The sequence below is a fragment of the Ziziphus jujuba genome, chromosome 4, assembly GCF_031755915.1.
Source record: "Ziziphus jujuba cultivar Dongzao chromosome 4, ASM3175591v1".
NCBI classification, from domain to species: Eukaryota; Viridiplantae; Streptophyta; class Magnoliopsida; order Rosales; family Rhamnaceae; genus Ziziphus; species Ziziphus jujuba.
The window spans coordinates 17,708,166-17,780,254 of record NC_083382.1 but is presented as its reverse complement, the minus strand read 5'-3'; the positions used below and the strand labels follow the sequence as shown (position 1 = coordinate 17,780,254).

Genomic DNA, 72,089 nt, shown 5'->3' with positions numbered 1-72,089 from the left:
CTAAGTTATGATTGATTTTCGTACCAAACCTTTTGTGTTTTTTTTTTTTTTATTGTTTTTATGATTTCAAGTTTGTACCAAACCTTAAGGCTATAAATGAAATTTCATCACTCCAAAATAAAACCTTTGGGTTCAAAACTGCAACCCTAGAAGCATCAGAATAAGATTAGCACGCCACGACGAACTCATCGACGCCGTCGGCTTCTTGGCTGGTCTTGTCTCCTTGTGCCGCCGAGGCACAATCTCTGGTTTAGTGTTGGTGCAACAACAACACCAATAACAACGGGTATACACTCGCCGGCGCCTCCCTCTCTCTCAAATTTTCGCCGTCCGTAATCTCTCACTCTTCTATCTCACTTTTTTTTTTTTTTTTTAATTTTCATTTTATTTTTTCTCATCTCAGGGTGTCTGTCTGACTCTGAGTGGTCTCCTACCTCGCAGAGGCAACAATGGCGAGTTGAAACTTGAAAGTTCTCTTTCAGCTTACTCGCCCTCGTTGTTTTTTTTTTTTTTTTTTTTTTTTTTGTCTTTCTCCATCGGCTAGCTTCTTTAATCTCTTTATGTATTCGTCAGAAAATCTGGTATATATATATATATATATTTGTTTCCAATATATGAAGTTTGAAGTTGAAAATGATGAGAAGTGATTGGTGATATTTGTTGAAAGTGTGTACATTTTGAATAGTTTACTTCTGATTGTTTTCTAGGATAATGTTTTCATTGACTATGCAAACAATATAACTTACAGGTTTGCAACTTCAATGGCGGTTTCATTTCTTCACTGTCAGCAGCCTGTGAGACCGGTTTCTAGATCTTGTGTTTCTTTTTCAAGGCGTGAGTATGGGGAAAATAACCGTAAGAGAAGTACTTTTGTTGTCTTTGCTTCTACTGACAAGGTAAACATTAGCACTTATATTCAACGATCCAATCTGCTTCAACTGATTTTGTTTAGCAATCAATGGGAATGAATTTTATTTTTCCCCTAATATATATCTTCTTTAAAATTCAACATTCGATATCCATGAAATTAATGCTTAACGAATATGTAAATTATTATTCGCATGATGTTATCAACTAGTGCATTTCTTTAGTAACATACTCAGCTTATGTATAATTTTTGCAGCCAAAATGTTTTCAGAGGCCTGCAGTTACAGTAAAAATAATCTCAATTGTAATTGCGAAATAAAAATTTAGGTAAAGTTGATGAATCTCTGTGGAGTAGTTTCTATGGATTAACTATTGGTGCAAGTTCAGGAGTTTGTCATGGACTTTTAGCCGATGTCATTGTGATGCCACCGACTTATGGGTTGAGGGTGAAGATCTGTGGTTATTTCTTGTGTTTATAAATGAAATAATTAGGATAATGATACCTATTTAGAAGTGATAATGCATTTTTTCATTCTGTGGCAAAGCAGAAGATGTAGAATGAAAATTGATGGATGATTTTGCTATTTCTTAGATAAGTATCTCTGGAGATGTCGACTGTTGCCCGTTAATTTCATAGGAATTATTATTTGAGCTACTTATGCACTCTAGTTCTCCTGATGCCAACACATCTAATTTACAACTGTGTTTGTGTGAATATGAATTTTGGAAGCAATTATGTGTTTATCTTATATCCTTTTTGTTATTTATACTTATTCTCTTTAACCCTTTTCAATGTTTGAGTCACTAATGAAATTACAATCTCCCTGCTTATCTTGATACCCAGTTTTTCTTGTTACATAGTTGTACTTTTTTCTTTTAGTAAGTCAACCCTCCTGCACCCTTGAAATAACATATTCACTGTGATGCCTTAGTAATCTAATCTAGTTCAGCTAAGCTTCATATGTTTGCTCTCAGTCTGTTTTGTCAAAATGCACCCTTGCAGAAGCAACGTTTCTTTAAGCATTCATTTTATGGTTTTTAGTTTTATTTTTGCTTGTAAATGTGCTCTTTTAATCAGAGCCTGATTCATCCAGACATTAAAGTCGAGTGTCTACCAATGCCTTTATGGTAGAGATTGTTACTTGTCTGGGAAACAAAATATAGAGAAGGAAATCTCATGAATGGGTTTCCGATTGGTCTGATATGTGTCTCGACATTACAACCCTCCTTTAATTTTACTCCAAATAGAAAAAAGAAATGCAAAAATGGACAGTTTGTGTGTTTATTCAACTAATGGGTATCAAGCTTGTATTTTGTGTCCAAAGGCATGATCATAAATATTTTGATCCATGCCTGGTAAATTGACATATGTATCTAGGCAATAGGCATGCATCCAATTATGTCATCGCATATTTGCATTTCATTTTTTTTTTATTTTTAAATATATTTGTCTAAGTGAAAACATGGATTAAATATTTTTCTTAAATATCAGCTGCCAACCATTGATAAAACAGTAGAGGGATCGTCACGTTTCTCAATGTCATCTCTAACTCCTGCCCTGAGTTAAGTGGAAGTAGTACCTTAGTAGAAATTAACATATTTAAGATGACGGAAACGCTTACCTTCATATTGCTATAAGTTTTTATAAGATTATGTTTTATGTCTGTCTGAAACTGTCTATTTGCCTGTTTAAGTTTAGACTGTGATTATGGAAGTTTGGCTCCCTATATCACATAATCTTGTGTGTTCTTTTTTTGTCTCTTCATTCTTGATTCTCTTTCTCAGAATGGAATTATCCATATGAATAAATCATATCAACAATATTTCAGGTTCAAGGACTTATAGAAAGTATAAAATGGGATGATAAAGGATTAGCAGTGGCGGTAGCTCAAAATGTTGACACTGGAGCCATATTAATGCAAGGGTTTGTGAACAGGGATGCATTGGTTGCCACCCTTTCCTCTCGAAAGGCGACATTTTACAGCAGGTCACGGTCAAAATTGTGGACAAAGGGAGAGACCTCAAATAATTTCATTAATGTTTTTGACATCTTCCTTGATTGTGATCGAGACTCAGTAAGTTTGTTGATATTTACTCGAAAATAATCTATTTGTTGCATTTTACACTCTATAATCGACTAATTAGGAAATCTCATATGCAAAAATCAACTGAACATTTGTCAGATAATATACCTGGGAAAGCCTGATGGACCTACCTGTCATACTGGGTCAGAAACTTGCTATTTCACATCAGTTTTTGATTTGTTAGAACATTCAGAGGTTTGCTCTTGTAATCATTTAATAAGTTTGCATGTGTTGATTGTGATTACTCTTGCAAAATTTTCACATCTTCTTGAGTATTTTATATTGTATAATTTGTTGCAGTCAGGAAGGAATAAATTAGCGTTGACCTCATTGTACTCACTGGAGTCTACAATAGCCCAGCGCAAAGCAGAAGTAGAAGCATCACAGGATGGAAAACCGTCATGGACTAAAAAGTTATTACGAAATAGTAACTTGCTGTGCTCAAAAATCAAGTATTAATTTAGCAAGCAAACAACACTTTTCATCTTTTTATTTATTAGTATTATTATTATTGCAAAGAAAGTAATTGACATTTTAGTATTGGAGTAGTATGCCCATTTCCTCTGTGTATGAGTTATTCCTCTTTTCAGGGAAGAGGCAGATGAATTATGCCGAACACTGGAGGAGGAGGAGGATAAGGCACGTGCTGCCTCGGAGATGGCAGATGTGCTTTATCATTCCATGGTTCTTCTCGCTCTTAAAGGTGTAAAAATGGAAGATGTCTTCCAAGTTCTTCGAAAAAGATTCTCTCAGTCAGGAATAGACGAAAAAAAAAATCGCCCAGCACAAGTTTAGGTGGGCAGTTGTTGATAATGTAAATGGGGTGGGGAATATCCGAGTATTGTGTCCCCTGACCCCTACTTCTACCTCTTAAGTGTTTAACCGACCCACCTCGAGTTATAGAAATCAGGGGTTCCCTTAGCTCCCCCGTTTGGTACATACTAACCGAACTTAAAACCACCCGGACAAGAAAATTTTTTCCTTTTTCTATTGGTACCTGTACGAGCTGGAATGAGTTGGATCCTCATGACTATTGTACCCATCAAACTAGAATCTTACCAAGGTGGATTTTTTTTTTTTTTCTTTCCCCCCGGTTCTTTTGTTAAGTATCCATTTCCTATTATGTCAGAACTTTTATTTTTTGTCTGTAAATATGTGTGATTTAATGAGAATATTTTAGCATTTGGTTCATGAAATGAATGAAATCTATTAATTAACAGAAAATTTATGGGAAACACACGATATTATTTGGTAGAAATATTAATTCGAATGGATTGTAATATTTCTAGACTGAATAATTGGTTCATTTCTTGAACCAAAGTCGTCCTAAATTTCTATCTTGATAGTTTTATTCGAACAATAAAAAAAAATATATCATTTAATGACGGGATCCATCTTAGAACTTTTTAGGAATTCTGGACGGTCCTGCATGGAAAGTTTCACTGAATAATTTTTAAAGCAAAGTTGAATGGAATTTGGAATTTTACCCGACCAACGAAAAATCAACATAATGGCTTAATATACATAGATGAAATTACAATAGCATGCAAGTTACTGAATATAGTTAACAAATACAAGTCATATTGCATACATTTGGTCATTATTGTGTCTATTTTACTTTGGAATGTTCTAAGACTAAATATAAATATAAGTTATAAAATGATATGAATGAGTCTAGATAAAAGTAAGGATAAATAGAAAAAGAAAAGATAAATACATCTATTGCTGTGGAAAATAAGTAACAAGTGATTTGAGAGATACATTGTTCGCTAATTGCTTTGTCTTAGGAGAATAAATTTAAAAACAATTAAAGGTGAGATAAAGATAATTTAACAAGTGATATAGTACAATTATAAAATAATATTTTTATTTTTGTAAACTTTATCTTTCAAGCCCTCATATTCCATTGTTTTGAAAATTTTTACTTCTAAAATAATTTTACAAAATCTAACTTGTACCCCCAAATTAATATAATAAAACGGACAGCTCGTAATTAAAAAATTTAAAATATTATTAACCAATTGAAACATAAATTTAATGCAAAACAATAAACAATATAATTGTGTTCATATAAATAATCATGAAAAAACAGTAAAATTATCAATATATGTATATCAGAAATAAAAATATACAATATACCATATCATATATTTAGTGTTGTCAGGCATTGCATACAAAGAAACTATCATTATAACCCTTTTAACATCCTAAAGACATCATGACCAACCTATTATCTTATAGTTATGAGAAAGTGATACATAATTTAATCATCACTTCAAGAGAATGACGTAAAACTCAATAATCATTATCTCATATCCCCGATTACACATAGAATAATAAAACTTGTGCATGACTAATAACATAGAATATAATTATTGGTATCATATATTACACCTTTTAAAAGCAATAATACAATATTCATAAATAATCTTTCTAAATCATATTTTTTTTCCCTTTTTCCCAGACAAATAAGGTACCATAAATCGAAATTAATATTCAAACCCAATCATTATTTAAATACAAATGATCATTTCATGCCAAAACATAAAACTAATAGTGAAATATATATTATCATAAATTATTTTTAAGCACTTTAAAATATCAGTCACTTAAACACGCATAAAAATGTATAATTTTTAATTCAATTTATCAAAATTAATTATTTTCCAAAAGGATTAAAACATCAACTCAAATATTAAGATATTTAAATATGATGATTCACAAGTTAAAGATGAACTTTTTAGAATTTAAAACCATTTAAAGTCTTGTCAAAAGTTACATGAAATGATAATACATATATATATATATATATATATATGTAAAAGCCAATGTTCATATATGCATAAACTAATCAATTAAATCAAGCCATATGTATAAAATATTCAAACTATATATAAATTGTACTGATATGCCCAAAACCATTCAAAAATATATCATTTATAGATATTGTTGATGATCAAACTTGTTCCTCCATAAGGTTGCTTTCAAGCGTAATACAGGTGCCTGTAATGTAATAAAATATTTATCAAGCTCCAAAAATTAAACTAGAGACACTGATGTATACCAAATATCTTAAAATAATTTATACATCTACAAAATTATAAAATTATGAAAATTGGACATTGAATGGTCTAGTTATATTGAGAACCCTTACGATCTTATATCCAAAATTGAACATTTTCATTAGAAGGCCAATTTTATAAATTCAAACCTTCTAATGGGTCCTACAAATATTTAACAATATAATTAGAACATTAATTTGATCCTAGATTGTTCGAATACAAAGGTTAAGGGAAGCTTAACCGATGACATGCTAAGTGGATTGAGTTCATTGAGACTTTTCCTTATGTCATCCGCTATAAGAAAGGTGATTATTTTGATTTGAGGGCAAATCCTTTTAAGGAGGAGGGGAATGATGAGAATCTGCTCATATCCATACAATTGACAACCTGCTAGGGTGCTGATCCTGTACAGTTGAAGATTGGACCAATCACTAGAACTCAAGCCAAGAGATTTAAGGAAAACCTGGCTGGATTCATACAAGGAATTATCAACTCTCAAGAGGGCTTGTCAATACCTAAAGATTCAAAGCCTGTTTTAAGCATCTAAGTGGTGGAGGTCGATATGGACCCGGGTAGCTGTTTTAGTGCAAATATGGACTCCAGGCAACAAGGAATGGGTTCAACACTTCTTGAACTCAATTTACATCACTAAGAGGTTATGAAATTAAGTCAAGATAGAAGAAAAATCAACCAAAGAAGCCATTTGTGCATGGAAGGGATTCTTGGCCAAATTTACTGTATTTGTTGCTACTTTGCTGTATTTTGGTGATTAAGCGTTTTCTCTTTGTTCCAATCAAGGAAAATATATGGAAATCATTATTAATCCTATTTGGCATCCTACATGGCATATGGGAGCTGATTTAGAGCCTTTACAAGCTAGAAATTGGTCAAAAATAGCTTAGTGGTCAACCTAGTCAACTAGTTTCCTAATTTGAATTTGTCTTTTTGTTTTAGAAACTACCTTTTATTTTGGTTTTGTTTATTTATTTTATGGACAAATTACTTTATGAGATTTAGACTTTTATTATTTTGATTGTAAATTAAATAATTTATTTTTCAAAATTAAAGGATTAATCAATACAAATTAGATTAGGAAAGGGTATGAAATTATGCAATTTTCTAATTTGATTCTATGTTCGCCGAAACTTCCTAATCCTTTTAGGGTTTTATTTTGTTCTTTCAAAGCCTATTTAAAGGCTTATTTTCAATAAGAAATCAGCTTACATATTATTCAGGAAATTATTTGTGAGAAAAAATTTTCTTTGTTCTCTTTGAACACCTAAAACACCATTTGAGAGTGAGTGTTTTAGTTTAATTTATGAATAGGACATCCATCACCTATTGTGGCGTCTTCATCATATACCAAGGTTTCTAGTCATAGGTTGATTAGGAGTTGAGTTGACCACAATAACTTGAGCTTAATTTTTCGATTTGGGCTAATATAATACAGGTTTAGGAGCAAATCAACCTAGGTTCGTATCATTTACTCTTATATGCACCAAAAAAATGGGAGAGCTAAAGAAAACATAGACATATTGTAGAAGTCAGTCTATGTTTTTTGGCTTAAGATAATATGCCTTTGGTTTAATGGTGCGAAGCATCAAGTTCTATGGATATATGATTAACATGCTACCTGCTTTTCAATTACTATTTGATAAGGTTCTTGATTATGAGTTTTTAAATGTGTTTGATAGTGCTTGGTATCCATTTTTTAGGCCCTAAGTTAAACATAAATTCCATAAATTCCAATTTCATATAGAAAAGTGTGTTTATATAGCGTACAACATAGATCATAAGGGTTATAAATGCATGAATGCACATGGGAAATTTTACACTGCTCGAAGTATTAATTTCAAGGAAAGAGTGTTTCCTTTCCCTTTAGGTTTTTTACATCGTAGTTCTAAACAACAAGACAAAACTCAAATTTCATATTGTTCTAGTGCTCCTTTAGTGTTGCTTAAATCCAATTTGAATAACAATGTTTCTCACTTTGAAAGTGGCTATGAATCAAGAGTATAAAGCTCTTATCATGAATGTGACATGGCTTTTGGTGCCTTACAGTAGTGGTATGAATTTAGTTGGGTAGAAATGGGTTTTTAAAGTGAGATATAATGCAATTGGAACTGCACAATCATATAAGGCAAGACTTGTTGGCAAAGGATTTCATCAACATCCAAGCTTCGATTTTAATAGGAATTTTATTCTCATTATTAAGCCAACAACTATAAGATTAGTCCTTAGTCTTGTTGTTGCTCATGGTTGAGAAGTGAAACAATTGAACATTAACAATGCATTCTTTGATAAAGATTTGCAAAAGGTTTTTTTATATTTCATAACATCAAGGTTATGTGAACAAACAGTTTCCAACACACATATGTAGACTTCACAATGCTTTGTATAACTTGAAACAAGCTCCAAAGGCTTGGTAGAATAATTGGAGTTTGGTAGAGTAAGTTGAAAGGTGCTTTTCTTGAAAAAGGATTTACCAATACTATATTAGATTCTTCAATGTTTGTTTTGAAAACAAAATCTACATATGCACTTCGTTTAGTACATGTACAGTTAAGTCTTGGGGTTCCTTCTTAAAAGGTTAACTTTATGAGAGAGTAATCCAACTCTCTTATATAGCTTTTAAGATATCCATGTCTGGCCAATGTGGGATTTATGTTGGCCAACGTGGAACTTATGTTTGCATACTCTATAATATGCATCTCATTAACAAGGGTGTAGCATATCGAACCCATTTGCAGTAGGTAATAAGTTGACCATCTCACTTTAATATTTTTGCATGAATATATTTTTCTCCTAGTATTTAGATCTTGTTTGTGTGCCAACTGTGTTTATTGTTTGCTAGATTGTCTTTCCTTGTTCCTTACTTTTAATACTTCGGTATTGTTTGCATATCTGCATATGTGTTCCAAGAACATTATATTTGGTGTTATTGCATAATTGTTACCTAGATTTGTTGCGTAATTTCTTATGTGACTGCATATTAATATATCCATATAGTATGCTTTTAACATTTGTGGAAAAACATGCATTTGGATGTAACTTAGATATTGTATATTAGTGTTTTGGTGTTCAGCCGATGTTGTCCATTACTAAACATTCTGACAAGTTCCAACCTATACATTTATATAGTTACCTGCAAGTCCAAACTAATTTGTAGCATACGTTCTTAGATGGCCAACTTTTATTTATCAATTCTACTTGCTTACTAATTTCCATTAACCATTAGCCACACAGTTGTCCCTTTGTTATCTATTTTCTTTGCTTCTGTAACTTCTATGCATAACTTCTCATGTTCTTCATGCAGTAGCGGGTATGTAACCTTTATGAAGCATAAAGTGTAAAATGCCTTAAGCTTTAGTCTAGTTAGTTGCTACCACCACTGATATCTTACTAATTGTTTATGTTACCATTAAGAATATAGATATGAATAAAAGTTGGATGCACCTAAGAAACAGAACACTTCCTGAATATATTAATGGAGTTAACCATTTTTTGGATTTCGTAAGACATCATGTTGGCGATGGGACTAAAACTAAATGTCCTTATTATAATTGCAACAATTTTGTCTTTCTTTCACTAGATCATGTACGTGACCATTTGGTCATCCATGGTATTGTAAGGTCCTATGACCCATGGATAGATGTCCATGACCAGTGCATTTGAGGACACAACCTTGAATGGGAGTCATGCACTATACAAGGCTTATGCCGATGTGGTGATCGATGGGACCTGGATATGTTCCTATGTCTACATATTAAGGATTTGTACAATGATTGGGCTAGTTCTTCCACATCCCACTATGCTCCTGGAGAGTTTTCATTTGAGTGAACAACTCCCTATATTTTCCAATGACCCTCGATTGTGGTGCTTGGATTAGCAAGCAACAATTTTAATCCATTTGATAACATTAGGACATCTTATAGAATGTGGCCATTCATTCTAGTCCCCTACAATATACTATCTTGGCTATGTATGAAACATCAATTTTTTATGTTATCTTTGCTACTCCCGAGTCCTAAGGCTACTATATTGATGTATATCTTCAACCTTTAGTTCATGAATTGAAAGAATGTGGCAGGTTGGTGTACAAACATATGATGCATCGATGGATGGACTCTTCCAATTGCATGCTTCCATTTTATGGACAATTAATGACTTTCCAACTTATGCTAATCTGTTTGGATGGTTAACCAAGGACAAACTTGCATGTCTTGCCTATAACATAGACTCCTCCTCCCCTTCACTAAAATATGGGAAGAAAACTTACTACATAGGACATCGATGATTCTTACCTTTAAGTTATACATGGCGGAATTGCAATTGGTTTGGCGAAAAGGATCATAGATTGCCTTCAAAGATGTTATTAAGATATGATATGCTTTAGCAATTACAGAATTTTATGCAACCAACCTTTGGTTAGGCATATGGTAGAGGGAAAAAAAGAAAGAGTGCAGATAAAGCAAATAATTTGACCAAGAAAAGCATAGTTTTTGAATTACCATATTAATGATATCTCAAAATTCAACATAATTTGGATGTCATGCATATAGAAAAAAATGTGTGTGATAGTTTATGAGAAACCATGATGAACATTGAAGGGAAGACAAAGGATACGTACAATTTTCAGTTAGATTTGGAGCTTATGAATATTCGGCCCGAGCTATGTTCGATACATAAGATGATGCAATTTTTTTGCCTACAACATGTTATATGCTCAATCATTTTGAGAAAACTAGTTTAGGTCAATTTTTAAGCTATGTGAAGCTTCCTGATGGATGGCATCTAATATTTCTAGGTGCATAAGATTGAAAGATAAGAATATTACAGGTTTGAAGAGCCACAATTATCATATCCTTATGTAGTGCTTGCTCCCTATAGCTTTACGTGTATACTTACGTAAAGATGTTGGTAGAGCAATAATTCAATTGTGTATGTTCTTTATGGACTTAGCATCCAAGACATTGAGGATGGATGTGTTAGAACAACTTGATCATAATATTGCCTTAATATTGTGTAGTCTTGAGAAAGTTTTTCCCCTTTCATTTTTTGATGTTATCATACACCTACCAATCCGTCTTGCTCTAGAAGCCATGATTGCAGGGCTTTGTCAATTTCGGTGGATGTATTCCTTTGAAAGGTATGGATATGACTTCACTTTTCTTAATATACATCATTTTTATGCCTACATTACCTTAATTGTTCAAGTGCTGCCACGTTAAATGATGCGAATTCGCCCGAACCCGTAAAACCGACAACCCGCTGGGGTGCCAATCCGTTACGGATGAAGGTGGGACCAATCACTAGAGCACAAGCCAAGAAGTTCAAGGATAACCTTGCTGTGCTTATTCAAAGGATAAATCATAATCAAGAAGGAATGATCATGACCAAAGAACCAAGATCTGTTTTGCTGATACAAACGCTGGAGACTGGTACGGACCCGGGTGACGGTTTTGGTATATTTTTGGAGTTTGGGAAGCATGAAATGGTTCCAATGCTTTATGGGTTCAATAAATATGCCTAATAGGTCATGTAATCAAGTTAAATCAGCCTCAAATGCAATCAAAAAGGGCTTGTACGGACAGCATAAACAATTTGGCCGAATTTGTTGTATTGCTTGCTGACTTTACTGTATTTTACTGTATTAGCCTTTTCTTATTTTTCCAAGCATGGGCAACGTGTGGGACTTCATATTCAGCTTATTTGGCATCCTAGAAAGCATCTAGAAGCTGATTTGGAGCTCAAAGAGGTCAAAGATTAATCAAAGTCAACTTGATCAAAAGGCTAGCATTTTTAGTTTCCTAATTTGTTTTTACTTTTTGTTTTAGGAAACTACCATTACTTTTTAGTTTTTATTTATTTATTTTCTGGAACAATAAGTTTAGGAAAGTTATTATTTTATTATTTTCATTGTAAATTAATTAATTCCTAATTCAAAATAAAGGAATTAATTAATCCAAATTAGATTAGGAAAGGAATGAGAATTTCGGCCACCATAGGAAACTACTTTGTATGGCTGGTTTTCCCTTTGTTTTTAGGGTTTTATTTCGTGGTTTTGTAGCCTATTTAAAGGCTTATTTTTCAATAATAATACACCTTTGATTTGATTAAGAAAATACTTATGAGATTAATTATCTCTTTATTCTTTGAGAACACCTAAAACACCATTAGAGAATTGGTTGTTTTAGCTTGACTTATCAATAGGTTTTCCATCCCCTATTGTGGCGTCTACATCATACAAAGGCTTCTAACCATAGGTTGGTTAGGGGTTGAGGTCCATTCCATTAGAACTTGAACTTAATTGAGATCCGAGCTAATATAATACGGGTTTAGGAGCAGGTCATCCTAGGTTCGTATCATTTAGCATCAGAGCTAAGTTTTGTTCAGGTTTGATCTATCTTTATTTGCTTTATTTGTTTTTGTGTTATTCTGCCATTTTAGCATTAGGTTAAGGTTGCATCCATCCCATACACATTCTGCATCTTAAAAAAAAAAAAAATTCATTCCTAGTTGAATTAGGATTTCCTAGTTTTACCGTATTTTATTTTTGTTTCCTAGTTTGTTGGTTGTTTTTCATCATTGTTCTTGTTAATTTTGGTTTTTGTTGATTTTTCTTTGCTGTTTTAGTCTTAAATATTTGCATTCATATATTCAAAAAAAAAATAAAAATTTGAAGAGTGGGGTTTGCGGAATAAAAAAAAAAAAAAAAATCACACAATTTGAATTTTTGATTGGGAGGTCTCGGGTTTGGTGTTTGTTTTGGAGTTGGAATTCCAATTTTGGTAATTACTCTTGCTACTGCAGTTGTTTATGTTCTGTGAGTTGAAAAAAAAAAAAAAAAAAGAAGAGGTAAAGCCGAATATAATATATATATATATATATATATTTTGGTTTGTTGGAGTTTGATTTGTTTGCTAGAAATTTGTTGGAGCTGCTGGGTTTTTTTTGATTATTTATTTAAGTTGCTGGGAAATTATTTTTTGCTGCTGGATATTTGGATTTTGGATGCTTAAATTATTTGGATTACAATCAGTTAAAGGATTTGATACAAAACTTGAATTACAAAGAACAACAACCAACAACTATTCTATATTTTTGTTCAATTTGATTCTTGTTCGTATTTGAATTTCTTTTTCTGAAATTTTATTCTTGAACTCATAATCTACTACCATCTGGTGTAGTTTTCAAAAATTCCAATGTTTTCCCATTATTTTGTGTTTTCTTGTCTAGAAAGCCGAAAAATTAGGATTAGTTGGATTCTTTCGGAATTGCCTACTTTTTGCTACTGTTTTGTTGATAAGTTTAATTAAAACATACTAGTGATCTAATTGCTATTTTGTGGGTGTTTTAATTAGAACTTTGAGATAACTCATTGAGTGGAAAAAGGCAAGAGTGTGTGAGCTTAAAAAAGGGTAAAAAGCCAAAACAAGTGTGCAAACACGAGTGTCGAGTCCTCATTTGAGTGAAACACGTAAGGGAGTGAAATTGTAATGTCCTATTTTATTTCTATTGCATTATTATACTAACATGACAGAATCAAGAATGAGGAGAGGAGATCCACCCTTGAGGATCAATGAGGAGGAGTCCGTAGCATTCCATGGCGATGCCCAAGCTACCGGGAGTGGAGACCAAGTGGACATGAAAGCTGTTTTGGAGTCAATACAGCGGGTTAGTGCTCAAGTTGAGCACGTGAATTAAAGAATGGGAAGGTTAGAAGCCTCAAAAGGAATGCCGAACACAAGAAATAGGCAAGAATTCCATGAAGGACGAGGTCGAGGACGAGGAGGTCGCGAGAGACCGAGAGAGGAATTTGATGAGGAGCCATTCGGTGGAGACTTTGAGGAAGGTATGGATGAAACTTTTGCTGTCCAAGATAGAGCTGGCCATGGAAGGTATAGAAGGGAAGAAATAGATGACAATCTTAGGAATATCATGATCAACATCCCACCATTCATGGGAAAAAGTGATCCCGAAGCTTATTTGGAGTGGGAAGAAAAGATGGAGATGATATTTGACTGCCATAATTATTCGGAGGGTAAGAAGGTGACGTTGGCAGCAATGGAGTTTGGCCATTATGCACTCCAATGGTGGACAAATGAGCAAAGCACCTAAAGGAGAGTTGGTGATGACTTGATTATAACATGGCGACAAATGAAAGGAGCCATGAGAAAGCGGTTTGTGCCATCACATTACCATAAGTTGTTGCATCAACGGCTTCAATCTTTGTCTCAAGGAAGTAGGTCCGTGGAGGATTATTACGAAGAGATGGAGATGTTAATGATGAGGCTGAATATGAATGAGTACAGGGAGGCAACAATGGCAAGATTTCTGGGGGGGTTAAACCGTGACATTGCCAACCAACTTGAATTACAACAATACTTGGAATTGAAGGAGATGTTGCATGTAGCAATTAAACTTGAGAACCAATTCAAGAGGAGGGGTGTTAGCACACGGTTTGGAGGAGTTTCTAGCAGTGGAAGGACAAGTTCAAGTGGCTGGAAAAACAATTATACTTATGAAAGCAAGCTGAAGCCGAAGCTTGGTGAAGAAGCTACTAACCGGCCAAGAAGATAACTTAAAGCCGAATTTGCCTAAGCCATTAAAGGTAAGGTAAAATCTGAACCTAAACCTCAAAAGTCAAGAGAAATTATTTGTTTCAAGTGCCAAGGAAGAGGAAACGTCGCTAGCCAATGCCCGAATAGAAGAATCATGGTGTTAAAGGGCAATGACGAGCTAGAATCGGAAAGTGAAGAAAGTGAGGATGAAGCCAAGCAAGAGGAAGAGGACTAGGAGGATGAACCCGAAACCTTGCAAGCATCCAATGCTGAATTAAACTTGCTTTCTAGGAGAGTACTTGCTGCATACAAAGATGAGGATGAAATTCAAAGAAAGAACATCTTCCACACCCGATGTGAAATTCAAGGTAAGATTTGTAGTATGATTATTGATAGTGGAAGTTGTACAAATGTAATTAGTAACATTGTAGTTGATAAATTAGGCTTAATAATTATTAAACATCCAGAACCTTATAGATTACAATGGCTTAATGATAGTGGTGAAATAAAAGTGAATAAACAAGCCAAAGTTAAATTTAATATAGGTAGATATGAGGATGTAGTTTTATGTGATATTGTACCCATGATTGCTGGACATATACTATTAGGTAGGCCATGGGAATTTGATAAAGATGCTACTCATTTTGGTTGAGAAAATAGTATTGTTTTCAGGTTTAAAAGGAAGAAGATCAAGCTGGAAGCATTATCTCCTAAAGAGGTTTACAAAGACCAATTACAAATGCAACAAAGGAGAGAAGCCGAAAAGCTCAAGAAAAAAGCAAGTATGGCACCAACGACTTCACCATCCTTTCAAGAAGGTAAGAATGAGGTTGCTGATCAAGGTAAGGTTTCCAAGACTCATATTGAGTGGAAAGATCAAGGAAAAACTGAAAGAGAGGGGAAAGAAAGTGCCAAATCCGAGAGCTTGGAGAAGGAAGGGAAATCTGAAGGTTTGCGCCAATCCAAGGGGGAAAAAGAAAAAGAAAGAAAAGAAAGGTCAAGTAGAAACTTTTATTTGAGTTTAGGGGATATTAATAAGGTTATTGAGTGTAAGAAACCTTTGCAGGTCATGATTTATAAAGAAAATTATTTTAATGATCAAACTAACTTTGAATAACTTGAATTGCCAAATTCAATGATTTCTCTTTTTAAAGAATTTGGAGATGTCTTCTCAAATGAAATTCCAAGTGGACTACCATCCATTCAAGAGGAAAAATGTGTGCTTGCTGTCCAAGGTAAGTCTTCTAAAACCCAGTTTGAGTGGAAAAATTATATTAAACCCGAAAGTGAGAAATTTGGTGCAAAAGCCGAGAGTGATGTAAAACCCTTTAAATCCATGAGTGTGAAAGAAATAGAAAGGAAAAATATAAATTTTTATCTTAGCTTTGGTGATGTTAATAAAGTAATTATGAATAAGCAATCATTGCTAACCATGAATTTTAAAGATATTTATTTAAAGATGTCTTTATTTGCATTTTTGAGAGCTTTACTTAGTGGCAATTTGAAAATTTGGGAAAGATTATTTGCTAATATTAAAAAGTTTGATAAACTTGTATTTCTAGTATTTGTTGTGATAGTATTTGACTCAGGAGATTGGTTTTGGTTTCAACCAAGGAAGGAGAGGATTCCCGAACAAAGAAAGTCCAAGCTTATGTCGCGAGGAGATGGATATTTTCAAGTTTTGGAAAGGATCAACGACAATGCCTACAAACTTGATCTACCGGATGAGTATAATGTTAGTGCCACCTTCAATGTTGCTGATTTATCTCCTTTTTCTGCAGGTAATGACTTCAATTTGAGGACAAATCCCTTTCAAGAGGAGGGGAATGATGCAAATCCGTCCGAACCCGTACAACCGACAACCCGCTGGGGTGCCAATTCGTTACGGATGAAGGTGGGACCAATCACTAGAGCACAAGCCAAGAAGTTCAAGGATAACCTTGCTGTGCTTATTCAAAGGATAAATCATAATCAAGAAGGAATGATCATGACCAAAGAACCAAGACCTGTTTTGCTAATACAAGCGCTGGAGACTGGTACGGACCCGGGTGACGGTTTTGGTACATTTTTGGAGTTCGGGAAGCATGAAATGGTTCCAATGCTTTATGGGTTCAATAAATATTCCTAAGAGATCATGGAATCAATTTAAATCAGCCTCACATGCAATCTAGAAGGGCTTGTACGGACAGCATCAACAATTTGGCCGAATTTGCTGTATTGCTTGCTGGCTTTACTGTATTTTATTGTATTAGCCTTTTCTTATTTTTCCAAGCATGGGAAACGTGTGGGACTTCATATTCAGCTTATTTGGCATCCTAAAAAGCATCTAGAAGCTAATTTGGAGCTCAAAGAGGTCAAAGATTAATCAAAGTCAACTTGATCAAAAGGCTAGCATTTTTAGTTTCCTAATTTGTTTTTACTTTTTGTTTTAGGAAACTACCATTACTTTTTAGTTTTTATTTATTTATTTCCTGGAACAATAAGTTTAGGAAAGTTATTATTTTATTATTTTCATTGTAAATTAATTAATTCCTAATTCAAAATAAAGGAATTAATTAATCCAAATTAGATTAGGAAAGGACTGAGAATTTCGGCCACCATAGGAAACTACTTTGTATGGCCGGTTTTCCTTTTGTTTTTAGGGTTTTATTTCATGGTTTTGTAGCCTATTTAAAGTCTTATTTTTCAATAATAAAACAACTTTGATTTGATTAAGAAAATACTTATGAGATTAATTATCTCTTTGTTCTTTGAAAACACCTAAAACACCATTAGAGAATTGGTTGTTTTAGCTTGACTTATCAATAGGTTTTCCATCCCCTATTGTGGCGTCTACATCATACCAAGATTTCTAACCACAGGTTGGTTAGGGGTTGAGGTCCATTCCATTAGAACTTGAACTTAATTGAGATTCGGGCTAATATAATACGGGTTTAGGAGCAGGTCGTCCTAGGTTCGTATCATTAAAGGTACTTGCATAAGTTGAAAGAGTATATCCGCAACAAAGCCCATCCCGAAGGCTCAATTGTCAAGGGGTACATTGACAGGAATGCTTGACATTTTGCTCATTATACCTAGATGACGTTAAGACTATTTTTAATAGATCGGATAGAAACTATGATGCTGATGGTTAAATATCAAGCTTAATCTCAACCTTTTCACACAAGGGTTGTGATGTAGGAGCACCCATACTTGATGAGCTTAATATACGTGAGTGGGCAAAGATTAGATGGTATGTATTGAGCAATTATGTTGAAGTCCTACCATACATCAAGTAAGTAAAACTAGACACTTATAGGTGTTTTACTTTATTTTAGTTAGCTGGCTTTGTTTAGTTTAACGTGCTGGTTTTATGTGCAGTGAACATAGATAGCAACTTTTAAAAGAAAATTTCAGAGACATTGATATAAGGAAACTTCAAAAGTAGTCACATTCTACAACAATTGTTTGTTGTTTGTACATAAACAAAATTGATGCTGCCCGTAGCTTGCTGGATGTGCCTATTCTATATGTGCAGATTATGCACTTGGAAAATAATGGCTCAACAGTTGAAGTTTATTCCTTCAAAGCCTAGCCTGAGGACCCAACAAACAATTTGTCCACTACACTAGTTGCATCATCAATAGACATAGATTTCACATTTCAAAACGCGATATGCATAAAACCACCCAGAATAGTGGCAATGTGGTTAAAGGAGAGCACAATGAAGTAAAGATCAACTTCTTTGGTGTATTGATTGACATAATGGAGTTAAGTTATGGAAGTCAAAATACAGTCTAACTATTTAAATGTGAATGGTGGGACATAGGCAATAGAAGCCGATTCAAATTGATGAATTTAAGTTCGTAAGTATCAACGTAACAAGAATTGGGTGCAAGAATGATCCTTATGTCCTTGCTAGTCAAGAGGAGGAAATAATATACCTAGTTGATCCAAAGCTAGGAAAAAATTGGCGTGTGGTAGAAAGGAAGAAACCACTTAATTTGTACGATGTACAAGTTACAAAATCTTCCAATGAGCTGCATGATTAAGCTTTTCAGCAAGAAGAGTGCAATGAGATTGACAATGTTAATGATGATACTAATATCGAAACATTGAATCGAGATGACATGGAGGACATATTAATTCATGCAAGTGCTGACAATTTGAATGATGTGGATGATATGACAACCATTTCCAATAATGAACATGAATTTGAAGATGATGAATAATCCTCAATTGACGGTAGTGGGAAGAAAAGTATTGTAGAAAAAATCATGGTGGTTAAAGATGGATAATAATGTGTTATGCTCATATTTATCATAAGTGTTGGTTCTAACATAATATTGATGTAGAGGAACAAGTCAATGGTGCATACATGTATGCGCACAGTTCATAGATGTATTTGTTTATATTCAATGGCTTGCATGACGTGTGAAGTGAGCTTTTACATATGGGCTTTTCAATTTTCTATTAAATGATCCACATAATATATATGTCCTACACGTCATGTATATATACATATATGTACTATGCCATTTCTTTTGCCATTGTCATTGCCTAACTAATGCACAATTCATGATATATATATATATATATATATATTCAGTTGGAAATAGATACATACCATGATGAATGGCAAAGGCACGGTGCGACGAGGAAAGCATTCAATCGGTTCATCTCCACAAAAGCCAATGATAAACAGTGGCTGTATATCACATGTGGCAGGCATGAGATTTGAACTTATGTACCGTTACTTATTGATGTGGGCATTGTTATTTGTCAATTCTAATTGATGTAGTAATTTCCAAAGTGTACTAACATGTGGTGGAAATCCACAATGGCTGGCAGTTGGAGAACAATTACAAAGAAAGACTTTCCAAAGGTAAAAAATTCTGACCGCCTATCATTATGCAATGGTGTAGCTATATATTTAATTGCTCCATATGTATGCTTGTTGTCTTGTTTTGTTACTGTGTGTGAGCTAATCGTTGGTTCCTTTGCCAAACCTACCTAACTGGTTGGACACCCACATTGCAATATAATTTTGCATTGTATAATTTTATCAAAGACATGTAGTGTGCTTGCTATTTCAGTTGATAGTAAAGTTAGTACGCTCTTAGGAACATTGTCCATTAATCATTCAATACCATGTAATGTGTAATGATTAGTTGGATATATATGGTAACACTATATATGTATACAGGAAAAGGCAAAGGCACACAAGAAGTTATGGTGCCAACTAGGCGACGTCCATGGAAATGACTGACTATCCAGGCAAACTAGCAGATGGATAATCATTCTAGTCAAACTTGCCAGATTGCAACCTCATAGCAAACACAATTTCCTATCGATGTTAGAGCAGCAGGTACACAAAATGCATCCTCTAGTGTACATCCATGTAGTTGAATGGTCAAACCAGTAACTCAAAGAAGAAGCCCCAAAAAAAAGTCCACACACCATCTGGTAACTTAGATGAAGCCTTGGAGATAGAACATCGGCAAATAGAACATGGAGGTGATATTCATGACAGTGGTGGTGGTAGCCAAGGTAAATGAATGTAATGTATTGCTACTACTTTATTGCATTCCATGTTTTGGTGCATTCATACACCAAAACATCATTGATTTTACAGTGCTAGGCATGCATCGAAGTTAGAACTTTCAAACATAGATATGTTATCCATGGAAACATTCTGCCTGAATAGTGCTACATGCTTTAGCACTAAACATGAGTTGTATATCAGTTAGCACTAAACAATGCATGGATCATTGCTATATCATTATGCCTTTTCACCTCCATTCATTTGCATTCGATATCATTTAACATTAAACATGCCATTGGATACACGAATGCTTTGACCATGCAACATTTATTCTATATAGTGCAACCAAGTAGCCGAACAGTAGGTGAAGGTAGTAGAAGGAGAAGCCTAAGGATAAAATTCCAACAACAGAGAAGCACCGTAAACGAAGATACAAAGTTAGTGCAACAGTAAGGAGACCATGCAATGGAGTCAGAAACGCAACCAAACAAAGCTACAGGTGATTCGAATGAAACAAATGGGTGGCAGAGGTAAAAAGAATTAATATGGTGCTGCTATTTTTATTGCATTTCCCATATATGTGTGTTAACAAAATAACGAATATGTTGATGACTACTAACCTCTGTTTGAGCATTTGAATTTTGTCTACATGATACAAGGTGCATGCTGTATTTTTTATTTTTATTTTTTTGGTTTCTATTATGGAATGGAGATTCTTTTGAAGATTTTTACTCAAAATATTTTCTCTCATGTGCTAAGTTTGTTCTCTACCATGCATAGGTACACATAATAAACTAAAGCGTGGACCAACAAGGAGTTTAGAAAATGTTAAGAAGAAGCATGGAGGCAGAAAGATGCAAGTGATGTTCCAAAACATGTCATGCAATTTGTTGGTGAATATGCACAAAAACTTATAACAAAGATCGGATGTGTCGTTAGAAACATTGCACCACTGCACATCAAGGAATGGAAAGACATGGACAAAACAATAATGGATAGCATGATGAAATGACTACAGGTACATGTCTTTTTTAAACCAAAAAAAAAAAAAAATAGAACTTGTTGCAGTATGCATCTTAAAGCACATATTAATATAATAATCAACATACACATCATTCGCACCAACTGTTTAGTTGCTCGGATACTAAAATGAATGGTCAACTATTTAGGGTTCCTTTGACTTTGGAGAGGAGGCCCATACCTAGGTTGCCCTTCTGGCTCTAATGAGAAGGACATTTAGAAATTGGAGGTATCAACTCAAAGTGCACTATGAGAAATTCACAACCAACGAGAGGGCACTGTAAAACTGTCCCCCTGCTGTATCAGAGGATGAATGGAGGTAATGCATTGAATGGTTCAAGTCAAAGAAATTCTAGATTAGCAAGATCTGTTTCGATGATAAATGTTGAATAGGTGTTAAAAGTCAATGTGCATGTTATGTGAGGAACATTGACGTGTTTAATTGCATTAATATGTTACACTTAAAAAGTATATATACTAGTTACAGGTAAGATGATAACCAACTTTGGTGTATAACATGTCTAATAATTTTTTTTTTATATGAAAACCACTACAAACAGTTGAAGAAAGTCATGGTTTGTTAAATATGTAGTTAACGTATTTTAATATATGTTTAAATGCATGATTGTATGTGGAAATGTTAAACGAAAAAGCTTTTTATATCGATTGACTACATATTAAGTTGTCAACAAACTCATGGTAAATAAGCCATTATTCTAGGAATAAGTTGTTTGCAAGGATAATTCATATCCATAGCCCAAGTACAACAATCTTTTTGACACAACATGTGTGCATGAAAGAAACTGTTTGCATATGATATACATAACAACATTAAGTGTCCATTTTTTTTGTAGGAGGACTCGAAAAGTGATCATGCATTTGATCGATTTGATTTGTGGGCATATCCTATGTAAGCATTGGTACCTATTAAATGCATGTTCTCTAACCTAGAATGAAGTATAATATGCTTTATGTGCTAGTGGTGTAGGACAAACTAATCGAAATCTGAGATGCACATGATGAGTACCCTAAATTAACAGTGGAAGACATATTTGATATGGTGTTACCACCAAAGTTTGGATGCATACATGGCATAGGCATTGGTCCAAAACCCAAGCACACTGAGTCACGCAAGTATTGTGCTCAACTAGAAAGAGAGGTTGAGGAAAGGAAAAAAAAAAAAAAAGAGAGGAAGTAGCTAGAGAAAGGGAAGAAGAAATGAGGAAAATGAACGAAGACTTTGAAGCAAGGGTGGCTGAGATGGAAAAGAAATTTGAACTTGTATCACATGCACTGAATTAAAGGTCGACACACTTGGAAGAGGAATGGGATTAACCCTTGGTTGGGATGATACAGCTGCGAATGATGCTTAAGGTACATATCAATAAGGAACTTATCTTAATGGAGGCAAATAGATGTTGTTTCATTTATGTAGTAAGCCTTAATGTGACATATTATGGATTTAAGATGAATGGAGATGAGTTTGCCACTTTAGAGCTTAACAGAACTATATTTAATTCAAAAGGAATTGTACATGCATTCTCTTAAACATGAACATAAAAATAACTGTTAGCATGTTAGATAGTGAACACTGAATAAAAATAGTAAACTTATTTTTTATGTCTGAAAAAATAATCGAAGATAGTAGATGTTGAGACAATAAACATGATGGTTGACTATATGATTGACATGTGGTGATTTAGGGATGTTCATGTTATTTGGTCATCATATTGAATCAATACAAGACTAAAGTTGCACGAATAAAAAACAAGATTGTACATGCAGATTGTTGATACTAGCATGGTGTTGAAGTGCATGCTTAATAAAATGGTTTGTGTTGGTTAACCTAGCACCATAAATTAGAAGTTAAATTAATTAACATTAAAAATAGGAATCTACACTTAGTAAGTCGTTGGAAACTGTTCATGATAGATAATATGACAACCTTACAAGTGGATGCATTAGTATGTATAGAGAAGTGCTTAATGGTGGATCTGTTAAGTAACACAGGTGTAAATTCCCATTAAATTTTACATGTTGTGGATGTCAATTTGAATATGCATGTTGTGTAGTGATCTTAGTGTAATTCTACAAATGTACTATGGTTGTAGCTTGATGAGAATCCGCCCGTGCCCGCACAACCAACTACCCACTGGGGTGCTAATCCAATACAAATGAAGTATGGATCAATCACTAGGGCTCAAGCTAAAAGCTTTAAGGAAAACCTGGCTGTATTTATATAGGAAGTTATCAATTCTCAAAAAGGCTTGTCCATACCCAAAGATACAAAGTCTGTTTTAAGCATCCAAGTGGTGAAAGCCAATAGGGACCCGGGTAGCTTTTTTTGTGCAAATATGGACTCTGGCCAGCATGGAATGGATCCAACACTTTATGGATTCAGTGAATATCATTAAGAGGTCATGGAATCAAGCCAAGGCAGAATCAAAAGAAACTAAAATGGGCATTTGCACGTAGAGGGAATAGTTGGCTGGTTTTGCTGCATTTGCTGCTGACTTTATTCTATTTTGTTGATTTGACATTTTCACTTTATTCCAAGCAAGGGAAATGTGTGGGACTCATAAATAATCCTATTTTGAATCCTTCATGGCATATGGAAGCTGATTTATAGCCTTTGCAAGCTCGAGTTCGATAAAAGATAGCTTAGTGGTCAAACTAGTCAACTAGTTTCTAATTTGATTTTGACTTCTTGTTTTAGCAAATTAGTCTTTTATTTAGTTTCTATCTATTTATTTGCCCAAAAAAATAACTTAGGAAAGTTATTATTTTATTATTTTCATTGTAAATTAATTCATTCCTAATTCAAAATAAAAGAATTAATTAATCAAAATTAGAACTAGGAAAGGAATGGAATTTCAACCACATTAGGAATGTGTGAATGTATGGCCGGTTTTGTCTTAGTTTTTAGGGCTTTTATTTTTTTGCTTCAAACCTATATAAAGGCATATTTTTAATGAAAAAATCAACCTACATATTATACAAAAAAGTATTTGTGAGAAAGAATTCTTTATTCTCTTTGAACAGCTAAAACACCATTAGAAAGTGAGTGTTTTAGTTTGACTTATCAATAAAACATCATCACCTATTGTGGCGTTTTCATCATATACCAAGGTTTCTAATCACAAGTTGATTAAGGGTTAAGGTGACCATTAAAATCTGAACCTAATTTTGATCCCGGCTGATATAATACGAGTTTAGGACCAAGTCGACCTAAGTTCGTATCATTTGGTATCAGAGCCGAATTTTGTTCAGGTTTGATCCATCTTATTTGCTTTATTTTCTTTTGTGTTAATCTTCAATTTTAACATTAGGTTAAGGTTTTTTCATACTCCTACATGTTCTACACCTTAAAAAAATAAAAAATAAAAAAATTATTCCTAATCAAATTAGGTTTCTATGTTTTACCGTATTTTTACTTCCTATCTTATTGGTTGTTTTCACCATTGTTCTTGTTAATTTGGTTTATTGTTGATTTTTTCTTTGATGTTTTAATCTTAATTAGTTGCATTCATATAGTCCAAAAAAAAAAAAAGATTTGAAAGCATATTGCATAAATCCTAAAATTTGTGCAATTTGTTTTTTTGTTTGGTGTTAAATCGGGATTGTTGAATTTTTGGGTGTTGGAATTGTGTTTTTGGAGGTGAATTGTGCTGCTGGAAATTATGTTAGCATCTATCTGTTGTGATTATTAAAAAAAAAAAAAAAAAAAAGTGTCCGAGAAGAATATAAAAAAAAAAAATTGTAAAAGGACGATTGTTGTTACAGTTTGGAATTTGAATTTGTTTGAGCTAGAGATTTGAATTGTGGAATTTGGAGTTGCTGGAAATTCAATTTTACTGCTGGATATTTGAATTTTGAGTGTTAAAATTATTTGGATTAAAATTGGTAAAGGATTTAACACAAAGACTTAAATTACAAGAACAACAACCAACAACTATTTCATATTTTGTTCGAATTGATTCTTGTGCATTGTTTGAATCTCTCTTCTAAATTTTTACCTTGAATTATTGGTTTATTCATATTCTGTTCAGTTCTTTATTCATTTCAAAAATTTTCTTGGTAAGTTACCTTATTTTTGTTTAGACTAGGTTTTATCAATGCGCTCGGTATTTGCTTATTTCTGCTTGCTGTTTTATTGATAAGTTTAAATTAAGGTACACTTATGATCTAGTTGCTGTTTAAGTGTGTTTTAAATATAACTTTGAGTTAATTATTTGAGTGGAAAAAGGCAAAAGCTTGTGAGCTGAAAAGAGGGTTAAAAGCTAAAATTAGTGTGCAAACATCAGTGTGAAACACATGAGGGAGTGAATTTGGTGAGAAGTTTTGTATTATTTTTGCTAACATGATCCAAGGATGAGAAAAGGAGATGGTTCATTGAGAATTAACGAAGAGGAATCAGTGGGATTAAAAGGAGATTCTAGGGCAATGGGAAGTGGAGGTGATCATGGAACAAATCCAATGGATGAATGCTCACTTTGGTCGCCTAGATCAAAGATTGGACAGAGTTGAGAACTCACAAAGAGGGCTCAATCCTAGGAGAATACCACATGGAGGTCGAGGTGCCTGTGGACGCCTTAGGGAGGAGTTTGAAGAAGGTAACTTTGGAGACGATTTTGAAGAGGAAGTGGATGATATTTTTGCATTCCAAGGAAGACTAATCCATGGGAGATCAGCAAGGAATGAGGATGATGATCTTGGAAATATTAAGGTCAACATTCCACCTTTAATGGAAAAAAGTGATCTGGAAGCCTATTTAGAGTGGGAGCAGCGAATGGAGATGATCTTTGATTGTCACAACTATTCGGAGGCTAAGAAAGTTAATTGGCAGCTTTGGAGTTTGGTCATTATGCACTCCAATGGTGGACTAATGAGCAACGTACCTGAAGGAGAGTTGGAGATGAACCCATCACTACTTGGTGATAAATGAAAGGAGTCATCAAAAAGAGGTTTGTACCAAGTCATTATCTTAGGTTGCTACATCAAAGACTCCAATAATTATCACAAGGTAGTAGGTCTGTGGAGGATTATTACAAGGAGATGGAGCTACTCATGATGAGATTAAGCATGAATGAGGATTGAGAAGCAATTATGGCACGGTTTCTAGGTGAGTTGAATCGTGAGATAGCTAATCAATTAGAATTACAACAATATGTGGAATTGAAAGAGATGTTGCATATGGCTATCAAACTTGAGAATCAATTTAAGAGAAGGGGCACAAGTACATGGCTTGGCGGAGTATCCAACAGCAGGAGGTCAAATCCAATTGCTTGGAAAAGCAACCCCACATATGATTACAAGCCAAAATCGAAACTAAGTGAGGAAGGCACCAATCGGCCAAAAAGGGAAGCCAAGGTCGAATCTGTCCAAGCACCAAGGCATGAAGGTAAATCTGATCCTAAACCTTCTAGAACTTATGACATTGTGTGTTTTAAGTTCCAAGGATGTGGACACATTGCTAGTTAATGCCTGAATAGGAGAATCATCGTGCTGAAAGGTAATGGAGACTTGGAATCCGAAAGTGAAGAAAGTGATGCTGAAACCAAATTCGTTGATGAAGAAATTGGAGATGAAGTGCATGAGAAATCCAAAACACTTAAGGCTTCAAGGGTTGAATCGAGCTTGGAAGCGAGAAATGTTCTAACCGTGTACAAAGATGATGATCAAATTCAAAGAGAGAACATCTTCTACACTCATTGTGAAATCCAAGGCAAGGTTTGTAGTATGATAATTGATAGTGGGAGTTGTGAAAATGTAATTAGTAATGTTATGGTTAAAAAATTAGGCTTAGTAACAATTAAAGATCTGGAACCATATAGATTATAATGGCTTAATGATAGTGGTGAATTGAAAGTAAACAAATAAGCCAAAATAAAATTCAGCATTGATAAGTATGTGGATGTTGTTATGTGTGATGTTGTGCCTATGCATGCCAGACATATTTTGTTAGGTAGACCATAGCAATTTGATAAAGATACTGTACATTATGGTCGAGAGAATGCTATTCTTTTTAGAATAAAGGTAAAAAGATCAAGCTGAAACCATTGACTCCTAAGGAGGTATTTACAAGCCAACTTCAAATATAACAAAGGAGAGAGACCGAAAAGCTCAAGGAGAAAGCAAGCATGGCACCCACGACTCTACCACTTATCCAAGGGGGTAAAGGCGAACATGACCAACCAGGTAAGTGTCCTAAACTCAAACTTGAGGGGGAAGAAAGAGAGAAAGCTGAGAGCGGAAAGAGAGAGCAAAACCCGAGAGTGAGAGTGGAAAAGGTGCATCCATGAGTGGGAAAGGAAAAGAAAGAAAAGAAAAGAAAAATGAATCCGTGACTGGGAAAGAAAAATAAAAAATTTTATCTTAGCTTTGGTGATGTTAATAAAGCAATTTTGAATAAGAAACCATTACTAGTCATGATTTATAAAGATGCTTATTTAAAGATCCTTTTGTTGTATCGAAATTTATCTGCATTGTTGAAAGCTTTACTTAGTGGAAATTTGAAAACTTGGGAGAGATTATTTGCTAACTTTAAAAGGTGTGATTTTCGTAAAGATAAATTAGTATTTCTAGGATTTGTTGTGATAGTATTTGACCTAGGAGATTGCTTTTGGTTACATTTAAAGGAGAGGTTTCCTTAACAAAGAAAGTCGAAGCTTATGCCGGATGGGGATAGACCTTTTCAAGTCTTGGAGCAGGTCAATGAAAACGCTTACAAGCTTGACTTATTGGGTGAGTATAATGTTAGTACTACATTTAATGTTGTGTTGCTGATTTACATCCTTTCGCTGCAAGTGATAATTTTGATTTGAAGGCAAATCCTTTTCAAGAGGAGGGGAATGATGAGAATCCGCCCATATCCGCACAACTGACTACCTGCTGGGGTGTTAATCTAATGTGGATGAAGTCTGGACCAATCACTAGGGCTTAAGCCAAGAGATTTAAGGACAACCTAGATGTATTTATACAGGAATTTATGAATTCTCAAAAAGGCTTAATCAAAGCCGTAGCTCAAGCAGTTCCATGTTATGTAATGTCTACTACTAAAATTCCCATTTGTTTATGCAAGGATATTATGTCTTGTATTAATAAATTCTGGTGGGCAAATAATGAAGGACAAAGAGGCATAGCTTGTGTGCAAAAGGACATCCTAAACAGTCTAAGATGGAAGGATGGATGGGTTTCAAAGACTTAGCACTATTAACTTGGCTTTGTTAGCTAAATGAGGATGGAGAATGATACAAAATTTGAATCTTATATGGGTCTAAGTTTTAAAGGGTATTTATATTCGAAACTCGGATTTGATGGATGCCACACCCACGAGATGAAGATCTTTATGATGATGAAAATAAAATAAAATTGCATAGTCCATCAACATAATTATCATATCTAGTTGAACTTCACGAGGGATTTATAAAGAGAAAGGTACATAAGTGTTTTTTTTTTCTTTTTTTATCAAGTTATAATAATTTTTAGAGTTATTTAAATTTATCATCATCAACTTTTAGAATTCTTCGATTTAAACGCTCAATTTTTTTATTCAACAATTTAGGTGCTTAATTTTTTAATTTGTTGCAATTTTATTCTTGTTTAACTTTTAATTATAAAGTTTAACGGTTGTTTCACATGATTGATATTAAATTATATTAATTTTCAAACTATAAAATATTAAAATATAAAAACTAAATCTATTTATAAATTTTTCCACTTTGGTATCCTTTATTTAAAAATAAATAAAATAAAAAGTGCAAGACACTTAAATGAACTAAATTAACTTTAAAATAAAAAATGCTAATAATAAAATTTTTTATAACTTTTTAAAATTTCGCACTTTATTATTTCTTAGTTTGAAAATTAATAAAAATTAATATTGTCACATGAGATGATTTTTAAGCCTTATCAATCATAAGACATGATACGAACCTAGGACGACCTGCTCCTAAACCCGTATTATATTAGCCCGGATCTTTAATTAAGTTCAAGTTCTAATGGAATGGACCTCAACCCCTAACCAACCTGTGGTTAGAAACCTTGGTATAATGTAGACGCCACAATAGGGGATGGAAAACCTATTGATAAGTCAAGCTAAAACAACCAATTCTCTAATGGTGTTTTAGGTATTCTCGAAGAACAAAGAGATAATTAATCTCACTAGTATTTTCTCAATCAAATCAAAGTTTTAAAGTTGTATTATTAATGAAAAATAAGCCTTTAAATAGGCTTTGAAAGAAACAACATAAACCCTAAAAACCCTAGGAAAAACCGGCCACACAATGGAGAATCCTACCTTGGCCGAAACTTTCCTATTCCTAAACTAATTTGGATTAATTAATTTCTTTATTTTGAATTTAGGAATTAATTAATTTACAATGAAAATAATAAAATAAAAACTTTCCTAAACTTATTTATCCAGAAAATAAATAAATAAAACTTAAAAAGTAAAGGTAGTTTCCTAAAACAAAAAGTAGAATAAAATTAGGAAACTATAATACTAGCTTTTTGACTAATTTGACTTTGACTATTCTTTGACCAAATTGATCTCCAAATCAGCTTCAATATGCTTTGTAGGATGCCAAATAAGCTTATTGTGAAGTTCCCCACGTTGCCCTTGCTTGGAAGTATGAGAAAAGGTTAATACAGTAAAATACAGTAAAACCCGCGAAGAAAAACAGCAAATCCGGCCTTTCCTTCCCTTTGTGCGCAAACCACCTTGTTGGTCGGATTTGAAGCTGCTTTGGCTGGTTTCTATGACTCATCCTCCATATGAATTGAACCCATAAATATGGGGTTCCAATTCATACAACCCGGCCTCTTTATTGTTACCAAAAACGTCACCCAACCCCGTTTTGGCTTCTATTGCTTGTATGAGTAACACAGGCCTTTGTTCTTTAGATATGGCCAACCCCTCTTGGCTATGACTTATTCCTTGTATGAAGACAGCAAGATTGTCCTTGAACCTCTTGGCTTGGGCCCTAGTGATCGGTCCCACCTTCATTTGTATTGGGTCAGCACCCCAGCGGGTTGTTGGTCGAGCAGTCTCGGGTGGATTCGCATCATTCCCCTCCTCTTGAAAAGGATTTGTCCTCAAATCGAAGTCATCACCTGCAAAAAAAGGAGATAAATCAACAACATTAAAAGAGGCACTAACATTATACTCACCCGGTAGATCAAGTTTGTAGGCATTGTCGTTTATCCTCTCCAAAACTTGAAAAGGTCCATCACCCCTCGGCATGAGTTTTGATTTCCTTTGTTCGGGGAATCTTTCTTTCCTTAAGTGCAGCCACACCCAATCTCCAGGTTCAAACACCATTGATTTTCGGCCTTGATTAGCCACCCTTGCATATTGCTCGGTCCTTCTCTCAATGTTTGCTCGAGTCTTCTCATGAATCTGCTTTACAAAATCAGCTTTTTGTTTTCCATCTAGATTAGCACGCTCACTTAAAGGCAAAGGTGTTAAATCTAATGGAGTCAAAGGATTAAAACCATAAACAATTTCAAATGGAGTAAATTTAGTTGCTGAATGTAAAGACCTATTATATGCAAATTCAACATGTGGCAAACATTCTTCCCAAGTCCTTAAATTTCTACTAATTAATGCTCTCAACAATGCAGACAAGGTTCTATTTACTACTTCGGTTTGTCCATCAGTTTGTGGATGACAAGTAGTTGAAAATAAAAGCTTAGTACCTAAATTAGCCCACAATGTTTTCCAAAAATAGCTTAAGAACTTAGCATCCCTATCCGACACAATAGTTTTTGGCATTCCATGCAATCTCACAATTTCCTTGAAAAATAAATTAGCAATGTTGGATGCATCATCAGTTTTATTACATGCAATAAAATGTGCCATCTTAGAAAACCTATCTACTACAACAAATATTGAATCCTTACCTGTCCTTGACCTAGGCAACCCAAGAATAAAATCCATAGACAAATCTATCCAAGGATAGGTAGGAATCGGCAAAGGCTTATACAATCCATGCGGTTTCAATTTTGATTTTGTTTTTCGGCACTTCACACATCTTTCACAAATTCTCTCAACATCTCTCCTCATGTTAGGCCAATAAAAATGTTCTTGCAGCAAGGATAAAGTCTTTAAAATACCAAAATGACCCATTAAACCACCCCCATGTCCTTCCCGAACCAATAATTCCCTAATACTACAATTAGGCACACAAAGTTTGTTTTCCTTAAACAAATATCCCTCAAATATGTAAAATTTATTAAATCCATGTTTCAAACAGGTTCTAAAAATTTCTCCAAAGTCACTATCATGCTCATAAAGTTCTTTCAATTGTTCAAATCCAAGCAATCTAGCATCTAAGGTAGAAAAGAGCACATACCTTCGGGATAATGCATCGGCAACCACATTTTCCTTACCTTTTTTGTAGCGGATCACATATGGAAATGTTTCAATAAATTCAATCCACTTAGCATGCCTTCGGTTGAGCTTTCCTTGACCCTTGATATGCTTCAAAGACTCATGATCCGTATGAATCACAAACTCCTTTGGCATGAGATAATGCTGTCACGTCTCCAAAGCCCTCACCAAAGCATACATCTCCTTGTCATAAGTCGGGTAGTTTAGGGCAGCTCCATTCAATTTTTTACTAAAGTAGGCTATGGGCCTTCCTTCTTGCATTAAAACAGCTCCAATACCTACACCCGAAGCATCACACTCAATTTCAAAAGTCTTAGAAAAATTTGGCAAAACTAACAAAGGTGCATTACACAATTTTTCTTTCAACAAATTAAAAGATTTTTCTTGTACTTCCCCCCATTTGAAGCCAACATTCTTCTTGACAACTTCATTCAATGGTGCTACTATGGTACTAAAATCCTTGACAAATCTTCGGTAAAAGCTTGCCAAGCCATGAAAGCTCCTCACTTGGGTAATGGATGTAGGAACCGGCCACTCTTGGATTGCCTTCACTTTAGCTTGGTCAACTTTGATTCCTGCAGCACTTACTACAAAACCTAGAAATACAAGTTCTTCTTTGCAAAAGTCACATTTTTTAATGTTAGCAAATAATCTTTCCTTTCTAAGAACTTGCAAAACTTGCCTAAATTGATCCACATGGTCATCCAAATTTCGCCTATATATTAAAATGTCATCAAAATAAACAACCACAAATTTACCAATAAATGGACGCATTACATGATTCATAAGCCTCATGAAAGTACTAGGTGCATTAGATAACCCAAAAGGCATAACTAACCATTCATACAGCCCATATTTAGTTTTGAATGCGGTTTTCCATTCATCACCTTCTTTCATCCTAATTTGGTGATAACCACTCCTAAGATCAATTTTTGTAAACATGCAAGCACCATGCAATTCATCAAGCATATCATCTAATGTAGGAATGGGATGTCTATATTTGATGGTAATATTATTTATAGCTCTACAATCAACACACATTCTCCAAGAACCATCCTTTTTAGGTACCAACAAAACAGGAACAGCACATGGACTTAAACTCTCACGAATATATCCTTTATCAAGCAAATCACTTACCTGTTTTTGCAGCTCCTTTGTTTCTTCGGGATTGCCCCTATAAGCTGGTCTATTTGGTATGGCAGCCCCTGGAACAAAGTCAATTTGATGTTCTATCCCTTGAATAGGTGGTAGTCCACTTGGAATCTCATTTGGGAAGACATCTCCAAATTCCTTCAAAAGAGAAATCATTGAACTTGGCAATTCAAGTTCTTCAAAGTTAGTTTGATCATTAAAATAATTTTCTTTATAAATTATGACCAGCAAAGGTTTCTTACACTTAATAACCTTATTAATATCCCCTAAACTCAAATAAAAGTTGCTACTTAACCTTTCTTTTCTTTTTCTTTCCTCGGTTTGGCTCTCATTGGCGGAAATTTCCAGATTTTTTGTGCTTTCGGGTTTGCTCTCTTTTCTCACCCCTCTCTCAACTTTTTCTTGGTCTTTCCACTCAACATGAACCTTAGAACCCTTACCTTGGTCAACAACCTCAATCTTACCTTCTTGAAAGGATGGGGAAGCCGTTGGTGCCATGCTTGCTTTTTCCTTGAGCTTTTCGGCTTCTCTCCTTTGTTGCATTTGTAATTGATCTTTGTAAACCTCTTTAGGAGATAATGGTTCCAGCTTGATCTTCTTCCCTTTAAACCTGAAAACAATACTATTTTCTCGACCAAAATGAGTAGCATCTTTATCAAATTGCCATGGTCTACCTAATAGTATATGTCCAGCAATCATAAGCACAATATCACATAAAACTACATCCTCATATCTACCCATATTAAATTTTACTTTGGCTTGTTTGTTTACTTTCATCTCACCACTATCATTAAGCCATTGTAATCTATAAGGTTCTGGATGTTTAATTGTTTTCAAACCTAATTTATCAACTACAAGATTACTTATCACATTAGTACAACTCCCACTATCTATAATCATGCTACAAATTTTACCTTGTATTTCGCAGCAAGTGTGGAAGATGTTTTCTCTTTGTGTCTGCTCTTCATCTTTGTAGACAGCAAGTACTCTCCTTGAAACCAAGCTCAACTCGGCATTAGATGTATCTACAGGTTCGGTTTCATCTTCATTACAACCCTCCTCTTGCTCGGTTTCAGCCCCACTTTCTTCACTTGCGGATTCCAACTCACCATCGCCCTTTAATACCATGATTCTTCTATTTGGGCATTGGCTGGATATGTGTCCTCTTCCTTGGCACTTAAAACAAATTATTTCTCTAGATTTTTGAGGTTTAGGATCAGATTTTATCTCACCTCTAAGTGCTTGGACAGATTCGGTCTTGACCTCCCTTCTTGGCCGGTTGGTAGATTCCTCTCCTAATTTCGGCCTCAACTTGTTTTCATAAGTGGAATTGTTTTTCCAGCCACTTGAACTTGTCCTTCCACTGCTAGAAACTCCTCCAAACCGTGTACTAACACCCCTCCTCTTGAATTGGTTCTCAAGTTTGATGGCTACATGCAACATCTCCTCCAATTCCAAGTATTGTTGTAATTCAAGTTGGTTGGCAATGTCACGGTTTAACCCTCCAAGAAATCTTGCCATTGTTGCCTCTCTATCCTCCCTCATGTTTAGCCTCATCATTAACATCTCCATCTCTTTGTAATAATCCTCCACGGACCTACTTCCTTGAGACAAAGATTGAAGCCTTTGATGCAGCAACCTTTGGTAATGGGATGGCACAAACCGCTTCCTCATGACTCCTTTCATTTGTCGCCATGTTGTAATTAAGTCTTCACCAACTCTCCTTCGGGTGCTTTGCTCATTTATCCACCATTGGAGTGCATAATGGCCAAACTCCATTGCTGCCATCTTCACCTTCTTACCTTCCGAATAGTTGTGGCAGTCAAAAATCATCTCCATTTTCTCTTCCCACTCCAAATAAGCTTCGGGATCACTTTTACCCATAAAAGGTGGGATATTAACCTTGATATTTCCCAAATCTTCATCTGTATCTTCCCTCTTATATCTCCCACGGCCAGCTCTATCTTGGACAGCAAAGGTTTCGTCCATACCTTCCTCAAAGTCACCGTCCAATGGCTCCTCATCAAATTCCTCTCTCGGCCTCTCGCGACCTCCTCGTCCTCCATGGAATTCTTGCCTATTTCTTGTATTCGGCCTTCCTTGTGAGGCTTCTAATCTTCCCACTCTTTGATTTACATGCTCAAATTGAGCACTCATCCGCTGTATTGATTCCAAAATAGTTCTCAAGTCCACTTGGTCTCCACTTCCGGTAGCTCGGTCATCGCCATGAAATGCTACGGACTCTTCCTCATTGATCCTCAAGGGTGGATCCCCTCTTCTTATTCTAGAATCTGCCATGTTAGTAAAATACTACAAAAAAATAAAATAAATCCTCACAATATTCACTCCCTCACGTGTTTTACTCAAACAAGGTCTCGACACTCGTGTTTGCACACTAGTTTCGGCTTTTACCCTCTTTTAAGCTCACACACTCTTGCCTTTTTCCACTCAATGAATTATCTCAAATTTCTAATTAAAACACCCAAAAAAAACAGCAATTAGATCACTAGTATGTTTTAATTAAACTTATCAACAAGACAGTAGGAAAAAAAATAGGCAATACCGAAAGAATCCAACAAATCCTAATTTTTCGGCTTTCTAGACAAGAAAACACAAAATAATGGGAAAACGTTGGAATTTTTGAAAACTGCACCAGATGGTAGTAGCTTGTGAGTTCAAGATTAAAATTCCAGGAAAAGAAATTCAAATACGATCAAGAATCAAAGAGAACAAAAATATAGAAAAGTTGTTGGTTGTTGTTCTTTGTAATTCGAGTTTTTGTATCAATTCCTTTAACTAATTTTAATCCAAAAAAATTTAAACACCCAAAATCCAAATATCCAGCAGCAAGAATAATTTCCCAGCAACTCAAATATTGAATAAATAATCAAAAACCAGCAGCTCCAACAAATTTCCAGCAAACAAATCAAACTCCAACAAACTGAAATTTTTTTTTTTTTTTTATTCGACTTTACCTCTTCTTTCTTTTTTTTTTTTCTTTTTTTTTTTTCACTCACAGAACAAAAACAACTGCAGTAGCAAGAATAATTACCAAAATTGCAATTCCAACTCCAAAACAAACACCAAACCCGTGACCTCCAAATAAACAAAATGTGCAGTTTTTTTTTTTTTTTTTTAAATGATGCCGCAAACTTCTTCTTCTTCTTCTTCTTTTTTTTTTTAAATATATGAATGCAAATTTCTAAGACTAAAAGAGCAAAGAAAAAATCAACAAAAACCAAATTAACAAGAACAATGATAAAAGACAACCAACAAACTAGGAAACAAAAATACGATAAAACTACGAAATCCTAATTCAACTAGGAATGAATTTTTTTTTTTTTTTTTTTTAAGATGCTGAACGTGTATAGGATGGATGCAACCTTAACCTAATGCTAAAATTGCAGAATAACACAAAAACAAATAAAGCAAATAAAGATAGATCAAACCTGAACAAAATTAGGCTCTGATACCAAATGATACGAACCTAGGACGACCTGCTCCTAAACCCGTATTATATTAGCCCGGATCTTTAATTAAGTTCAAGTTCTAATGGAATGGACCTCAACCCCTAACCAACCTGTGGTTAGAAACCTTGGTATAATGTAGACGCCACAATAGGGGATGGAAAACCTATTGATAAGTCAAGCTAAAACAACCAATTCTCTAATGGTGTTTTAGGTGTTCTCAAAGAACAAAGAGATAATTAATCTCACAAGTATTTTCTTAATCAAATCAAAGTTTTAAAGTTGTATTATTAATGAAAAATAAGCCTTTAAATAGGCTTTGAAAGAAACAACATAAACCCTAAAAAACCTAGGAAAAACCGGCCACACAATGGAGAATCCTACCTTGGCCGAAACTTTCCTATTCCTAAACTAATTTGGATTAATTAATTCCTTTATTTTGAATTTAGGAATTAATTAATTTACAATGAAAATAATAAAATAAAAACTTTCCTAAACTTATTTATCCAGAAAATAAATAAATAAATAAAACTTAAAAAGTAAAGGTAGTTTCCTAAAACAAAAAGTAGAATAAAATTAGGAAACTATAATACTAGCTTTTTGACTAATTTGACTTTGACTATTCTTTGACCAAATTGATCTCCAAATCAGCTTCAATATGCTTTGTAGGATGCCAAATAAGCTTATTGTGAAGTTCCCCACGTTGCCCTTGCTTGGAAGTATGAGAAAAGGTTAATACAGTAAAACCCGCGAAGAAAAACAGCAAATCCAGCCTTTCCTTCCCTTTGTGCGCAAACCACCTTGTTGGTCGGCTTTGAAGCTGCTTTGGCTGGTTTCTATGACTCATCCTCCATATGAATTGAACCCATAAAGATGGGGTTCCAATTCATACAACCCGGCCTCTTTATTGTTACCAAAAACGTCACCCGACCCCGTTTTGGCTTCTATTGCTTGTATGAGTAACACAGGCCTTTGTTCTTTAGATATGGCCAACCCCTCTTGGCTATGACTTATTCCTTGTATGAAGACAGCAAAATTGTCCTTGAACCTCTTGGCTTGGGCCCTAGTGATCGGTCCCACCTTCATTTGTATTGGGTCAGCACCCCAGCGGGTTGTTGGTCGAGCAGTCTCGGGTGGATTCGCATCAAGACATGAAAAAGAACCATACTATAATAAATTTAAAAATCAAAGACCTACATTTTAAAACTTTAAAAATCAAGGATATCAATATACTATTAAACCTAACCATTCACTCCAAAGAAGAAGGAGAGTGTCTCAAATCCATGATCTCATAGTATAAACTTATTGCTAATAGTGTCGTAGATATCAAAATGTTTATCAAGTATTATTAACTCTAATTTTTTACGCTAAGGGAAAAAGGATATGTCTCAAATTTATGACCTTATAGTGTGGATGAAGATACATCAACTAATTGATAGTAGAGTTATAAATACCAAAATATTTATCAAATAATACATGTTAATATATTATTGATTAACACATTCAAAATCTACATAAGGACTAATGAACTTTTAAATAACTAAGAAATAAAAATAAATCAATTAAATAATTATCACATCATTCTACATTATTTGATAAATAGTTTTAGAGAATATTTGATAATCTTAACATTATTATAAGCCTATATGATTACATAAATAAAATAAAAATTAATAGCAACTTAAAAATCGTCATATTAATTATAGAAGCAAATCTAGGGGTTGAACGTACTACCCAAGGAGTCGCCACGAACATAGGCACCATATGAGATCTCACCACTATATAATTTTTGTTGTTATTAGCTTAATTAGCTTAAATCTATTAATTATGAATATATATTATTTTTTATTAGTTTTCTTCTTTTTATATATTTTGTAATTCTTCAGAATCTCGAAAAAATTCCCTAACCTCTCCGCTACTTTTGCCTGTCTCAAATGTGAAGTTTTTACATTTTTCAAGTGTAACAATGATGGTATTACACTTTAATTATAACATTAACCTGGCTACAATTTCCTAGTAGTAGTATTGAAAACTTTAAGAACCAACCCCTTCATTATACTAATTATATTAATTAGTTTCTAGTTCTTCCAAAAGAATAAAGGAAACTTGTTTTCAAAAAATAAATAAATAAAGGAAATCTGAATAAATAATAATAATAATAATAATAATAATAATAATAACAATAATAATAAATAAAAAATTAAGAGAAGTTTATGCAATTTAGAATTTAATGAATTTAAAATAAGTTATAGATTTTGAAAGATTTGGTAAGGTGTATTCAATTTAGAATTTTAAGGATTTTAAAAATATTCAAAAATTTAAAAGTATTTAATTTAGATTTTAAAAAAGTCCATACAAGTCCAATAATATTCAATTCAGATTTTAATAAATTTTATAAAAGTCTATTAAAATTCAGATGTATTCAATTAGCATTTTAAAAAATTCTTTTAAAACCTAAAGGATATTCAAAAAGTCATTAATTTTAAAAAATGATTGATTTTAATGAATTTGAAATGATTTTAAAAGTGAAAATGTAAAGAAAACTATTAATATGAAATCCAATTTTTATTCTAAAAATTTTGCTGGATTCTTATAATTCTTTATAAAATCTATGTAATTCTATAACAATCTATCAAATCCTTTAAAATCTATAACTCCTCCTTTGATAGATTGTTATGGAATTTCATAGATTTCATAAAGAATTCATAATAATCTAACGAAATCTTTGAGGTAAAGGTTAGATTTTATATTGACAATTTTCTTCACAATTTTACTTTTAAAATTTTTTCAGATCCATTAAAATCTATTATTTTTTAAAATATTTTAAAATGAATGACTTTTTGAATACCTGAAGATTTTAAAAGCATTCTACAAAATCCTAATTGAATATACCTGGATTTTAATAGATTTTTATAAAATTTATTAAAATCTAAATTAAATATTATTGGATTTGTATGAACTCTTTTAAAATATAAATCAAATACTTCTAAATTTCTAAATATTTTTAAAATATTTAAAATTCTAAATTGAATACACCCCTCAAAAACTACTTTAAATAGAAATTAATATGCCTTTTTTAATGAATAATTCCAAAACTACGGTGGAAACACTACAAAGGAAATATAAATTTACATGAATATAATATTATGATCAATGTTTTAGAGTTTTGAGTGGAATCTGCCCAAAAACTTGTATTATCATAAGTAGCAAAAAATATAGAGCTTGTCCAATAACATTTTAAAAAACAATTTTTATAAATCAATCTTATAAAATGAAAATGGTAAATTCAATTTTGTATTTTTAGTTTATAAAAATATGTTTGCCTATATATTCAAAAATATTTTATGAAGATGAAAATGATAAAATTATGTTTGGTAATGGTAAATATAATATATATCTATAAGGCAAAGAAAGTATTTTTTATTTTTTTTAAATGGTAATTATTATCAATATTTGTGTTTTAAATATGGCATATATCTATATAAAATAAATATTTTTATTTAAAATAAAAAATATTATATGTATGCTTTTAAATATTTGTTTCCAAAATGTTAATTCATGTAAAAGGTTTTTGAATATTTTCTAAATTTATCCATATTTTAGAAGAAAAAAAATTTTCACTTTTAAGAAATTAGAAATTTTAAATAAAGCTATCGAATATATTTTCTATCATTTTTCAATTTCTAAAATAAAAAAACCATTTTATAAAATGTTACTGAACAAGCCCTTAAATTTTAATCTCTCAAATAAAATAAACAATGTTTATTCACTAAAAAAATGAACATAAAAATAAACTATGATTGTCATGATGTCATTTCATATTGGTGGAGAAACCATAGCACTTGCTATATGTTATCTGGGAAAGACTTGTACACCCAAAATTTTGTAATATATATTTTGCATTTTTATATTATTCTTACACAATAAAAATATGAACTAATATCATTGTACCCTACAAACTATAGTATATTTTGTATCTTTTCCTTCAAATTTCAAAAATTAGGATAAATTTGATAAAATTAATCATACACAATCCATATAATTTTTTTATTTTATTTTATTTTAGTTTAAATAGTATGTATAAGTAATTTTTATTAGAAAAAGCCAAATGCATCATTAGTTAGATTAGACTATACAATAAAAAAACATTAGATGGTAATTGCATCTGCACTTTGGTCATTTGTATATCAAGAATGGCAAGGGGGTGGGCGAGTGGGACAATCTTCCCCCATCCCCACCCCTCAGGTATTCCTCATCCCCATCCAATTTCCCGAGAGTCATGCTAAGGTAAGGATTCTCAAAATTAGGGCACGGATCGATGTTCCTCTTCTTGTTTCTCCTTTTAATTTTTTTTTTTTTAAAAAGAAAATTAAAGTTTTTAGAGAATATATTTAAAATTAGTTAACTGTTTTTATATCCTTATTCAAACAAACAAAATTATATATATAAATTATAAAAATGTATATAAAAGATAAATAATAATGATAATATTTTTATTTTATATATGCGACAGGGGGAGGATTCCGGGTGGGAACTATATTCCCCGGCCTTGCTCTAACCTCAACTCGAGGCAAAAATATTTTCTGTGTCGTTGGCCCGCCATCCCAATTAACCATGGAATCTCTGCCACACGAGTGTAGGGTTAGGGGTGTAAAATGAGGTGAGCTAAGCTGACTATTACGATTTTCAAGCTCGACTTGCATAGTTTTTAAAGTGATTAAGCTCCGTTTAAATTCATTAAATTTTAAAATTCGTTATTCAATATTGACTTAATTCGTTTATAAAAAATTTAAATTTAATTCAATTCAATTTATTTTAAAGTACAAATTTGAAAAAAAAAATTAAACATTTAATTTGTCATCGCATTCCATTTGTTTTAGTAATTTTATTAAATATTTATTATATTATTTATATATTATATGTATTTTATATTTATTAAATTAATATCATAAGTATAGTGTTTTACTAAGTAAACCTCATTTGATATTTTTTGTTCAAGATTGGTTTATATTTTTTGCTAGCTAGAGTTTGAACAAGCTAAATTCAAATCAATCATGAATTGATCTCAAACATTCAAACTTATGTACAACCCTAGTCAAGGCACTACTAGGACGAGACAACCCAAGGCAAATTACCATCCCTATTGCATATTAAATTCTTAAATTTAAAATGTTTAATATCAGACCCTCAACTTACAATTCGTTCCACTTTACTTTTAACTCCCAAATTGATGTACAAAAAATTTATAACCAAAAAAAAAAAAAAAAAAAAAAAAAAAAAAAAAAAAACTAGTTTTTTCCATTTATAAACAAGATGAGAAAATATAATTTATTAATTGATTACTAACAAAATAAATCATTTTTCTAATTTTTAAATTTTTGGTCAAACAATTTGTAAATTGAAGTAACATAAAGGAAACAGTAAATTAAGGGACCAAAGTTGACATTTTAAATTTAAAGGCGTAATGTGTACAATGTCAACATTTTAAATTTAAAGGCATAATGTGCAAATTAACCAAGTACTAATGCATTACTGCTTGCTTTTCAGCAGATTTACAGCCAAGATCTGGTAGTTCCCGGAAGATCTCCAAAATTACATTATGGAAGATAAGAACAAAAACCCGCCAAAAAGATTGTGCCTTAACCCTAAAACACAAAAATAAAGAAAAAGCTGAAAAATTACGACGTTAAATAGCATCTGATCCAGAAAAAAACCCAAGAAAACATGTCTTAAATAATTGATCACTACCAGACCATTTAAGATCAAAAGAAAAGTAATGGTGGCAAAAATTAAGAATCAAGGGAAAAACTTAGATCTAAATATGATTATTGTCTTCAAACAAAAACCAATTCTTGACAAGAATGTCATTCACCATACGTTTATCCCCAACTTTCAGCGACTTCTCTATGAGTTTTACCGTGAGGTCAGCGAATCAAAAGACTATATTGGTGTATATTATTATGTACAACAAGACAAATGCCCCAACCTTACATAGCCAAAACCATTAATGCAATTGGCTATGATATGAACCACTCATATACTAAAGTTCCCCCTCAATTTCCTATCATGTGAAGCAAATTCAACTAAAATGGTATGGAACATCAAATAAGAATTCTCAAGTTCTAATAACAGGACCCTTGTACAGCCCTCTCCGAATCACAAAGTTGTCAGGAGGCTGATATTCTTCTAACCATGTCACTTCGGATACTGTAACTCCACCCAATTCAAGATCACCTTCATTCCAACCAAAAAAAAGGGAATGACAAAATAGTGATGATATATTAAAGAAGAATTGAGTTAACAAGTTAAATCATACCTAAAGTTAGTAACAGCAAATTTAGCAACCGTGAAAATCATTAAAGAAAAAAGCACTTATTACCGGGTAGATCTCTTCTTGGGGACCTCCGGAAATAAGTGCAGTGCCGTCCATGTTCTGAAGAGTAAGGTGGAGCTAGGATGTCAAAGATGGCACATGGAGTTTGAGCTCTGAAACTATGGATGTTGCCTCCACTTGTGGGATAAAGAATTGTTGTTGGACAGGGTGCTGTCATTTCAGTATCTTTTACAAGCTTTGCAGGTCTTGCTGCAAAACCACCATGTACAATTAGCAGTTGGAAGATAATATGAAATTATAACCACCCACTTCCAGAAACAGTGGAAGACAGAGAGGGAAGAAGAAAACATATTTACTATGCCGATCCCTACTAAGACAGGGAAGTAAAAGTACAATAACCAATCTAAAACTTGTTTTGTTCTGGTATTAATATTTCATTGAAGATATTGACCATCATATCATGCACAAGACAGGTTGGCCCCCACAGGTTGGCCCCCACAAATACCCAAATCTTGCTCCCATCCACATCAAAACAAAAGGGGCAAGTCTTTTGTGTCATCATTAATCAAAATGGACAAACATGTCCGATGGAGCCCTCTACATAAATAGCATGTCTCATATAACAATGGATAATCAGGTAATAGTCGTTCCTTTCCTAGATAACCCATTCCTCAGTTGGATCACCAAAGCCAACTTATGTTGAATTCATCTCTTTTTGGCAAAAGAGAAGCTTATATACTTGTACCTCTTTTCCACTATAAATGGTAGATATGAAAAATATTCAGGTAAATTCAATCAGATACAGATTCTAGTCTATTCTTCCTAACACCATTTGGCAGATTATAATTCAGCTAATCACCGACCTCCAAATTATCAACTAAATAGGCACAAATCTCTTTAGACAAGAAAGAGTTCTAAAATAAGTATCCACTTCCACACAACATTCCCAATAAATAAATTAGTATATACAGTCTAGGCTCTGATAATGTTAGGTTAGCATCAATACAAGACGCTTTTAAACTGTTAGAAAGTGAACATAACTAAATTTATCAAGTTAAAAGAAAAACATGCACAAAAAGTAAAATTATGTGCTTGTGACGTCATCGACGGATCCTCTCAGGCTGTTGTCTTCTTGAAAAGGTTATTTATGTTTTTTTTTTTTTTTAATTAAAAAAAAAAAAAGAAATAAAAATATCTGTTTCAAGTAAATCATGTTGCATGTGTAAGAACAATTATGGCAATTATGTAGCTCTTTAGGTATCTTTTAACACAGGGGTGCAGCCAATTCCATATCAGAATAGTAAACAACATCCTCAGTTGAGATAAAAAGGAACAAGGTTATATTTCATTTTTTCACATATGAAGTTGGAACAAGATTAGCATGATCAAGTAGATTAAACAAACTATGTAGAAACAAACCTTCCAAATGATCAGCTGGCTCAGGTAAATCAAGCCAGTCATACGAATTAACAAATAGTGAACCATAGATAAGCTTGCTCAATACAGTCATTCCAGGATGATTATGAAGAGGTATGATTGAGGAAGGTGGCATGCAGAAAATTCCTATCTGCAAAAGATAACAAACATCAATCAATTCCAGCAATTCAGTTATTGAAACAAAGTCTAAGTGAAAGTTGAACATGCTTAGTTCTATAGGAATTATAGAAATTGGAGCTTTGCAGTCTTAGAACACTGATACAAATTTGAAATTAACAATAGATAGGCTCAAAGCCCTGTGCTCACAGAGAAGCTGTCACACTCATGTAAATGCAAGTATTTGATTGGTGGAAGAGACTGAGGGCCTCCATTACGCTCATGCACAGTACCCGACCAATTTCGCACCCATTGTGCCTCCTGTTCGAGACCTACATCAGAAGGCTTGATTTTGTCTGGAATAAAATTAAACATACAGTTAGCAAATACAAAAGGAGAGATTATGACACGATGAGAACTCAGAATACAATGTGACTCATGATACTGGTAAACATAATATGATCTAGAATCTAATACGTACGCATGCAGGACATTTTAAATTGTGGTAGCATAATTCACAAGTAAATAACATCCAAAATATAACAACACTTCCCTCATCCCTAAAAATCTCGATAATAAATAAAAATAAAAACCAGAAAAAACATAGATAGATTCCACCAAAATGAACACCATCTTGTTTCAATAATATTACCATAACCAAGGACATAAACAATCACTTAGTGCAGACACTTAACACAACTAATCAGATAACATGTACTGAAACCATGCATCCACGAAATGAAGGGTAAGAAACTCTTATTTCTTAAGCAGCCATAAATATGATGCTATACCTGAACAGGAGCAGTTGACACTTGTATTGCTATAATTCTTCAGTTCCAACAGTGTGAAAATAAACCCCTACTAAAATGAGCCCTCGCAAAATTTTAAATACTTGGTACCCCTAGCATTGCTGCTTAAGAATATTTCTTATATCATGGACATTTGGCATGTATGACAATGGCAAGACAACACAATGTGGCTTAAACAGCCTTTGGCATACCTACTTCAACAGGTATGAGTAAGTAATTGACCAAGGAGCATCAAAACAAGAAAAGATGACTAGAACTTTAATCCTGGCAACCAACCGTAAAAGTAGGTCATGAATTAGAAAAGTCTGAAAACTAAACACAGCAGATGAATAGAACCTATCTATCACATCAAATGGCAGGTATAAACTCAAAAAGAGAGGTTTTTTTCATTTTGGTAGCTCATAAGTCCAATTCTTATATGATTGACTATGGCCCCAAAATAAAGTTGGAAATGACATTAAAGATATCAAGGAAAAGCTATAGGAAGAAAATTTAGTAGGCTGCATGACAATCAGTGATGAAGCAGAAACCAGCTGACAAAGGAAGTGAATGAAGATTGTTGAGAACTCCTAAAGATGATGGCAGAATTTTGTCATCAACACCCAAGAGCTGTTCAAATTTAAAAAGCAAAGTCTCAAAAATAAAAGCGTAAAAGATTCAGGCTATCCAGAATATTTTGAACGCACACAAGATAAGAGGCTAAACCAACATTACTTGTGACCTCTTCATCTTCTTTCAAATATGAGCAACAGAGTGCTGGAAAAGAGAAGTTGATGCTCATGACACAATTGTGAACATGCGATGATAGTGATGCAGTATTTGTTGACAATTGTAAAAACATTGATCAATGTGAAAAAAAGGTTAAGGTAAGTGCAAGCCTGGTAATCCAATTAATCACTTGAAAAGCAGGTAAAATTATTTCAGCAAAAGGTGAAAGAGAATAATAAATGGCACCCAATGCCTCATTGCCTGATGTGGTTAAAAGAAAAAAAGGCAGATAAAAGAGGAGTGACTATGAAAAATCCAAGAGACCAAGTTTTGAATAACTAACCGTATAGGAATATGTTATCTACCCTTGAAATGGCCATGACAATTCAGTAGACATGTCATACAACACAATTCTCAAAATTCTCCAAAAACCACATCGTACTAGCATGAAGAATGGTCTTCACAACTAAAGGAATAAGTTGGCATGTAAATTTTGAAAGAACAAAATTGTGTTCCGAATCTCCAAGTTTTTCCAATAATCAAATGATAATTATAGACAATACATGCGAGCCAAGTATATTGGAGTCTTCTTCAGAGAATGCAACTATGAAGACTTGCACAAATGAACATCCTCTTTAAAAAGATATTAACCATTCGGCAAATAGATCTCCTAAATTCTAATTAATAAGACATGTCAACACTGTGCAAGCAACTAAAACGAGAGAGGAAATAATCATTACCAGCCAACTCATGAAGTCAGCCAAGAAACGAGTAGTTCCAAAAACAAGAAAGTTCAATTACCAGCATCTTTACAGCATAACACTGGCATATTTACTCCATTGTTTATAAGATGCTTCACAAGTCTACTTAGATGTTCATTCCAACATCTACTCATGGAGAGAAAGTATTGCTAAACTACAATGACAAAAAGGAAACGATGACCATAAAGCTTGCACGAACAACTGGCCACACCACTTAAACTTTACAAGGTTTCAAGAAATTTAATGAGGGTAATAAACCAAGAGTTTCTCCATTTTACAGAAAAGAATGTAGGATGATGGCATTCCAATCCATAAATGATTGAAACCACTTTACAAGATTACATGGTCTTCTTATATAACATATAGCCTGCCTTTCCTAGCCTTTGCTTTGTTACAATAACCAATGAGGATACAACAAATTGAAAGCCATTTAAGAGCAATCTACAGCATAACACTTGAAGGATATAAGAAGTTACAATTCTTCCGCATCTTTCTACTGCCAAGTGTAATTTTTAGCACCCTTCCATCATATAACTAAACAGAAGAAAAATGGTTATTCGAGGCCAAAGCAAAATACTATAATGTATAAACTAGTCAAAAGTTAATTTTTCAATAATTTACTTCCTACACATAGTAACATCCAGGAACAACTAAAGTTTTTATCCAAATAGTACTTTATTTCAGTTAGTACATAATTTAGCCCCAAAAAAAAAAAAAAAAAGAAATACTTAAAACATACGTAATAATCATAGTTACAAGGAAGTTATATGCTTACCATTATTCACATTGAATGGTATTGTTTAAAGCCCCAAACATTTAAATGAAATTTTAAAGACATAAATACGGAACTTTAGAGTCATATCTGATACTTGGATTCTCTGGCTATCAAGATATACACCTTAGGATATGACCTTTTCTACATACACCATCCAAATGTGATTTAAGTATAAACATAAAAAATAAAAAAAAATAAAAAAAAGGTTACAAACATATATTTTTAACTAACATTTTGTTCAGACCATGTATGTTATTAACAACTATTGGAAAAAATTTCATACAAAATGGCATCCATATATCATATCCCTTCCCAATGCCTTTTAGATATAGGAATTTTCTATAGTGCACCCTGAATGATACAATCACATAGTCTCAAAGTATGCTAACTTATCTAAAAGGAGTTAACTTGTACTTTCCACAATATAAGCATGGACATCAAGATAAAAGAGGGTTCAAAGAACAAAAGCAAAAAGTTATCACTTCAGGAACATCATAATTCTGTAGTAAAGCATAAAGATGGGCACTGCATATAAGTAGTAAATGTATGTATTTGGTGTGCCATACTCTTGAGGTCATGATTACTCAATAATCAACATGATGAATGTAGAAAGAGAAAGAGGCTTTATTTTGGTCATAATGATATCATTCTGTATTTAAAACTACATAAAGGTGGTCACTATCACAAATTTCTTATTGTAACAATACCCTTTCCAAGAAAATTACTCTATGAATACCAAGCTGCATTCTTCTACTAAAATATATCATTTTGGAAATTAACAATAAATATATTAGAAACATACCTGATGAGATAGGCTGCTTCTAACATAAAAAGAAAGTACTTTTGTTAACAAGCAACACTAACATGACTATTACCTAGGATTGAAAATATATTGATAAAACCATATTATAAAGAGCTGGACAAGATACCTTAAACTAGATTGGTAGCTGACAAGGTCCTTCTCAGTGAACATCAATTTGCTTTAAAATCGTTCACAATATTTTATGGGTCTATGGTTTTACGGTTTTACTTCCATCAGGAGTAGGATAAATTTCCACAGTTTCTATGCTTCATAGGTAGAGTCATCGAGTTTAGGGAATAGAGATTTTGAAGCAGGGTCCAAGTAAGTTTTAATCAAGTTAATTAGAGATCAGATATTTTAAGAATTTCATAACTTATAGAGCTCATGCAATAGTTTCAGGGTAAACAGTACAAGAATCACTTTTTTGTTTTCCTTTTTTATTTTTTATTTTTTTTTTCCCATTTACTTTTTTGGGTCCATATCTTAAGGATTTTCATGAAGTAATATATATCCACATTTGTGATTGTGTACCCTAAAATTCAAGTATTTAGAGGTTCCATTGTTTATTTGCGACTAGTTTCTCATGGAAATCTAACAGAATGAAATTGCAAAGCAAGTTAACTAAACTAGAGTTACTTCCCACATATGAGTGATAGTGTGACTTAATAGAAACTAGATTATATGATCTTCAGATCTATATTCCATATTCAGTATTTCATCTTAAAAAAGTAAAAACTTTTAAAACAAAAAGTCTAATTATCAAATATTGTAATAAGAGAAGGGAATGTTATTAGAGGACTACAATAAGAAGCCATAAAAAAAGTACAAACTAATAAGTTAAATAAGCATGGACGCATTACTGGAACAATGAAAGGAAAATAACTTCATACCTAGCATAGCACGAACTTTTTCAATGGCTTCTTCTGATACGGGGCCATTTGGTGAAAATGCTGCTCTGCAGGTATTGTAGAGTCTCTGAATGTAATATGGCATGATGCAAAGACGGTACCAACTTAACTGAGCGGACAACAGCCCCAGATTCAGTAAGCTGATAACGTCTTCGCAAGACACTTATTGATTGAAAATGTGATCCAATGTAGAATCGGGTAACCTTATTTCCTATAATGCTGTATATCAAAATTCTCTTGCAAAACAAACCAACGACAATAGATCTGCATGGCAGCTTTTCCTACCCTCTTTGCTAATCTTATCTACGAAAACCTACTCAACAAAATAAAAACATAAAGCCAAAGCCAATGAATTCAATAAACATCAATTAAAACAGAAAACGTACAAATATAGATACAATTAAATACAGAAAGCAATGATATCATCATGGCACCTCATGGTGGTACGATTTTAAACCGTATCATTTAACAACTTCAGCGTTTTTTTTTTTTTTTTTTTTTCGTAAATGGTTTAACAACTTCAACTGCATTATAATTATACTAAACGTTTCATTTTGCAAACAATATTACAACCAATTGATTCCGTTTAATCTTTTTTTTTTTTTTTTTTTTTTGTTTTAATGGGGTTGAATTTTTTTCCCCCCAAATTTTCATCACTTTTCTCGTGACCCAGTAGGTAAAGTTTTTTAAAAAAAGAAAAATGAAAAATTACATCTTTCTACAAATGAGACCATCTTGACTACAAATTAAAGAATGAAAAATTGACAAGAATAGGTAAATTTTACAACTAAAAAAAAAAAAAAAAAAAAAACCATGAAATATACGAGAAGTTTTAATATAAATACTCGGAATGAAGGAGAATCCGCAAATTACAAAAAATTAAAACAAAAACCCAAATTTGATCAGAACCTGAAACGGCCGTGGATGAGACCCAGTAAGCAAAACAGTAAGAGAGAGACGTAGATTGTGGGAGATGAAATTGCAGAAGGAATATGCTGATTATGATGTTGCAAACAGTGGGGGATCGATAGCAGCTAAAGAGAAGAAGAAGAATATGAAGACCAAGTCATTACTTTTTTGGCTTTTGGTTTTGGGGCTCCGTCTGAGCTCCTTTCCTCGAGACCTAACAGTTATGCATTCATACATCTCACAGTGGCTTCCAAAGAAGCGAACGCTTTGTAGATTTACCACGAGAAGTCCAGGCAATGTTTTTGGCCCCTTGTTATTTTCTTTCCCTTTTTGATATTCTTTTACTTCTGAAGTTTTTTTTCCCCCATTTTTTTATTATTTTTAATTGTTGCCAAAACAAAATTTTATTTTTTTATTATTTTTGGTAAGTTTTTAGGCTTTTATTATGTAAATATAATAATACTGCCCTTATTATATCGTTTTTCTGTTTTTCATACTAGCCCCTTCGAGGACATCCTATACTGCCCTATTATTTAATAGATATATATATATATATGTTATATATTTTCCGGTCACGTTTATTGATCCCGGCTTTCCTAGTTTAGGATCATTTGAGTTAAGAGTATTGCACTGGAGTATTTCAAATTCCATTTAGCTTTATTTGATTGATTTATAACTAAGGGTGTACTCAATTTGAATTTCAAAAGATTTTTATTGGTTTTTTTAATGATTGACTTTTGTAGAATTTGGTATATTTCTAATCACTAATTTAAAATTTACAAAATTATCAATGACACACGTGCACTTGAACATATCAAATGGTTTTATTTATTAATAATTTTTTTTATTATATAAAAAATTAGACAACTACTTAAAAAAGTTTTCAATGAATTTATTTAGACATTCTACCAAACGAATATGACAAAAAAAAAATATAATATTGTATAAATGATTTTATTAGAGAAATTTTCTTAAAACCAAAATTTTACTTAAAAAATCAACCGCTTTAAAAAATAATATTATATATGTAATTAATAAATAGTCTTTTAAACATTATCATTATAAAAAATTTTAAAATTATGTATAAATTTATGTCATCTACATTTAAACAATATAAATTTTTATATCATATAGAAAATAATCTAATTCAACATTAGATATGCTCTTGTAGACTTTCAATTTAAAAGATTTTTATTGAAATTAATAGACCTTCATCTACATTAATAAACTTTTAAAAACGTAAGTATAGACTTTGTAGAAGCAAAATTATATTTTTCATGTTAATAAAAAAATTATTAAAATGAAATAGAAATCATATTAAAAAGGAAAATTTGCTTAAAAAATAGAAATGAAAATTTATGCGGTCATATTTTGCAATTTCTTTTTAATTCTTTGTATACAGAATTTAAATATTAACTAGAAATATTTTGACTAAATATATGAGTTTTTATATTGGTCTTTGCTCGATGCAATCCAAAAACTATTCACGAATTTATTGATGAGTTTTTGTGGACCTACACTTTTTTTTCTCTTTATATATATATATATATATATATATATTTTTTATTACAAATATAATCTCTTAATCTAATTTCTAACTCTAATGTTGAATAAGTCTCTAGAAACAGGATTATCTAGTGAAGGCTACCACTATGAAGAACCAAGATAAAAAAGAGGAGTAAAAGGAGTTGTTAGATGTTGATTTTCCAATAGAGGAATAGATCCAAGATTTGGAAATTGAAGAGAATTTGCGAGAAGAAGTTGGTACATCTCAACCTTGGGAAATCACCATCATCATGCCATCTTTGAGAAGCAAGAGCATATATATAAAGATCTCATGTGGCCTACAACATCTCCCAACCCTCTAGCTTCATTCTTTCAAGCACACCATTTTTTTTAAATCGAAGTCATTGTCTTTGTATTTAGGAGCCAAATTTTTTCTAATCTAGCCAAGCTTGAGGGTGTTTGCAATTTTTTATTGTATCATATGATACATTATATGCGAGGAAAACAATCTTTGATGAGAGTGTTAAGTGATTTAAGGAATAAACGAGTCTCAAGAAATAATACAATGGTGAGGTTCAAATTTGCTTCGAACTACTTTGTTGAATAATAGTGTTTTGGCAATTTGACAGTTTGAAATGCAAGTTGTGGAACATTTTGTGCCTTTGAGGAGTGGGAATACTTCAAGGAAGAGTTGTTAAAAGTTTTGGAAGCAGTTTTGAGTTTGAGCATTAAAGATTTAAAAATTGGAGTTTTGGTCAAGATTTTGGCAAGAAAGTAAGCCAAACACTTAGTATTTGGATTCAAGAAGTGGAAATTCAATGGCATTGGTGTGTGGCCCTCCAAAATTAAACTGGACACCCCAAGAATTGAACCGACAAACCTGGAAAATTTAGTCTTGTGTGTGCAATTTGAGCCTTAATGTGGCCACTCCACTTTAGAGTCAATTCGACCTCGGTATGCTATGGACTTGATCATGTACACTTCAAATCTTAAAGTGGCCACACCAAGAGCATCTTATCAGACCTTCAGTGATGTATTTGGCATGTACCCCTCCCAAAACCAAGTGCCCACACCACCTTTAGGTGCCAAGGAGCCAAGCTATCCAAAACTACCTCTCTACTTCAACTTGGCTCCATTTTCTTCATCTCTTTTCTTCTACTTTTTGTTCCAACCACTCCATATATTTGAAATTCATCTTACCCACTACCCAAAATGAAGACTAATTGATTAGTTTCCCAAAATTCAAGAATTGTTCAAGTGTCCATATATTTTTACAAGTTTTTAAGGAATTCATTACAAATTGTTGGAGAAGCTATTAGGCAAGCAAAGTGTTTTTCTTTTTTTTGGGGTAAAAAAAAGCTTCTTTGAGTTCAAATATCCAAGTAAGTGGTTTCTTCTAAACTTTAATTTCAAAAAGAGTTGAGAATTGGGTTGAACTTTGTGGAGAAATTTGGTGATGGTGTTGACTTTGATGGGTGTCGAATTCTTGAGTGTTTTTTGTTCCCGGATTTATTTGGGTATCGGTTTGTTCTAAACCTTTTTTTTTTCTTCTCTTAGTTCTCTCTAAATCCCTTCAACCTTCAACAAAAATTCAAAACCATATCCCTAAATACAAATTCAAAACTCTAAACACCGAATCAAACTCCATTTAACTAAGAAAATTCAAGCTTAATATCCATTATTTACACTTTTTGATTGTCTCATTTTCAAGAACCAAGAATTGAAACTTTTACAACCATTTTGAAGAATTTTAATTTTTTTTTTCGTTTTTGTTATTTTTTTTCCTTTCGACATTTACATTGGGAAGATTTCAACTTAAAGGACTTCAAGTAAAAAATCTTCAAACTTGTAAGTGTTTTTTCTTCTTAGTAGAGCATGGGAGTTGCTTGAGAAAACTGTGAATAATTGGATGGAATTTGGAATTGTGTATTCATGAAGCATAGAATGAAGCAGATGTTAGATTAAGTTGAATGTGCATTGAATACAAGTTATACAAGTTACTTTTACACTGGCATTATACATTGAGCTTTAATGAGACATTAATTTGGTAATTTTATACTGAATTTTTACACCTTATGAGGAATAGAGCCAAGTAATTTTGCCAACTTTTTTAATGGTTCAAATGCAAAGAAATATGATGAAAAATAAATCATTTGCGTAACCAATAGGGGTGAGGAATATCTCATCCCCAAGTAAATTTTCTTTCTCCATTTGCTTTTGTATTTCTTTGAACATGGGGGATAATGTTCCCCTTTAAGTTAAGGAGGAAGAAATACGTTTTTGTAAAAAGATTGACTATCTTGAAATTATATTTTTGTTGTGCTCTTGTGTCATAAAATGGTTGTTTCAAAGTCTATATTTAAGGTTTTCAAATTGTTAAATTGAATTAGATTTAGTCGTTTTTAGCTTTTCTAAAAAAAAATTTCAAAATTTCCCAAAAAAAAAACATGTTTGTTTCTAAAGTTGAAAATGTTTTGAAATCCAAAAAAAAGTTTGTTTTGTTAGTTTTTAAGTTTTTTTTTGTGTAGATAGTGTGATTGGTCAACGATAAAAGTATAAAAATGATATTTACCATTTCTTTCATAATGGATTCGTTTTTTATTGATTCAATTTCTGAAAATACATTCTCATGTTATTGCTTTTATAAATTTTCAGTACATAGCCAACTTTTGCATAACTTAGATTGTTTTCTTAAGAAGACTTACATTTTAAAACTCACATAATTAGTGTTTGAGATAAAATCCCAGACTTATGCTTTACTTAGATAATGATTTAAGTCGTTTTTGTTTACGTGTTTGGGCCTTTTGAGCTATTCTATACATTTTTATTCCCACTAGTAACTGTTTGAGCTCTGTAGGATGCACTTAGTTGCATGATTAGAGCCTTTTCTGGTTAACCTAAATTCCCTTACTCATATGAGCCTTAAATATTAAATTTATGCTACCTTGAGAAAGCTTTTTATTAAAATATTATGAATATATGCTTGTGACATGTTTTGGTGGGCATGGAATTTGAATTAAGTTTGGGGGAGGATGTTTGGATTTATTAGAGGTTTTTGTTGTGTGTCTTGGGTTTTGAATGTGAGAAATGTTCAATTTAGGTGAGTGGTGAGAGATGAATATTTGTGTGATACTTGAGTAAAGAAAGTCTAGTCCAAAGACATTACATTTGTATATTTTAAAAAAAAAAAAAACAAAAACAAAAAAAATGGATTATCTACACCCTAGCTCAAAAAAAGAAGGAAAAAAAAAAAAAGATTACATGACATAAGTTTGGAGGTGTGAATAGTGAGCATTTTACTCACTAGTCTATTTATCTAAGCTTAATTAATTGTTTATTTTCCAAAACTCTTTTTTATTTTGATATATTTTGTTATCTTTTTGTACGAAAAGCTTCTATTAGATATTTTGAAGAATATTTGATGAAAGTTGAAGTTTTTGGGCACATTTTGAGATATTTGTTGAGAGTAAGCAAAAAATAAAAAGCTAGGAGGACCTTAGAAATGAGCTAGGAAGTACACACACGATTCTATAAGTTGTACACGCCAATATGAGCCATTCAAATGAGAGGAGACAGCAGCTAGCTCAGGCCTACTTCATCCTACAAGGTGCATGCATCGTTCCCATGTAGAAAGAAAGAAAGCTAGTTTGTGCCCACTTGCTAAAATAAGTGCCCCGCACCATTACTTGTCCAAAGGAAAACAAGCTATTTCATGCTACACTTGCTAAAGTAAGTGCTCCATCAAATGTCTTGTTTCCCAAGCATTCTCACATGGGAACCCTTTATGGAAGCTTAATAGTTGATTTTTGAAGCTCAAGGCTTGGTATTGAATGAAGCATGTAACTTGCATGTGCCTGTTTGTGGTAATAGCCTTGTGATAAAGATAAAAGGATGGAGATTAAACTCATTAGGGTTACAATTAGATATGGTCTTAAGAAGTTGGCTATATATATCTCTTAAAGAGATAAAGCAAAGGAGGCTAGAGAATTGGAAAGAGCTCTTGGAGACTAGAAAGTGAGAGAGCATTTTGGAGAGGAAGATTTAATTTATAGAGAAAAGCTTTAGCCTTGGGAAAGCTCTTAGAAGGAGGTCACACCACCGAATTTAGAGCGAGAATATGCTTTAAAGAGAGAAAAACTCATAGATACCAAGGATTCTAGCTTGGAAAAGCCATCATCTCTTAGTTTTTTCCAATCATTATACAATTTCTCTTAATTTGTGTAGAGATTTCATGGATTTTGTATAAATTGATTATTATTATATGGATTTCTTTTTGTATTATGTTTTTGCTCTGTTTAAATTTTTGAATCTGTGCTCTATATTTGATATAGGTCTTTGATGTAGCTACGTTCACTTTTGGATTATTATTTTCTTTTTTTGTATTAAAAAAAAAGATACGTTCACTTTTGGCTTTGGATGTTGATTTATATTTGTTTATTCCATGTTAACTTTGTACTTTGTTTGAATTAAAGTTACATGGTGGATTTTTTTTCTTGTATTTATATTTTGACATGCTCATTTATTACTTTTGTTGAACTTGAATTTGTTGGGTAACTATTGATGGAAGGTGATACTACTTCAAACGCTTCTAGGGTCCCAAATGAATCTGCCACTTCTAGTGCTCCAACTCCCTCGTCTCATCTAGGTTTATCATCACGTCCTCCAATCCTCCATCTAGTGCACCAACACCTGAAATAGATCAAATACTATCTAATGAGTCTCAAATGCCAGCTCAAATAGATTTGATCCCACAAAGCCTAAAGCTAAATGTAATTATTGTGGTAGGGATTACGCATGTGATACTAAAAAAAATGGAACTAGTACCATGAAAGGTCACTTGAATTCGTGTAAAGAATACCCTTATAATTTAGAGGACCTAAACAAAATGTTATTAGTTTTAATGGTAGAAAAGAAGTGAATGTGTTGGTATTCAAGTCAAAGCATTTAATAAAGAAGCTCGTAGGAAAGCATGTGCTAGGATGATAATCAAGGATGAGTTACCATTTACAAGGAGGGATTTTACAGAATTTTTTGTTGAGCTTAATCCAAAGTTTAATCCACCATTTCTCACAACTATTGTTAGAGGTGTTGGAGGAGAAAAATAAGCTTAGGAGTTTTTTATGAACAATAACATAATGGTTAGCCTTACTACGGACACCTAGACATCAATTGAAAATATAAATTATTGTGGTGCTCACCGCTCATTTTGTTGATGGTGATTGGAACTACAAAAAAGCGTTTTGAATTTTTGTCAAATTGCTAATCATATAGGTGAAACAACAGGGAAGTTAATTGAAACTTGTTTACTTGAATGGCACATTGAAAAGGTTTTCACCATAACCATGGACAGTGGCACCCAATGATGTTGCCATTACATATATGAAGAGAATGTTGAATAATTGGAAGAATGTTTGTATCTTAGAAGGTGAGTTTCTTAATATGCATTGTTGTGCTCACACTACTAATTTGATAATGGCTAATGGATTACATGAGAAAAACAAATCAATTAATCTCATTCAGAAAGCCGTGAAATATGTGAGATCGTCACCCTCTAGGTTACAAAAGTTTATGGTTTGTGCTAAGAAAGAGAAGATAGGATCCAAGAGACTTTTGGCTTTGGATGTATCTACTAGGTGGAATTCTACCTATTTGATGTTGGAGGCTGCATTCAAAATTGAAAAGGCTTTTAATACTTTGGAGGAGGAGGATGATGAATATATGTCTTATTTTGAAGATGTTACACCTCAATAGTCAGATTAGGAGAAGGCTCGTGTGTTTTCACAATTTTTGAAAAACTTTTATAATACTACTCTTACATTTAGCTCTTCTTTAAAAGTAAATTCTAATTTGTTCTTTAGTGAATTTTCAAAAATTGAGGAATTGTTATTAAATTGTACAGTGGAAAAATATCTAGTTATAGTGGTAGGACTATTAACATAAAGATGAAACTTGACAAATATTAAGGGTCAATCGAAAACATTAACAATTTGTTATTTGTAACTCATGTTCTCGATCTTTGATTTAAACTTATTTTTATCTAATCTACTATTGATAAGCTATATCCTCAAGAAGTGTGTGAGTAGATTTGACAAGGTTTAAAAGATACTTTGCATAGATTATTTAAGTTCTATGTTGCCTTATCAAATTCTTCTAACACTCAATCTTCAAATGATGTTCAACAAATCTATGAGGTGAAATCTCTTTCTTATGGTCATGGTGATGACAAAGGTCTAATGTTTTAGTACAAAAGGAAGAGGATGGCTAGTTGCTGCCATAAGAAATATGAGGTTGAAAGGAATATAATGGAAGTAGAATAGGATGGGAACACATTTTTAAATGTGTTAGATTGGTGGAATTTGAATTCCATCAAATTTAAGGTTTTATCATTGCTTGCTCAGGATGTATTTGCTATTCCATTATCCACCATGGCTCGAGTTGGATTTTAGCACTGATGCTGGCATTTTGGATCCATACAAAAGCTTACTAACTCCAAAAATGGTGGAAGCATTAATATGTTTAGCAAATTGGATTAGCTCAATGCCCCTTCCCTTTCACATCTGTAAATATGATGATTGTTTGAGTTTTGCCAAGACATTGAGAAAGGTACTTTTATAAATAGTTTGCAATTTTTTACATTGAACATATATTCTTTCAAAAATTATATTGTGGCTTTAATAGTTTGGCATGAAAAGTTTTGTGAATTTAACATTTTTGTATGCTATGTTATTTTGTTTTATCATTTTTCAGAAATAAGTGGGAATGGCGATGGATCATGCATTACCTTGGATACCAATGTTGAAGTTTGATCAAGTTACTTAAAGATAAAGAAACTATCTTTCATTATCTATTTATATGGGTTTTTAAATAATTTGTATTATTTTGTTACACTGATTTTGTTTATGTTTTGTTTATAATATATATTTTATAAGCTTGCAAAGGAATTGTAAAGTTCAAAATTTTGCATTTTTGAGTTTGAACTTGGCAGGGATAAAGAAATGCAAATATGCTATGAATATGTATTTTATTTTTTGTAGCTTTGGTATGTGGATTAGCAATAGCATCAACCATCAAGTAGGTTCCCAGAACTGCTAATTGGCTGGGCCGTTTTTGTGTAATTGGATTATTAGTCCTAAGCTCCTTCCTAGTTTTTTTGTTGATAGAAAAACCTCTTGGTCAACTCCTAATTCTGGCAATTTGGTTGCCTTTCTTTTGGCTTTTAAAACCTCTTTTTAAGTTTGACTTGTAATTTATTGTTTATATTAGTTTAATTGACCTTGTAATTTCTTTATCATGGTATGGAGATATCATATATTTGTTTTATTTTATGTTTGCATGTATGGTAATTTAATTTGGCTTGAACTATGGAGTTTGGATATGTAGTTTATATATTATAGTTTTTGGATTCCTATTTTAGTATTTTTGTAGCTTATTTTTTGTAAGTTATTTATAAGAAAAAAAGGCTACACCTTCTTTTTCTTTCCTTTTTTTCATTTTTCTTTTTCAGATAAATATACAGCAACATGCTATAGCATTTATAGTATGATATACATATATAGTATAGGCCCAAAACGAATTAAATTGGCACCCAAAACAAACAGCAACAGGTAGTAAAAAATTATTTGGGTTTTCAATACCTTAAAGGCTCAAATCAACTTGTGAAGAAGCCGTAAAAATGACCCGAAACAAAATTGTTAAAATGCAGAAATATCCAATTTTGATGCCTGATGCAGCCCGGTCCAAACTGTGAAAACTGGCTGAACTGCCCAACAGAGCAACCACAAAAGACCACTCGGTTTTTATGTTTCGATTCGTGAACCAACTGGTTGAAAAATAATTTTAGACTGATCTAAATCGACGAATCGACCGAAACTGATTGATGCACACCTCTTATTAAGGAGGATATAATCTATCGAAATAAGAAATATTAACTTCCATAATTAATTTTTATTCTATGTTTTTAGGTTTCTTCATTTTTTATTTTTCGGATTGTTTATTTTAAAAAATTAAGCAATTAATAATTTTTAGGATTATTCATTTCTAACTTCTTTTAATACATTTTGATGATAGAAAAATGTATGCTGCAAAAAGAATTAAATTCAATAACATGTAATTTCAAGCAATTGAATTGACAACAAGGCTCTATTCGGCAGTATTTTAAATAAGTTGTTTATGATTTTTAAGTTACAAAAATTTTTGAAAATATTTGAACAATTTTGTAAAAATGTTTTAACCCTCTAAAAAAGGTTGAATCAAAAACCATAAAAAATTATCTTCTTAAGCAATTCTCTTGGAGACGCATAAGCAAAAGTGAAAGCAAAAACAGAAGCAAAAGCTGTCCTAAAAATAATATATATCACAAATGGTTTTAAGTTGAAAAATGTTCACGACCCCGCTTTTTTGGAAGTAAAAAAACCTAAATGGGCATTGGGCCTGGCCTATTGTTCACTTGTACTGGCTCAAACCACACGGCCCTAAATGCATAGTCCATTTGTAGACCCGAATAACCTTATCTGAAATTTTGACCAAACGAAATCCCAAAGAAATCCGGTGGACTATATAAACGGCTAAGGCGTTGTAGCTACGCCACTAATTGCAATTCGACCTCCATTATAGAAGCCCTAAAAGAGAGCAGAAAAACCAAGAAGCAAAGTAGCTGAGAGAGAAGCAAGGGAGAGAAACCATGGCCGGAGTTGGACCGATTTCACAGGATTGGGAACCCGTTGTCATTAGGAAGAAGGCTCCCAACGCCGCAGCCAAGAAGGACGAGAAAGCTGTCAACGCCGCACGACGGGCCGGTGCCGATATCGAAACCATCAAGAAATGTTCGTATTTCTTTTTTTCCGCTGTTTAGTTCATCTTTATTAATCGTTTGCAAAAAATCAGGATTGAAACAACCCTAGACAATTATATTGGCATTTTAAAACTTTTTGGGGGTGAAATCAGAGCGACAATTTGAAATTAGAAAATTATCGCTATGCTTTATTCGATTCGATTATTGGATTAGATTGGTGATTGTGTTTTTATCGATTATCTGCTGGTTGTCTTGTATGTAAACGATGTCGTTTCACATTCGGTAGGTTGTGTCTTGTAACTCTGATCAGTTGTTGGTAACTCAAATTTGCGGTTGGTATTTTTTTTTCCCCGTGACTCTGCATCCTAGAAAAATTTTTATGTGGGTCATCTATATTTCGACTGAATTATTTTTTATTTTATTTTTTTTCGGGGTCTTTGACAGTTCCTGAGAAATTGTAGCGAGTCTTTCGTTCATATTGAGTGTTAGACATTCGTTTATGTTTCATCGAGTCTTGAAACTTTTATTGTTTGTCTTCATGGAGTGTTAAACGTTATGGGTTTTATTATTTTTATAGACATTTTAATGGGTATGCCTCTGTTTGATTAATTGGTAATGTTATCTGATGGATTGTTTGAAGTACACCCTTTATATTTAGCAAATACCTGGCTGTTGACATTTCCTCCTCATTATATTTTACTGGCTGTAAGCTTCTCTGGTTGATGTGAATTAGCATCTGTTTACTGTTACTTGCACCTTAGAGGAAGTAGCTAGTCCTGTCCTCCTTAGCGGCTATGGTTCTTTATCTTGTGGTTGTGGATGTGACGTTCTAGGTTCTCTAGCTTCCATTATAACCCTTGTTTACTTATTCTTTGCAGCTACTGCAGGAACAAATAAAGCTGCTTCCAGTAGTACTTCTTTGAACACAAGGAAGCTGGATGAAGAAACAGAGAACCTTGCTCGTGAGTCATTTGACTTTCTAATGTCCCTTATAAGATAATTATTTATGCTTTTTCATTCTTGGTATGTGAGTTCGACCTGGCTAGAATTGTCTAAAGAATCTGCCTTGTAAAATTGGTTATTGTTGCAATATTCATAAAATTGCCACTATGTTGTATGGGGATCAAAAAGTAGTGATGCATCGAAAATTAGTTTCTATGTTCTTTTTTAGGAGTCATGGAAGAGCTAGCAACGCTTCTTTCATATTTGCAGTTGATGTAAATTTTTCCTTCTCATAGATATTCATTACTTGTATGAGATGATTGGTTTAATTTTTTTAGCTTAGTATAATGTCTGTTCTTATACACTTTATCCATTACATGATGTGGTTTAAACATGCTAAGAATTGTTCTGATGGATATGTTACATGTGATATTCAGAAAGTTTCAAGGAGGAATGAGAAATTGGATATTTATCTCCTAAAACTATTTTAATAGCATGTCTGTTCAGTCTATTGGGTTGTGTTGGTTTGCATTCAGTCTCTGTATGTTGATTAAATGAAATGATACTCTGGCTTCTTGTAAGTGGAAATTAAAAAACCTTCTTTGTAACAACTATGAGATATGGTAGTGCACTGCATTGCTAAAACTAAATATAATATTGTTTGAGCGGTCTGTAAATTGGTTTTACAATCAATAAGATTTATATGCTGATTGTTGAGGATCATTAAATTTAATGATTGGAACAGATTAACTAAAAGTAGTTGATGGAAATTTAAGGGGCAGTTTTGTTTGTCAGTGATAGATTAGTGTTTTTGGATATTTCGGTGCTCAAGATGACTATCAGTTGTTTGTTTGTGACTGCACCTAGGGTTTGTAGGTGGTGAGTGTTTGGTTGGAGGAAACAGTGTGGTTTGTTAGCTTGAGATTAAGTAGAAAGTGTGAAACACAATATGGTGTTACTTCAAAGGTTTTGAGGAAGTATTTCATAGCTATTACTTGGAAATCATGAAACTTGCAAAAGGCATGATATAGTTATGATGTAATGAATGTTGCCTTAATATGGTTTTATGCTTTGGTGACTTGATGGTGCTAAACTGGCTTTTATGAATGCATGTATGTTTTCTTTCTAAAGATGGTATCGGCAAATGGCCAGTGAGCTACAAAGTATGCATCATCAGTCAGATTTTTTGCTGCCTTTTCTGTGGCCTTGATCTAATTTTAATTTCTTATTTTGAAGTACAGATGGACGTGTACCAACTGAGCTGAGGAAAGCTATTATGCAAGCTCGGACGGAAAAGAAGCTCACCCAGTCACAGCTTGCTCAAGTCTCTCTCTCTCTCTCTCTCTCTCTCTCTCTCTCTCTCTCCATCTAGATTTTAGACTTGCATACTGATATTCTGTATTTATATGCAGCTGATCAATGAGAAGCCTCAAGTGATCCAGGAGTATGAATGCGGAAAAGCTATCCCAAATCAACAGATTATTACCAAACTGGAGAGAGCTCTTGGAGCGAAACTGCGTGGAAAGAAGTGAACAAAGCCTTAAACAACAGAGAAAGTTTGGTCTGTATTGTGGTTTATTTAAACTTCCACCTAATGTGTTAAGCCAGAATGTGTAGTTATCTTCCATAGCCAAGTATGGTTGTGTGTTCTTTCTGTTTTGTATGAAATGCTCCTTTGTGTGATGACTTGATCCTCCTCAGTTACAAATAAATAAGTATCGAACTTCGCTCCATATATAATTCATGCAGATAAACTAGACAAGTGATATTGAACAATGTTAAGAGTTAACAGAGGCCAGGAAAGAAAAAATAAAAAAGTTTTTTTTATAAATAAATTAATAAGAGGTCCGATTGCAACTCTTATTAAAATAAATTAATAAGAGGTTTTTAAAAATAAATTAAAGTAAGAGGTTGTTTATAAGGTAAAAGTTCCGATTAAGCCTATTTTTCTAATCCTAAATGGAATGTAATGACATAGGAATTTATTTTTCTAATCCTAAATGGAATGTAATGACATAGGAATTTATATGTAAACGTGGTATCTATTACGTTGGAATGATTACTTGTCATAATTAGAATGTATATAACTCTGTTTTGGTTTGGTCTGATTATAAATTCATAACACTAGTTCATTTTTATTTTGGGAGGAATAGATCTATTAATTCTTTGATTTCGGTTATTAAAAGGGTTCTTGAACTGAAAAATAGATGGGTTCATTGATATTCCTAATATACTAGATGCTATCATATATTGATTTGACTCCATAAATGAGATCATCATCCCATAGCATGTTGCCAGAAGCGGAACTTTGTATTTTTTCTGAAAAATCTCATAATTGTTCCAGGAGATTCCTTAACCAGAAAGAATTCAGTTCAGATGTATGATATTTATATAGAAGTTTTTGCAACTCAAATCATGTATGATGGAAACATTAAAGATTTGACATTTTCAAACTATGTTTGCAACTCATTAAAGGCTCGAGAAACCAAAAAAAAAAAAACAACAAAACAAAAGTTGTGTCAAAATGAGATATTAAGCAACAACAAGAAGAAAAATGATTAAATAGAGGAACTCTCAAACATTTGACGATCTTAGATGTGTCGGTATCAATGATGACTTATTATTTTGATGAATCATTTCCTTGGTCAATTCAAAGGAATTATTTGATCTTAAAGGAGACCTTATGTAATTTTGCATGTGAGGGTAACATTTATTGGTTTCATCTGGTCATTAATAAATTGATTATTTTTATATAATAGTAGATAAAAACAACATTTGTAAGTTCGACTGAAAACAAGAAATATAGGCATGCCTACCATCTACACCTAAAAAAATTGGTCTATAGCTTTGATCCAATTTGGTGAAATAAAAAAATTCATAAGAGAACATTCACAGGAGAAGTCAGAATAAATAGAAAAAGTTGACTGAGTGCTGTGTTCGTTAATGCCCAAAGACTCCCATGCCTTTCTTGGTTGGATCAATCCGATCGGTGATTTACAAAAGAACTTCTTCATTTTTAGAACAAGAAGTAAAATTACAAGAAAGCTTTCTTTATCTTGATAGATAATCAATTCATTTTCAAATGTAGTTAGAAGACTTTCCCTAAGAAATCGGTAAAACCAAAAAAAAAAAAAAAAAGAAAAAAAAAAAAAGGAGAAAGATTAGAACATGGGATTAGATCTGATTCAAGACGGACTATCCATTTCAATTGTTGTGCTTTCTTAAATTACATACCTATACAAAGGTTCAAGTTTCGGTCAATATTTGCAGAGTTAATAATCCCTTTCGAAAACGATGATTGTCAATTAGTTTTAAATTTGAATAATTTACTAAAAAGTAATAGTAACATTTCTACTATCCAAGCTTGGCAAATGGTCCATATCTATTTTTGTTAAATTTTAATCCTCCGCATCATTGGTAGACAAATATTGCCATATTTGTGAACTTGAATAAAGTTAGAACAAAACCTAAAAGCCTTACAAAAAACGATGTCCCCTCATTCTTTTTTAACCTTAGGTGTGGTAAAATATGGAGTTGGGTTGACAATATCATGCTAGATTTGTTAGGTTTGTACTAGTATAGATTTGTTGTGTTTGTACTAATGTCACCAAATAACATTCAATAAATTAATGGATTTTAAGTATATGATAAACCTATTAAACCCATTAAAAAGATATATTTTTTTAATTATGCAAGTTCTATAATATTAAAAATACTTAGTTTATTATTTGTTCTTTTTTAATTTAAGTTTTTAAAAATCTAAAAACATATAAATCTATTTGCAAGATTTTAAAAATAAATATAATTTATTATTTACAATCTAAATCAAATTTAAAATTTTCAAGTTTATGTATATTTTTAATGGGTAACTGAGTTTGGTAATGGATTACATAATAATTTAACAAATGAGTTCAAGTTAATCTATTTTAATATAACAGTTTAACGGATCATATTTGGATTAACTAAGTTTCAGATCTATTCTTATCCTCCTTCTGCTCCACCTGCAAATATCTTATGTGTAGCAACCCTATGTGGATCAACCATGTGCACCACTTGGATGTGATTTAAAATGAAATTTAAATTTTATTTAGTATAACTTCTGCTTTTATTTTTTTAAAAATGCTTTCTGAAAAATGTTATTTTTTTCATTTGCTTAGGTTAAAAATGCTTTTAAAAGTCTAAAATACATTTTAGAAGTAGCCTGTAAGACGCCGTTTCTAGCTTTACAAAAGCTATATCAATAGGGTTTTAAATTCCAATATAACAAAATTAATATACAATTTATTTATTATTATTATTTCTGTTGCTAAACATCTAAAATAATTTAATATTTACATTATATTTCATTTTTATATAAAATGGCTTTGAATGAAAATTGAGCGACTTTTAGCTTTTATTCGGTAGGAATGAAAGAGAGTGTGGAGGATGAATACGATGAGAGAGACAGAAAAATGGAATGGTGATTGGTATAAATGAAAATAAAAGGTAAAAAATAAAAAAAATAAAAAAATTAAGTGCTATAGTTTACTATTTATGCACTAGTTATAAATAAATATAACTAAAAATTCAAAATCTGTTTATTGGTAGTTAAGTAGTTATAGTTTTATTAACCAAGAAATTTTTCTGCCTTATAAATTTCTCCTATTTTCGAATAATTGTTTTGAATACATTTATAATAGGGAAATAAAGTTTATTGGGATTGACATTTTACATCTTAAAGAATTCTTTTTGATAATTTGCACTCCGAACTCACAAAATCCTTACATCATTAATCCATTTGTCAAATACTAAATGGAAATGGTGTAAACAACAATTTTATATAGTTTAGGATGGAAATTGCTAAAATTTTTCAAATAAAAAATAATAATTATAGAGGATTATTGTTTTTTTTTCAATAAGTTAGTAAAAAAAAATTTTAAAATCGCAAATGCAATTTTTCAAAAATAAAAATAAAAATATTTACATATAACAAATAATATAAATAAATATATAAATAAAAACCAATAAAAATTTTGAATATTTAAAAATTGCATGTATTATTATAAAAATGCAAATGTAATGTTTCATACTTTTTTCTATATTTTAGAAATACTTTATCACTTTTTTTTAATAGATCTTTATTTTTTTTAATCTTTATAATATGCACAAATTATTATTTTTAATCTTTTGAATAATTGCATTTGCATCTTTTTCACTTTTTTATAGGTCCTTCCTACCAATTAACCATGTGGATTTTCATATTTTTCACTTTTTCCTCTACAATTGATTCATTCCCACTTCAATTATTATTTTTGGATTCACCAAAACAAATTTATACTTATCTTTTGATTTTATGAAAGGAGTTGCCCTTGGAATAGTTTGTGCATTGGATGACGTTAATCCGTGGTATGTCCAACGCTCTGGCAGTAATGGTATAAGGAGATCTTACTCCACCTTTACCTCTAATTGACCACCATTAATTCTCTGGAAAATGCCAAATACTTGATTAATTTCACAAGTGCATAAGTCATTCAACCAATAAAGCAAGTGAAAAAGAGTACAGTCCCATGAGAATTGATTTGTTTTAAACAAATAATTGTATTTTAGTTAAGTATTAAATATTTTCTCTACTTAATTTTATTTGGGAAATCCAATCAAAAGTAAATTTAAAAGAAATTGCAAATTCAACTTAAAATTATCATGGACAATCAAATTCAAAAGAAATTAGGGAAAAATACAATATCACCAATTGTATATGAATTGAAAAAATTGAACTTCTAAAACCTTGACTTTACCTAAATCTCTCGTGTAAATCCTTAGTTGGTAATTTTAACTTCCATCCATTGCAGCCACTAGCCAAAGATTTAAAAATTCACTTACTCCTCTCGAGGTTAAGCTATATCACAGGCAATTTATTATAAAAATTATAAATTTTTTTAAAATTTTATCAATTACCTAAGCAATTAAGTTACCCATTAATAGCCAAAGCAAAATCGGTTCTCTCAAGCTCTCTTAGTTTCCAGCCTAAATTAAAGTTACCCGAGGCCACCTAAAAGGCTCTCTCAAGCTAAATCGGTTCTGACTTTGAGTTTATCTAGTTCTCAATTCATTGATTACCGTTTCTCAAGGTTATTATCTTTGAATCTAGACCACACCCAATCAAATTCTCATCTAATTAAATGCTTAATTCCCATAAAAAATCAAAGCAACACAAATAATTGAAAGGAGATCTATTAAAATTTACCAATTAAGTCTTTACATTAACAATCTAGGCTACATCAAGGTCCTGAATCCAAGATCTAGCTACACATGCTCAAAAGAAAATCAAATACAAAAACAAAATAGAATTCTATAGATGAAATCATTGTCTTATACATAATCAAAAAGTCTAATACAAAGATAAGAAAAATAAGAGAAGAGATAGAGAAACAGAGAAATCTCAATGGTTGATGGCTCTTTCAAGCTCCCAATCTCTTGCGTTTTCAAGAGTCCCTCCAAATTTCAAGAGCTTCTCTAACCAGAAATGCTATCTCTCGCTTAATTTTTCTGTCCCCCTGTTCATGTCAAGTCTTGCCTCTTTTTGGTAACAAAGTAGCCATCTTCCCAAGAGCTTCACAAATCCTCATCCTTTTGGTCTTAATCTCCATCGTTCTATCTTAATCATAAGACTATTACCAAAAATAGGCATATACAAGTCATATGCCTCATTAAAAACTAAGCCTTCAGCTTCAAGTATCCATATTTAGCCAAAATTTAAGCCAATCTTAAGGAAATCACGTTGACTTGCTGTGTACACCCTAGGAAAGCAAGGAGACACGATTGCAAGACATGAGCTTGGCATATGCAACTCCCCAATGAAGCATACATGAAATAGCTGCTGTCTCCTACCCCTTTGGAGATCAAAAAGTGATGTGACCACTTCCCTAGATGAAGTGTGCAAGCCTAAATCATCATCTCAAGAGACTTACCTTCATTCCTCTTGCAGAGCCCTCTAGAAAATGCCTCCACTATACTCCAACACTTGAACTTTTATCAAATAATTTTCAAAAACATCAATTGAAGCTTTTCCTACAATTAGTGAACAAAATATATCAAAAATAACCAAAGCTTAAGAAATCAAACAAATAATTAAACTAAGATAGGCTTGCTTAGTGAGTAAAATGCTCATTAATCACACCCCCAAACTTAAGCATTTGCTTGTCCTCAAGTAAATAACCACTTTTTAAAACAAGAGGAACTACTTAAGCAAACAAACTAAAGACTAAAGCTTAAAAACAATCAATTTAAGAACAACCTTGAAAACTACTTGAAAAACTACTAAAAAATCATTTGAAATTCTTATTATTATTATTATTTTTTTTAAAAAAAGTTGCGAGTAATATGGTTATGTGTGTCTCAAAGAATTAAATAAGTAAATATGCAACCCAATACACTATCATCCATTTAATAAGCTATTGTTCCCAAAGTGTATGTGTGCAAAACCAACTTCAATAATAAAAAAAATCCAACCAGGTAGATTCACACTAATTAGGCCTTAAAATTAAGTACAAAGCTTCATAGTCTTAAAAAGGCCAAAAGCTTTCCACTAACATAAATTAAGTGCAAAACTTAGGATCAAAAGGACTATTCCAACTTGTAATGTTAAGGCCAAACGTAGGAGGTTTATAGAAAGAAAGATAATGGAAAAAATCACATTAAAAAAAACTTAGAAATAAAAGTTCCATGAATATATGCTTAAATGTCATGTATTCTTCTAATACTCACTATTGTTTTACTTTTATTTCTTATCAAATCTCCTTCACACTCTCGGCATCCCAAGCTACCACTCAAACATTGATATATGGTTTTGCTCCAAATTTAGCAAAACACTAACATTTTAATCCACTAAATTCTATGTACTTTATTTATAACACGTCCAAATACTTATTAAAAATACCATAAACTTTTTATTTTTCATTTTCTTGTTTTTTATTATTATTATTATTTTTTTAGAATGCTACACCCTCAAACTTATTACTTTTGATACTTTTTTCCCCATTTTTCATAACATTTCTTCTTTATTGAGGGGTGCCAACAATTGATTTTTTTCACTTTTTTTTTCTCTCTTTTTTTTTTTTTTGAATTACTAAAACAAAGTAGCTGTCTTTGAACACCGTCATTTGCGAAAAACTAATTACCCAACAAAAATGCAAAATTAAAGCCTTATCACCCTCAGAAAACATGTCACAAGCATATAGTCATAAGACATTAATAGAAGTCTTTCTCCAAAACATGTTCAGGTAGGATAAAATAAACATTTAAGACCTATAAGAATAAATTTTTTAGGTTTTACAATAAAAAGTCTATAAGTGCATTCCTGAATAGGCTCAAATGGATACTAGTGATAATAAAATGCCACTAGGATAGTTTGAAAGGCCCAAACAAATAAACACAAAAGGCCTAAATCATTTTATAAGTAAAGCATTAATCTAAAATTTTGCCTCAAGCTATGATTATGTAAGTTATAGAGCTAATTTCATGTAAACTTTCTTTAGAACACAATCTAAATTATGTCAAAATTGATTTATGTGCTCAAAAATTATTGGAAACAATAACTACTATAGAAATCAATATATAAAAAATCCACTATCTCAAGAATTAACAATATTCTTCTATCTCATTATTGGCTCACTCACAATACAAACTACAATTGCTAAAACAACCAAACCATTAACCAAATTTTAGACAAATTACTTCTAAATCTCAAAAAACTTAAACTAAAAACTAGAAAACAACATAATACTTATACCCTATTAGAAACTCCATGCAAAAATCACAGGATAACCAATCGACAACCAATATTTCAAACAACCATCATCATCCAACATCATTGTCAAGAGGTGGAAGAAAAAGCCATCAAATAAAAAAGACATAAGCAAGGAAGTAGACCAAACAAGATGAAAATCACAAAGACCATAGAAAATACCACAAACAACAACAATAATGTAAACAAACCCTCCCCCAAACTTAAATAGTAGATTGTCCTCAATGTTCCAAATTTAAAATATAAAGTTAGGGAAATAGAATGTTTACCTAAGGTTGAGATATTCCTTACCCAGTTTATTCAATTAGTTTTGGTTGTTTTTTTTATGCAAACTATGGCTTGCCTCAGTATCATAATTCATTAGGTCATCACTGGTTCTTCACTCTTAAGTGGGTCAAAAAGATGCTTTAGATACATAGGAAAACGCTTTGAAATTAGCTTGCACTTAAAGTTCGCGAACAACTCCTCCATCCTTTGATTCAAGACATTGTGAAACTCGGCTTTATAATTTGCATGAACAACATGTCTTTGTTGTAAGTCATTAAGCCATGCAACAAAATGTAAGATTGTGTTTCCAAATCATGCAACAAAATGCAAGAATGTGTTTCCAAATTGCACCATTTAAGTTTACAAGGATTTCAGTGATGCTTGCATTTGAGAGAGATATGACTAAAAACTAGATTCCTCTTGATATTGAGATGAACCAGCCCCGCCATGATAGGAAGAATGAGAAATCAAATCCAATGTAAAACTTGTGTCATGAGCCTTAATTGGTTAACCATCTATAGGAACTTTGAATCCTAACTGGATGCCTTTGGTCTTCCTTCCTTCCAAATTGCTAATATACCAATGGATTCATTAGTGATCATGCAGCTCAGCTTCTTTACAGTCAAATTCCTTGGACTTTTCACACTGGCCTGTTTACAAAGCCATATAACATGACAAGGATGGAGCAAACCAACTGCATTCCTTCCTTCAATTACTTAGACAACAGATCTTCTAATAAGAAACCCCACATCAATTTTCATTCCCTATAATAATTTACCTCTATTTTGTTGAACATCTTGTGGATGCGAGGTAGGTATTACAAATGAACAAATAAACTTATTCCAAAAGATGACATACTTGTTCAAAGAATGTTGAGGGAATGTGAAAACTTAACCTTTCTCATAAGTCCTCCACATTATGCTCGAAGCACACATTTGTCTTACAATCTCATGGTGTTACGCTACATTGATGATATAACAAAGAAATTCATTAAGATTGGGAGCTACCAATCTAAATTAAGCATTAATGGCTTTCATTGAAAAAGAAATGAGCTTCCTCTTTACAACTACAATATCATCATCTCTATTAATGTAAGCATTTGCATAAAATTCCTAAACAATTTCCTTTATGGTGGGTTACTGTGGCATTGTAAAATTTTCCCATATCCTAGCTAAACCTTCTTAATAGGTAATCTAAGGCTCAAGGGTTCATTCTCTCTTGCCTAATACCTCTCTCTATGATAAAATTCTTTTTTTCTAATTCCTAATACCTTTCATAAACTTTAAGAGTAAGAAATAAGTTTGGGTCATAAGAACTAAAGCAAGCTTAGACACTTGCTTTTGTTCTTCTCTTACTACTAGGTTCACCAACTTCCTTCTTAGACTTCTTCTTGAACATTTTCTCAAAAATTTCAACACTTATTGTAATAACCCATCCTAAAATTACAAATTAAAATTAAAATTTTATTTGGTTTGATCAAGATTGACCAGTTATATTGTGAGTGAGCCCTAAGTTTGACTTTTTATTGGTAAATAATTTTGGTTTGACTAGTACACTATGACATAGAGCTCATCAATACGAGTTTATAGACTAATGGTATGCTTAATTCTGAGTTACATTAGAAATTTATGATTTTAGAAAGTTCTTAAATATCAATATTTATCTATGTCCAAACTAGTCATAGATTTTGTCTTTTAGTAGGACCTAGGTTTATATATATTCGTGAGGATACATGCCTTTATTAAACAAATCAAAAACCTTTAGACTCGTGCATAACCCCGATCGGCAATACACGAACTCGTTTTATACTTCAATCGGTCAGCTAAATTTGACCCATCTCCAGCCAGCCAGACAATGACAAACACTGGCCACTGATGGAGCCCACTTGTCGATGACCTCGATTGCCAATTTTCATGGCCGCCTAGCTAGCAGTGTGCTTGGATCAGGTTCCCAAGTCGGCATCATTGCAAGTTCTCTCTCTGACTTTTGAAAAAGAAGAACTTGAAGAAGAAGCCGAGACACTACATGCAACCAGTGCCGAATTAAGCTTGGTGTCTAGGAGAGTACTGGCTACATACAAAGATGAGGATGAAATTCAAAGAGACAACATCTTCCACACCCGATGTGAA

The 72,089-nt window shown here is 32.6% G+C and overlaps 3 protein-coding genes across 11 annotated transcripts; 2 read left to right on the top strand and 1 right to left on the bottom strand.

Moving 5' to 3' along the window:
- The first annotated feature begins 92 nt into the window (after positions 1 to 92).
- LOC107417161 (histidine biosynthesis bifunctional protein hisIE, chloroplastic) lies at positions 93 to 4,147 on the top strand. 8 transcript variants are annotated; one of them, XM_048472722.2, is made up of 7 exons: positions 93 to 286; positions 404 to 452; positions 749 to 896; positions 2,697 to 2,942; positions 3,051 to 3,146; positions 3,252 to 3,403; positions 3,542 to 4,147. In XM_048472722.2, the coding sequence occupies exons 3-7, from the start codon at positions 762 to 764 to the stop codon at positions 3,744 to 3,746; spliced, it is 834 nt and encodes a 277-aa protein (XP_048328679.1). In that variant the 5' UTR covers positions 93 to 286; positions 404 to 452; positions 749 to 761; the 3' UTR covers positions 3,747 to 4,147. The 8 variants fall into 8 exon arrangements, with proteins under 8 accessions (XP_048328679.1, XP_048328680.1, XP_015902040.3 ...); XM_048472723.2 differs by having other exon boundaries at positions 404 to 470; XM_016046554.4 differs by having other exon boundaries at positions 404 to 581.
- A 37,775-nt stretch (positions 4,148 to 41,922) lies between these two features.
- LOC107435024 (plant cysteine oxidase 4) lies at positions 41,923 to 50,023 on the bottom strand. 2 transcript variants are annotated; one of them, XM_048472081.2, is made up of 6 exons: positions 49,673 to 50,017; positions 48,746 to 49,076; positions 44,211 to 44,356; positions 43,887 to 44,034; positions 42,513 to 42,716; positions 41,923 to 42,367 (listed from the first exon to the last, which is right to left on the bottom strand). In XM_048472081.2, exons 2-6 carry the CDS (start codon positions 48,846 to 48,848, stop codon positions 42,249 to 42,251), a joined length of 720 nt encoding a protein of 239 aa, XP_048328038.2. In that variant the 5' UTR covers positions 48,849 to 49,076; positions 49,673 to 50,017; the 3' UTR covers positions 41,923 to 42,248. The 2 variants fall into 2 exon arrangements, with proteins under 2 accessions (XP_048328038.2, XP_048328040.2); XM_048472083.2 differs by having other exon boundaries at positions 42,229 to 42,367; positions 42,450 to 42,716; positions 49,673 to 50,023.
- A 9,738-nt stretch (positions 50,024 to 59,761) lies between these two features.
- Positions 59,762 to 62,644, top strand: LOC107435022 (multiprotein-bridging factor 1b). The gene is made up of 4 exons (XM_016046560.4): positions 59,762 to 60,000; positions 60,848 to 60,931; positions 62,153 to 62,235; positions 62,324 to 62,644. Exons 1-4 carry the CDS (start codon positions 59,859 to 59,861, stop codon positions 62,441 to 62,443), a joined length of 429 nt encoding a protein of 142 aa, XP_015902046.1. The 5' UTR covers positions 59,762 to 59,858; the 3' UTR covers positions 62,444 to 62,644.
- Positions 62,645 to 72,089: the final 9,445 nt, after the last annotated feature.

What these genes read in the sequence shown, in the direction of transcription:
- LOC107417161 (XM_048472725.2), top strand. Translation starts at nt 762, where the DNA reads ATGGCGGTTTCATTTCTTCACTGTCAGCAGCCTGTGAGACCGGTTTCT. An exon ending in TCTTTGCTTCTACTGACAAG is followed by an intron (nt 897 to 2,696) that starts GTAAACATTAGC and finishes ACAATATTTCAG; the next exon opens with GTTCAAGGACTTATAGAAAG. An exon ending in TTGCTGTGCTCAAAAATCAA is followed by an intron (nt 3,404 to 3,541) that starts GTATTAATTTAG and finishes TCCTCTTTTCAG; the next exon opens with GGAAGAGGCAGATGAATTAT.
- LOC107435024 (XM_048472081.2), bottom strand. Translation starts at nt 48,848, where the DNA reads ATGCCATATTACATTCAGAGACTCTACAATACCTGCAGAGCAGCATTT. An exon ending in AAAAGTTCGTGCTATGCTAG is followed by an intron (nt 44,357 to 48,745) that starts GTATGAAGTTAT and finishes ATTTTATTCCAG; the next exon opens with ACAAAATCAAGCCTTCTGAT. An exon ending in CCCAAGAAGAGATCTACCCG is followed by an intron (nt 42,368 to 42,512) that starts GTAATAAGTGCT and finishes GTTGGAATGAAG; the next exon opens with GTGATCTTGAATTGGGTGGA.
- LOC107435022 (XM_016046560.4), top strand. Translation starts at nt 59,859, where the DNA reads ATGGCCGGAGTTGGACCGATTTCACAGGATTGGGAACCCGTTGTCATT. An exon ending in AGAAACAGAGAACCTTGCTC is followed by an intron (nt 60,932 to 62,152) that starts GTGAGTCATTTG and finishes TTTGAAGTACAG; the next exon opens with ATGGACGTGTACCAACTGAG. An exon ending in CCCAGTCACAGCTTGCTCAA is followed by an intron (nt 62,236 to 62,323) that starts GTCTCTCTCTCT and finishes ATTTATATGCAG; the next exon opens with CTGATCAATGAGAAGCCTCA.